We start from the raw sequence: 64,691 nt of genomic DNA, 5'->3' as shown, positions 1-64,691 counted from the left end.
GAGCATCATCCAGGCCATTTGGAAGTAGTTGCTGTTCCACCTGCAAGCCAATGAAACTTGTCTGCTGCTGAGGAAGAGACCCAAGAAAGCCATCAACACTGCCATGTCCAGATGTGACAGTTGGCCCGCAGGAGGTCATCTACACATCTCAAACAAAGCTAACAACAACAGAATCCAAAGTCTCTCAGCAGTGATTGGTACCGACTGTCCGTGCGCGTAGACTTGAGACTAGCTACATCAGTAACATCACTACACTGACTACAGTATTAGTATAATGTATCTAAGAAGATAAATTAACTGCGTTGATTGTTAGAATGTTTAATTATACAAAAAAAATTACCAAGCAATTCTTCTACGAGGATAAAATTCAAGATCGTGAAGACGTGAACTATTAGAATAGAATAAGATGGCTTCAACCCTGATCCATAGGGACACTTTGATGAAGACAACAATAGATGAAAATGGCACTTGTGACTTGACAATCACAGCAGATGCGCCAGCAAAATTTTCTACCAGTGCATGTGTAATACAAGAAAATTCTTCCAGAACAAATTTGTGGAATCTTCCTGTAAGTAGTTGTGTTACTTGTGAGTTGTGTAATTTTAAGGAAAAGTTTCTGCTTTCCAGAGTCCAGACTCCAGAGGCAGAGGGGCTCAGGGCAGTTTTTTAGACGCTCCCTCAACTCTCAAGTTCTTTGTTGAGTCCTATAGGTAGACCAGTAGGCAGTAACCAAGTACTGCAAAGTGTAAAACTGTAAATGTATCATGGCTTTTTGTATTATTGCTTTATTGTATTATTGTGAGACACCAGGCAGACTGTCCAGGCTTAAATAAATGGTGCTTCACAAGCCACATGACAGTGAGGCAACAGGAATTTCTTCTATTAGTATTGAAAAAAATAGTATGTGACTAAATAATTTCACATGGCTTACAATTTTTTGTATTTTTTGTTTTGTAAATTTAACAAGCACAATGAGAAAATAAATGCTTTAGCAACTGTAAATAATATTGTAGTTCAAATGTGATTAATACCTAATAATCTTATATTTATAGTTCTTCTGAAGTTCTGATTATAATTTTTCTTCAAGTAATTAATTATGTTTTGTTTTGCAGTACCACATTCTGTGCAAAATCTCTACTCTACTGAACTTGCAAGATGCTCTTTCATTTGCCAGCACATGCAAGTTGGCTCACACGGCTGTCATGGACCAGCACACATGGAGGCAGAGGCTTTGGTATTGGGGCAAGGTGAGCAATGATAATTACCTGTAGCAATTGCTCCTTTTTTCAGAAAAGTTTGCTTCTTATGATAGCTTTATAAATCATACCAAAATGTTAACCCTTAAAAGAAAGTGATTTCATTTACAAATAGGTTTATTCATAAAGAAAACTTGGGAATGTTCCTGGTAGAACATATTGTTGAACTACTAATGATGCAATTCCTGTTTTCTGCTCAGGCTGTCAATGTGTGCATGATGAATAACAGTTCCCCACACTTGAAGGAAGCATCAGCTGTAATCTCGGATCCACTTCTACTCAACCTTCGTACAATGTAAATACTTTACATCTCGGTAAAACATTGCAAAATTTATTAACAAATTTTATCTTTGAGCTGATTCTTCTTCAAAGTTATGCCATAACAGGTCTAGTATAATAGATTATATTTTTCTCTATTATTTTTCAACCATCCATAAAATCTATGAACATTCTAAAGACATATGTAGACTTTGAGTTGTGCTGGAATCTTGCAGTTATGAGTAGTTCCAAGTTCTAATGATGCTTTATGTGCAGGTATGAAGTGTTGTCTCCTGGAGGCTGTCGTCTGCGCAGATCTGGTCCCCCTGTATTGGATGTTGCTAATCTTTTGGCCAAGCTTGACCCGTCTCACTCCTCAAACCCAACACTGATGCAAAATTTTTTCAATGTGCTGGCCAAGATATTAGGGCATAGAGTATCTATCCACGAGAAAAGTGTGAGTGGCTATGCAAAACCTAAGCTAAGCTCCATATTTGCTGAAGAAATGCAGATCTTTTTATTCGTCAGACTTGGAATTACTAGGTTAATGACCAAATTATAAGATCTCTGTCCATTTTAACATAAAAATTTAATGATTTTATTAGAATATATACACATATCTATATCCTTGTAATGTTTAGCACCCGACCATCTCATTTCAAATTTAGTTATTCTAATGAGCCGTCTTCCCCTTCAAATGTGTTCTGTTTCAAATAGCCAATTGTTTCTTTCCCACTAAGCCTCTGATGCAGAATCACATTGATTAAGCATATAAACCTTGAAATTTTGTTGTTTCTATGTTATTTACCTGGAGGGTTAGGTCAATCATAGTTTTTATCAAGCAATTTACAGTACTTCTCAGTATTACCACACAGATGTATTTTGTTCCAGCCCATACTGATCGGTGCTAACGAGAGTCGATACGTGCTGTTCTCGCAGCCCGAGACGCGCACGTCTCACTCGCTCTTCATGACGCTCATCACGTCACGCAGCAACATCATTGAAACTGTGGGCCTCGTTGAAGGACGGCCTGGTGGCATCGGTACGTCATACTACTAATTTTATAACAGCATTCTTCCGCAAACTGGATAATTCCTTCTTAATTTAGTATCTGAACTCTGAAGTTCTCTCAGAATAATTTATTTTAGTTGTGCATTCCAAACAGTTTAGAGACTAACATTTGAATGTAGGCTTAAAACTAATAATTTTATCAAATGGGTTCTTGAGTAAATGAATGATACGTACCTATTTTAGTCTATCCACCATTTAATGTCTAAAGAATGACCTCTTGTTACTTCACATGGCCCAATGATTGAGCTGCTGAATTTTATGTCCTCGTGAGAAAAATTAAATTGGTGTTGAATAAAAAATGAATCCTTAATTCAATTTTGTATCTATATGTTTTATTTTATCCAGTAATCTGGATAAAACAAAAGTAAGTAAATAAAATATATCGCGGAATTTTTTGTCGAGGATGGAATGAGATAGAAAACTTTGATATACAAAGCTTTTCTTCGTCATTACAATTCCTGAATGTCAGGCACTGAAAGGCATCGTGACATGTATTACAATTGTATCATTATGCACATGTTATATTGGTAACCTATTTACTATGTGCTATGTGAAGCATCTCTCTCTCTCTTTACCATGTTTTTATAATTTGCCATCAGTCTATTTGATAATTTTTCAAAATTCATTCAATTTTAGTTTTTTAATCCCATTTTTGTTGGCTTTTTGTCTACAATTGGTTGTTGAAGAAAGCTATCAATCATTTATTTGGGCTGAGTACAGGCAGCGGTGTGACGGTGCGTTATGAGACAGTTGATGAAGGCTCCTGCTCGCCATGCAGCGTAGAACCCTCGCCTCATGTAGACTCAGCCAACAGCCACATCTTCAACTTATTGCCCCTGCGTCGCATCAACTCCAGACTCCTCACGCCCCACGACACCCCCGGCGGTGTGAGATTCATTGACGAAGTGGCAGAGGTGAAGCTCTGTGACTATCACGTTTGATATCATTATAATATTAAATTGCATGTCTAACATTTGATTCATAATCTAAAAGCAATTGGAATCTGAATGCCCGTAAAATAACATCCATGACTGCCGTAACGTGTTGCTTATCAACTTATGCCGCTCATAGGTGGTGCGTACGGCAGCTGGTATTGTTTGCATCGTGGACGGCGAGTGCCTTTGTGGCAGCACTGCAGCCAGCGCCTCCGCTACTCACATTGGTGTGTTTCTCCTGCTGGCTTGTGGAATTATTCTTTTTAAATTCCTGTTATTAACTTATTTATTGCGCCCTAGAATCATAATTTCAACCTTTGCTTGTTGTTATAAAAAAGCACGATAACCTTGTACCAGTAAAGCAACAACTAAAATTCCTTTCACAGCATTCCGAGTTGAAGGCGAGATCAACATCGGCGACGTCAACCGCGGTTTTCTTTGGAGGGGAAGAGAAAAAGTGGCTGCCTAGACCACTAGTTTTCCCAATTTAAAAAACAAGACAGATTAATTCCTTTTCAAATTTGTAACTCACAAATATATACAAATCATTGCGTTCAATATTTATCTAGAAGTATCCCGAGCTATAGAATGAAATAGAGCACAGAAGAACAACACTGAACGCTTTCGATCGCTATTGAGCAACAACGAACAGTAAAGAACAATATTCCTGTGAATGCGATTGTCAGCTGGCGAAATCTCCTATTTAAATACAGCTAACTTCCTTCTGCCGGTATTCGTTCTCTGTGTCATGTTCACACAGTGATTGATTTAGTAAGTTATAGCTGAACATGCAATCCTCGGTGAAAAAGTTCGGCTTAACCGTAAAATTCAAATCAAATTATGTTTATTGGATATTCATAATCGTAGCTTTCAGTAGGATTAAGAGCAATAAATTCTGATAGAAATTCATGCCAAGATAATGTCCAGTCAACTGCACAATGACACTCTCTACTAAACCTCAGTGAGGCGCTACCAACGATACCACATATTTAAACTTCGTTTTTATTGCAAAATTTTGTCAAGTTATGCCATTGTAGTGAGGTAACTTTTGAGATTACTTGTGTCAAATATGATTTCTGATTGTGTTGATTTTTTTATAGACGGTCACACGTTGGAACTTGGCGCCTTAGAAGCGATGCTGCGTACTTTCCCCGCCAATCGCTGCCCTGTGGTGCTGCTCTTGTTGGTGCACACCGCGGCAGCTACTGACTGTGATGTGTCTGGTTGTCAAGAACGCTGCACCACGAGAGTACACATGCCTTATCTCTTGGCCAACATCATGGATCCTTGGCACATCCCTTGGGCGGTAATTTATTTACTAGACGATATATCTCTAGTATGGCTGTGATGCACGAGCAGCCCATTCAATTAAAATGAATTGCTATCTGATCGACCATTTATTCTGTTGTATGCTCCATCCAAAAATTTTTACGTTATACATTTCTATTGATCTAAATTTTTGTCATCTTTGCTCAATCGTTGATCTTGATACACTCTTACTATAAAATGTTTATTTCAGGCATTTGAGGTGGAAATCCCGTCGCTGTGTGGCCTCAGTCTCGCGCTCAACTGGCTCGTGAGGCGCACTGCCGTCCATAAGACCTGCTAGGACAGCGCTGTCTACTAGTGAGGCTCGTGAGGCGCACTGCCGTCCATAAGACCTGCTTGGACAGCGCTGTCTACTAATACGCCTCTTCTGGCCAGTACCACACAATGCATCTATTAACACAATAAAATTAACACTGTGATTACCGGACTAATTAAGAATTAAGATTCGTGAATTAATTTGATGATTTTTTCAATACTAAAAATAAGTTACAATAGAAAAATCTTCTCTGGTTTAGCGGCGTTTGTGCCATTGCGTTGTTCCGCTTTCGCCAGAAGAGAAGAGTTTGGGAAAGTTTATACCGGTTAGCGTGTCATTCAGGTTATTATCGTCATTCAATGGTTTCAATTTGAATAAATATCTCGATTTTAGAACGTTTGTCCGTTAGGTAAAAATTACAACTAAGTTTTCGATTCAGCCTGAATGACCTTTTTTCGTACTCCCTGTGCAGATGACCACTTATGAAAAAATTGTCGGCCTTGGCCGCCCTCAATTGTTAGAATTTGGCTTTTTTTTTCTTTTTTTTTTGCGGAAGTCTTACGGATTGCGTCCGTTTTTTTTACGGCAAAAATCATTGACCAGATTTCTTAGGAGGTAGTACATTATGTCTTTTATTTATTCAATGATAATGTCACAGTATACTCTTTATGTTGTTTGTTCCTAATATATTCTGAAAAAACTATATACAATTTAAAATTGGAGAATTGATCAGTAAAATACTAGGTTTTTTTATAACCAAAATTATCTTCACGAATAAGCTGTTATTGTTGATTTATTGTATGATATACAAAAACTGTTTATTGTTTAATATGAATATTTCCTCTGTTTATGAAGTTACAGCAAATGATCGTTTTACTTGTGTAGATCTAAACGCTTTCATGATATTTTGTTGTAAGCGTCACAACATTCCGTCCACATTTTCTCATCCAACGAATAACCAAATTAATAAGCACCTGAACAATTTCTCGTCCTCATCATTTGAGACTCGGAACTTCAGTACCGTAGTGGTGAGCAAAGTAACCGAAGCTTTCATTTGTTACCACGTTTTTCTTAGTTTCGCTTCGTCTCTGTCTGTCATCAAAAATTCAAACCTTAATTTATAGCACTTCTAAAGATCCTAGAAACTTGAAATTTGCATGCTTATGCTGCCTACCAATGCAAGATTTGATCATCAAAAGTAATAATAAAAAAAATATTTTTTTAATAAAATAAAAAAACTCCTAAAAATTCACAGTTGGGAATCGAGTTTTTTTGTCAAACATCCAGACTTGACAACACTGGAAAATGATTTGAATTGCTAAAATTGCTAAACTAAAATGTAGAAAATAAATATAAAAACATTTTTAAAAACCACGTTTTTCTTGTGGTTACAAAACTAAAAACAATGAAATAAAACAAATAAAAAACTTGAAAAAAACACGTTTTCTTAACGGACAAAAAAGAAAAACAACTCCTACATAACATTACATAACTTTAATGTTATGCAAGAGTTAATGTTTTTCTTTTTTGTCCGTTAGGAAAACTTGGTTTTTAAAAGTTTTTTTATGTGTTTTATTTCATTGTTATAGTTTTGTAACCACCAGAAAAACGTGGTTTTTAAAAATGTTTTTTATATTTATTTTTTATGACCTGTTGTTCACTTAGTGCATTCCGAGATTGTGCGAAACTGGAGCAAATTGAAACGCTTGTGGATGTTGCAAATTTTTTTGCTAATGCTCTCAGCTTAGCCTTCTGTTAGAGCTTTCTCAATTGAAAAAAATCACGATTGAAGTCAACGTCCCTTAATTTGAAATTGTTTTGTTTTAAGAAACCTAAATTTTTTGTCCACTAATTCATTGTCACCATTGATGCATTTTGAAGAATTTCATGTTCATTTTGAGCTCTGAAAACACTGTAATTTAGTCCGTATACTCGTGTGAGCCTCAATGTGTGAGAGGAGGAGTTCGTAAAATTTTGCTCCGTACATTATCAGGGGTTATCTTGTATTTATTTATCATGCACTCGCTATAATGTATACCATTCAAAATATTAGTGTTTTCTCGTTGATTAAAATCTTTTTCAAACGTCATTGTTTATTTATTACGTGCATAGTTAGTGTGGCAGCAACTGAGTAAGACAGTTGTTTAAGGTACGGTTCTTTCTTTAATATATCGTGTCGAGTGTAATCGGAATAAGCACATTGAATTGTTTTCAATGATAATTATATTAATAGCGGTTTCTGCGTTAATTAGACCGTTAGGCCTGCCAACGATTTTCAACAGCGCAGAACTAAACTAACTGATAAAAAGAACTAAACTAACTAAAGAAACTAAACTAAAAGAACCAAACTAACTGATTTAATCCTGGTACTCTGAATTGTAACCCCTGGGACACCCTGTCTTGCCAGTCTTTTTTCTGATATTCAATGTAATCGAGTTCTTTTATTTGTTTCTTACTATCTACGACAAAACGAACGTTAAAGTATGTCTAGTAATTCATTCAGTTAATGAGCTGCTACGCCACTAGATTTGTTCTCGCGATTTGTCACCCCGCTTGGGTTTTCTCCTCATTTGAGATTTTCTCCTCAAAACCCTCCTTGGGTTTTCTCCTTGGGTTTGATACCCGCAACCGCACGATTAATATTTGGTTCGAAATATGATATGTTGAATTAAGTGTTATTTCACGTGCACACGTGATGTCGATCTCCGCAAATGAGGTCAAAGACACGTTCCTTGATTGCGCCATTCGAGCAGCCGTGATTCAACGTCGCATGTTGGTTGTTGCAACGCCAGCCTCGTGAGTCACCGATGAGTCCTCGCGTTACTGCCAAATAACCTCATTTTTTTCACGGTCAGTTTAAAAACATCTGAATTTAAGTTGTTTGTACAATCTTTTAGTTTATTCGAAGTCGTACTGCGAAGTTAGTTGATCCCGCAAATGCTCTTGGATGAATTTTTTTTATCCTTAGTATTGAGTGACACTTGGCTGCACCCCAAGCTCTGATATTAATTAATTGGCACCCTAATATCTTGAATGTGGAGGAAGACAAAATGCATTAGAACCTTTCTTCAAGACGCTAATTATCCTGATTTTTAAGAAACCCTATTGAGCAAATACCGCATTGAAATAAACATAAAGCGTGCCCAGCTGTCGTCTTGCGTTCATTCACATTATGCGTGCCAACTAACCTAACCAGCATGAGCGTCGCTCCTAAACATCGACGCGCCAAGTCAAGGGTCGGGCTGCTGTGGTCTCCGCCAAGCGGTCCGCAGCGCTGTTTGTTTGCGATTAATGCTGGTCAAAATTGCTGCTGTCCAACTGCAACGTCTCAACTGTCGGATTTAGCAATTAATTAATGCGGGCAATAGACGCCATTTCCCCTGATGGGATTGATGATCTGTAACATGAAAAATATCATCGCGTTATTATATCACATATGGAATAAACACATTAACCTCGAACGCGTAATTTTTGGAACCGCACTTCAGAGATATATTTGGCACTCGTACTTGAGTTAACAAAATACGTCTAGGTATGCCCTGCATTGCATTCAACCAAAAACCGTTTTTTGAACGAAAGAACAGACTAAATTACTCTTGGACATCCATTTATATGTAGATCGGTTGTTGAAGTTGAAAACCGAACATTTAGGCCGAAGTATAACTTTAAAGTTCAATTTCACCCTGGAATTAACAATTCATAAGCGTTTCTATGTAACCAATTTAATAACTTGACCAGCTGAGGGATTGGGTAGGAATAAATGTAATTGTAGAAAGGAATTCTGAAAAATATTGAGTGGAAATTTATTAATACATCGAGCGAAAACTGAAATCCTGTGGCACCGTTTCATAATCATGCTAATTTCAATTAATCTACAGAGGATTTCCCCATAGACAATTATAATACTTGAGAAACTCGTATTCATTGATTCGGTTTTTAATTCATAGTTAAAATAACTTCATCTTGTGAAAGAAAAACTGTTCATTGCGTTAGCGATATCCCATATCTGTAATGACAGGTGCTGGTGAAATTAGTTTTATTTAATCGAATTGATCAATTTCAAATCAAATTTTTCGCCTCTGCGGCTAAATTTTTGTTTTACATGTAGCCTTATATCATTTCTCGCTCATTGCATTGCTGAATCAAGTACAGCCGTGCTGAAGCCACTCGAGTAAAGCAATTCTCGTAGACCCTCTCTATTCTGAAGTCATGTCCACCGTTCAAGTTGGTGAGATTTTAACGCTATCTTTTTGACCTGAGGCTGCGCGACACGCGAGATGAAGCAATCATGTCATATGCACGCACAGAGCTCTAATACGGGCAGCATTAACATGCTCGTGCTATCTTTGCTCGAGCAGAAGTGGATAGATGAAGAGCTTGCAGTGATCTGTTATCATGCGTTTCTGGCATGAGCTCAATGTTATGTGTCATCTGTAAATGATTGAACATGAATGCGGCCTTGACTATATCTACAAGGAACGATAATACTATCTATAAGCCTATTTTTGTGCTATGATAAGCTTTATAATTCAAAATAATGTTATTAATTATGATTCAACTTTGATTTGGATCAAGGAATTTGAACACGTGCATGAGTCACACCAACACCATGGACGTAGAATGTAAGATTATTGATTTCCTCTGTTAACGTATATGTATTCTTTATGGGCCGACCTTGCAGGTTACAGTGGATTTAATTTTTAAAGTTATTAAGTTTTTTACGGTTAGCTTTGATTTTTCGGTATAGAACTCGGGCCAATAAGAGTTACTCCTGCGTGCAGGCTGTTTTACCAACCGCGGCGTATACGGTATCAGGATGCGATAGAAAAGGTCGGGATCATAATTAACTCGTTTACAGTCAAGCGCAATGAAGGAATGTAATGGTAAAAAAAATATACGTTTAAAAATTACTTTTTAAAGACAACACTTCCAAAGAATCCAGTATCTCCAATCTTACAGAGTTACAATGAATTTCTTATCTAATTTTCGAAAATTAAAAAAATTAACTTTTCAAATTTTTTAATATATATAACTTTTTTAATATATAAATTTTTTTCAAAATTATTTATTCTGTTAATTGATTCATGCATTGCCTCTGACTTCACACAAGTGTGCAAAATTTCAAATCAATTAGACAGGTAAAAGTTTGTCAAATATCAGTTTAAGATTTGTAGCTGACAAAATTACTTTTTCAATTTTTTTAATATCGAAAAAAAATTTTACTTTTAAAAAAAATTATTTTGACATTTGATTTATGCATTGTCTCCAACTTCAAACAAGTATGCAAAATTTCAGATCGATAGGATAAGTAGAAGTTTGTTAAATTTCGATTACAAGATTTGTAGCAGACAGACAGACAGACAGACAGACAGACAGACAGACAAACAAGAAGTGAAGTTAAAGAGAAGCGTTGTAAAAATTGTTAAAAAAGAAAATCGTGAGCTTTTACTCATTATTTTAGAACAATTCAACATCACAGTGGGTGCAGCCAGTGCAGGACCACGGACCAAGCTAAGGCTTAAGCCCCTTTCACACAGGGCAGTAGATACTGCGCGCGTCAAAAATGCCGCGGCAGTATTTACAGCGCAATCTTTCACACGAGGCGCTTTTTACTGCTGGGATCTATCAGTCTTGCAGTGCTTTATGCTTCATCAGTCCATCTCTATGTTTATGTAACAATATTTCTTTATGAAAATACTGTATATCTATATGTGAGAATGATGTAAATACATCTCTATGGAAATACCTATATATTTTATGGAAAATATTGTTTATTATGCACCTAAAATACGGCCCCACTGTCTGCTGGGATCTGGCGTCAAAAACCGCCCAGTGTGAAAGATTACATTGAATACCATTGCAAGCTAAACTGCGCGACAAATCTACTGCCGCAGTTTTAGCAGGACAGACGCTGGCGTCTGGCGTCAAGTTCTACGCCGCAGTAAAAGCAGTCGTGTGTGAACAGCAGTGCACATTTCGTATGTCCGCTAAGGTTCGGCAGTAAATACTGTCGGACGCTGGCAGTATTTACTGCCCTGTGTGAAAGGGGCCTTAGTCGGACGGGAGGGGGGGGAGGGAGGGGAGAGAACCTTGCAAGAAGTTGTAGAAACATGATAAGCGGACAGAAACAGAGCGACATTTGTTGGAAATTTAGTCTTGCAATAAATTTGTCTCACAAGTTGTACATAGATCATGATTAATGCAGTTGAAAGAGGGGCTCACATCTCAACCAAGTATATGGCGAGAAATAATAAGGCTATAGAAGATATGCTAATTTCTCCGAACACTAGCGCAACAAAAGCGTGTTAGCTGCAACGATGCACAAGCCACCTTTCACAGAAACATCGTTCCAAGTATACAACTTAGTTGCGCAACACTGATCTTTCCTCCTTCTTAGAGGCCTTCTTTGTCAAAGAGGATAACTACATCACCAAAGCGAGGGGCTGCTTTTGCTTTGTGTACGGAGTAAAACTGGGATCAAATACCTGATTTTCATGTCATTATGCGCATGAGAGCGAATCCATGGTGTCAGTTAATGCATGAGTCACATGGCCTGCTGCCTCAGCTCTTTGGGAAGCAGAAATGAATTGCGTACTGGGAAATAAATACGTATGCGTCAGTCATCATGCAGTGAGTGTGACTTGCCGCAACGTTCATGCATGGACACAAAGAGTTATGAACCATGGCCCATGAGTGACTGATAGAATATAGACGGTTTTTGATTTATCATCGCCACATTAAACACTATCGTTCAAAATAATCAGTATGTACATTATCACATAAAATAAAACCTGAGAAACACAACTTTGTAATCGTGAGGCGCTAACGGTTGTGCAGGAGCTAAAAGGTAAATGGAAGTTACCAATTTGTAACTGCATGATTAGAAACCAAACACTGATTCTCCTTTACTAGTAGAACTAGTAGTTTTACTTTACTTTACGAACTCTGGTATCTATGATATTACTTCTTTTGTAGACGCTGTACAATTTTTGATTGAAGAACAATGTGATGGTTGTTAGTGATGTTTTTTGTGGCTTGTTGTGATAGACAATTTCATGGCGGATTCACTAGTAAACCTGGTGTCCATTTGCAGTTAGAGTTCTAACCGAAGTTTTCACTTAGATTCATTTCTTACAGAAACATTTTAATCGCCAGAAATTACCTAAATATACACTTTATACTTTCGTTGCCAGCAGATTTATTTTCCCATCGATCGACATTGAGATTCATTTTTGAGTCCACTTGTCGATAAGCCGTGACCAGCAAATGAGTCACGGCGAGGTGTTACATCAACATACAATGGAGCAGGGCACTACGACGACCATATTGTTGTACGTACCAGGCTTCCTGCTGGAACTCGCCCTCCTGGCTAGCACCTTAGTCATGCATCCACATCCGGGACCTTCGAGTCCTGCCCTCCGGTCCGGGTTTTCAACTGGAAGAAATGCACAGCTGGAACTCGTTGTGACACTTTATTTTCTGTCACTGAATGAATAATTAGTATAGTAGTATAGAATTTTACTGAAGTTCAAGAATTATTCTCAATAATAGAAATGCAGCCAAAGTCAGTCGTGACAAATTACCAAACTTTTCTGTTGCGTAGATCCCGAAGAGACTTTTTTCATTTCACTTCACACGTCAACAACTGAATCATTTAAGCGGTCATCTAGTTTCAATGTGCGTTAAATAAGGTAAGAAAAATGGGATGGTTTTTATCAATCCTCTGTTCATTTTATGAAAATATGCATTACGTTTTCACTTATTCACAATCGTAAATACACGACAAAAATTAATCATCAAGAATAGTCCACAAGTTTCGAGTCTAATTTGATATTAGTATATAACGTTCAGAGACGAGAATAGTTAAAGATTCGGGCAGGTAGGACAGTTAAATTTAGGCCAAGCTAAATAATATCTATGACATTTCGGAACACGTTCTTGCTATGGCTAAGGCGTAGTTCGTTGTGGGTGGCTAAGAAAATTAATGTTCATGTGCTTACATGAGATGCTTTTGCGTTGTGACTCCGGTGTTCGCATTTTGGGCTCTCGTAAAACGCAATATGAGCCGCTAGCTTACTTTTGGCACGGCATCAAGAGAGATGGGCGGGACCCCGCTTAATAATATTGAAGTGACAACGGCGCCATCTGCTCATTTTATTATTTCATGCTCCTCATGGCACAGCGGCGCAGCGGTTCTGTCAAAGATTGAACGCTCGGGTAAGAAAAAGCCAATTGAAATCCCATTGGATGATAACCTGTGATATTTCACTTTAAAATAATCGCATTCAAATTAAAAAATTACATCTGAATTATATTATAAAATTACACATAAAAATTACACAATTACATTCTTGTTTGGAAACAAATTACAGAAAAAAAGCATAACTTTGGCGTAATGTTCGATGAATAGGCTCAGTTTTTCTCACAATCAAGCCGTAATTGTGCGTAAGCAGCTGCTGCAGGGCGTTGAATCAGGCAATAAAACAGTCGTACGTGTGACGCCGGCGATGCGTTGGGGTCCTGCCAAGTGGGATGACGCACGCGTGACAGGTCGGTTTTCCCGACCCACGCCGCCATTACGATCCCCACGATCGTTGTCCTCACAGGCATGCAGCGCCATTACGATCCCCACGATCGTTGTCCTCACAGGCATGCATGTTGTCCTCACAGGCATGTACCGCCATTACGATCCCTACGATCGTTGTCCTCACAGGCATGTACCGCCATTACGATCCCTACGATCGTTGTCCTCGCAGGCATGCAGCGCCATTACGATCCCTACGATCGTTGTCCTCGCAGGCATGCACAGCAAATTACGATCGTTGTCCTCACGCGCATGCAGCGCGCGCCATTACGATCCCTACGATCGTTGTCCTCACAGGCATGCAGCGCCATTACGATCCCTACGATCGTTGTCCTCACAGGCATGCAGCGCCATTACGATCCCTACGATCGTTGTCCTCACAGGCATGCATCAGGCATGCACCGCCATTACGATCCCCACGATCGTTGTCCTCGCAGGCATGCAGCGCCATTACGATCCCTACGATCGTTGTCCAGAACGACGCATTTCAGTGCTGCCGAGTACGTCAAGCGGTGAAAGAAAGAATTTATTCGCGGAGAATCGAAATGTTCGATTAATTACTTATGTTAAGAATGACATTTTAGGCAGCGCCTTCACCTAAATCATCCTTGAAAATTTATTGTAATTTAAATATTAGTGAAAAAATTATTGATGAGGGGAAATTATTATAGTTATTCTTCTCTGACGTCATCCCGCTAAGAACTTGCTTATCTGAAAACTTAATAATGCATTTGAAAAAACATTATATTGTATTGCTTGAGCCTCATACGGCGAAAATAACTTAAATCGCAATACGAATTTCGGTATTGTGATCAAGTTTCAAGTCAATCATTCATTGTATTGAAGTGATTTTCTGAAGGTATTTAATTAGCAGCTTTTTGTGTCACTTAAAGAAACCTTGGCTACGACAGAGGGAGACCGATCAAAATTTACACAACAAAAATATTTACAAAAGAAATAAATTAAACTTGGCAATGCTCTAAATTAAAACAACGTAAAACATTTATAATTCATATTAAAAGTACTGATAACCTTCAATTTGACAGGCAAGCGTTCTAATAAATTAACAAATGACTTCGGAACTAGAAAATAAAAATACTTTAAATTAAAATTGCCTTTATTCACAGGCCAAATTTCACTGCGCTTCTAACCGAACTGTAAAGGATTGCTTCCAATCTTTAACATTTAAACTTAAACTTATATGGCATGTCAATTACACAATCGGAATAATAAATATAGTTGAAAGTTGACCTCTTAATTATTTCAAACGTATTGAACGTGAAGAACATAATTGTTCTTGACCCATTATTGCAAGCATTATAGGCTGTAAGCCAAGACATTCCTCGTGGCAACATGGCGCCAGCGCAGGAATGTTCGTTTAGCGCAATACTTACGTGAGTCACCGACCTAAGAATGTTGTTCGTTAACCTTCATTAACATATAAACTATCACTTATTAAAAAAAATAATCCTCAGGAGTAGGTTTAAGTTCGCATGAAGCATAACAGGTTTTTTTAATTCTCCGAAAATATTGTTTTTAAAATTTTAAATTCAAGCATATTTTTGTGAGGGAAAATTCAATATGAAATCCTATACCAGAATGTGAACAAATGGCAACGACTTTGAAAAAATATTTTAAATTTTTGACCAAAGAGAATCGCAAGCTGATTGTGAAGCTGAGGGCAAGAGGTGCACGGGAAACATTCAGCCGTCTGCGGCTGATACAGCAAGATTTCGTTGGTTTCGAACTCGTAGTTCATTTATTTGAAACGGTACTTCATCAGTTACAAACTTATGTTTCATTGAATTTTTCATGTATTTCAAACTCACGTTTCTGCGATTTGAAAGATGATTTCATCAGTTTCGATCTTTTCATTTGTTAATTTAAATATCATTTTATCACTTTTCAACATTTGTTTCAGCGATTTGCGACACGATTTAATCAGTTTCGCACTTATTTTTCATCGATTTGAAAGATGGTTTCACCACAATTGAATAGAGTCACAACAACCGTTCATTCCAATTTCTTAATTATACAATTGTTTAGCTTTAGATAAAATTATGGCTTAAATGATTGGTCTTCAGTGCAGCATAATGGTTTCTCCTTGCCTGAACTCATTATTTATTTACAGTGAATATATAGCGTTCACATAATCGTTCTATAGAATTGTGCAAGATAGAAGTTAAAAAAGTAAATTATTTTTTTTTATGGTTGTCCTAGAAGAAATTGCTAAATCATAAGCTAACTTCAACTTCGTACATAAACTAGATCAAATGCCGAGCAATAAGTTAAAAACTCGAAATAAAATATGATAATAACAAATTTTTACAGTACATTCGTAAATAAGCAAATATGGTTAAAAATTTTTATATAAACGCGTTTTTTACATGCCTGTCACTTCCGTGTGACGTGTTGACCTCATATGCTCGAGTATTTCCCTCGTCATGAAATGTTGCAGCTGTTGCGCTAAATATTTGGCGTTCATTTATAGCGGCAGAATCAGTAAAGTATAATGCGGTATTATGAATGATGTCCCGCTAATACATAGATTGTATTGTTTAATACCGATTTTATGCTTTTAATTTAGGTTCCAAGTGAGTAACTGACAATACGACAGTGTTTGCTATAATGATGTTGGAGCTCTATGGAACTTCCAACTTGACTATATGATCGTAGTGGTTTAAGATCACTCATGAATCATAATTGCTACACTTTATTCTAGTGAAAGTTAAAACCGTATGTTCTATCTATCTTGATCCGCGCTATAAGCTTGAAGTTAGCTCTGAAGTTTGAGACTAAATCTTGACGTTTAAGTTTCATTCTTGTGATCTGAGGATATTCTATTCTGAAGAAACCGAGTAAAATAAATAAATAATAGATAGTAAACTAAACCAAATAAACCTGTCCATAAATATGAAATCAAAGTATTAGCAAAAAACTATTATATTATAAAAAACTAAAAACTAAATCTAGTATCACATCCTAGTACAACACGTACCTGATCGATCGGCTCCTGCTTTCCGCTCAACAATAATCATCAAACATTACAGCAATCCGCACATTTCCTCCAGTAAACTCTAAAACTAAACTGACAATCAAATTTGGAATAATAAACAATTTCATAATAAATACTACGTCATCAAGTTACATTAAAAATTACATACAGTTTCTATCCTTAACAATGAACATGGTAGGAAGCATCCAAGTTCAATTAAAATCAATCGAAGAGTCAAACTAATTTTTATAATTCCTTCTGATAATTCCTTCTATTATTATAAACTTCTGCTTATATCGTTCTCATCCGCAGATGAGTTTAAAATATTGATTTGAATGTCGAAGCACTGCCGCTGCCCCATCCGCAGTAAACAAAACAATAAACCTGTGGTTGAAATTTTAAATTAAAGGCAATTAACAATTACATTGCTTCGAGTGATTGTAACAGAGCCAGACGTGCTCCCTCAGAAGTCGAAGAGAGAAAATAAATTTCTGAAAATTTTCAAACGAACTACTGAGGACGGCCGGTCAACGTACCTCAGGTGATCGATGTCCTGCAAGTTGCCTCCCCCACAGTAATTATGAACAATTCGTTATAGTATTTCATAACAAAGCAGAAGTAATAGCTTTAGTAGTAGTTCTGATAAAGTCTGTTGTCGCTCCTAGACAGCGTCAGAGCACCACGCGCCCCCTGGTGCCCGCTGCTCGGGCCACATGAAGGGACACGTCGTCTGGTGCCCGCTGCTCGGGCCACATGAAGGGACACGTCGTCTGGTGCCCGCTGCTCGGGCCACATGAAGGGACACGTCGTCTGGTGCCCGCTGCGTCTGCCTTAGCAGCGCTGGGGCGACATCAACAAGTCAGGCCGCTGTCAGCCGGCATGCAGCTTCAGTTCTACCCTGAGTTCTGTACGACACTTCCGGGAGTTAGGAGCCAGGAGCGGTGAGAGGTAGATGCTTTCCCGTCTGTCTTATTTTGGTAAAAAAATTAGATTTGACTGCGCCTATGAGGAAAAAACATAGCCGTTTTTTCATAATTGAAAAAATTCCTATTCGAGTCATTTGCACGTTGTGATAACCCAAGTCAAGCCTGAAAGAACTGAGTCAATTCCTAACTAACAATAATTCCTATTATTCTAAACAATTTTTGGGTATTGAATTAAAGCCAAGAACCTGTAGTTTGATTATTTGACCTCAAGATGTCGAGGTCTGCGCTACGTTGAGACGGGCTCATTTTCTCGAACGTATGAGCAAACGATGTTGTCATCAGTAAACAATGTTGTCATCAGTTAACGATGTTATCATCAGTAGACGATGTTGTCATCAGTTAACGATGTTGCCATCAGTAAACGGTGTTGCCATTAGTTGACGATGTTGTCATCAGTTAACGATGTTGTCACCAGTAAACGATGTTATCATCAGTTAACGATGTTATCATCAGTAGACGATGTTGTCATCAGTTAATGATGTTGCCATCAGTAAACGATGTTGTCATCAGTAAACGATGTTATCATCAGTAAACGATGTTATCATTATTAAAATCACTTGACTGCTTAAATCGCAAGTTTATCAAAAATTTAAAAGCAAAGAAAATAGCCAGAAAATTCACCATTTCTTAAAAAGGAAAACGTTTCGGAGACCAGCTCCATCATCAGTTCAAAACCTAAAACACAGGTACAATCAATTAGCAATAAATTCACATTGATGCATAAATCGTCAAATGAGAAACAAACAAGAATGAAGCAAACACGGGCACAAATCTATCTATTTACAATTTCGAGGGGATATGAACTTTTAGCGGCATTTAAAATAGGCTTTTGTTTAAAAATATAAAGGGACTCTAGAATTCTCAAGTCGGAAACACCGGTCGTGGAGGCTAAAATTCGAAAATCACTATCGGACACTGGCACGTTGCACTGCTCGGCATGGACGCGTACTGCTGAATGAGGGGGATGCGCAAGAAGGTTTCCTGTTCTAAAACTCCTTCCTTTATGCTCCGCCAGCCTAGTATAAAAGTTGCGAGATGTCATACCGACATACGCAGATGCGCATAGCGCACAACTATATTGATAAACTAGGGACGATCGCANAGTTAACGATGTTATCATCAGTTAACGATGTTATCATCAGTTAACGATGTTATCATCAGTTAACGATGTTATCATCAGTTAACGATGTTATCATCAGTTAACGATGTTATCATCAGTTAACGATGTTATCATCAGTTAACGATGTTATCATCAGTTAACGATGTTATCATCAGTTAACGATGTTATCATCAGTTAACGATGTTATCATCAGTTAACGATGTTATCATCAGTTAACGATGTTATCATCAGTTAACGATGTTATCATCAGTTAACGATGTTATCATCAGTTAACGATGTTATCATCAGTTAACGATGTTATCATCAGTTAACGATGTTATCATCAGTTAACGATGTTATCATCAGTTAACGATGTTATCATCAGTTAACGATGTTATCATCAGTTAACGATGTTATCATCAGTTAACGATGTTGCCATCCTCATCGCATGATGCGGGCTGGGTCGAGGGTCGGAAATAAGTGCTTGAACGACCGCGGCCACGCAGAGGCTATCGTGAATCATACGGAGCGCTTCATGTGTTCATAATGACTCATCATGCATGACGACTAATTGGATGGGGTTTGAATGAATGATATGTACTTCTCTGCAACATATTTTAATGTTACAAAGTTCTCAACTGATTTTTCTTCATTTTCTGAAACGAATAATTAGCGGAGTAGCTGTCGTGGACCAATGTATGCTCAGTCGGAAGGAGAGAACTGTATCAACAATATCTGATACTTAATTTGGGCTAAAATCATAGACACGTTAAGAATATACATAACTCATATCAATATGCATCATTCAGGGTTTTAAAATTATGCCTGAGCACAATTTGCATGAAATGGCTTGGGAAATCAAATAAATAGGTGAATTAATATACAGAAAAACATTTACAATGCGCACCTAAATTTAGTAATTAATTTAACGTTAATAAGTGTACGTAGAGAAGATTTACATATGGAGCGCACCACGCAAGGTAATAGATTCATTGCATAGACCTGCAGATAATTAGTTTCACTCAATAAACCGTCGAATAAAAGTTTTTAATCAAAGGAAGTTGCTTCGATGGGACGCATTTACGATGGAGATCAAGATTGAAGATCACTATCAGATTATACGCACAGTTTGTGGAAATCTTAATAGCGATTTCTATATAATAGCATAGTTGCAGACATATAGCAATTAACTCAAGTAACTGAACGAAGTTTAAAGTCACAGCTTTGAAGGGTTTCTTTAGATATCCCTGTTGCTCATCTGGATTCGATATTGCCAAACCTGTGCAGCTGTAACATTTATAGTCAGTTGCCATGCAGATGTTAGCAGAAAAACGTTCGAACTTTATTTACAAGTTTATCCATGGCAAATTGATTTGGTATCCTATATATTAGACAACGAATATTTCGAGCTATAAATATAATTATGTGTTAAATTTTCTTGAAAGACATTACCCATCGCAGTTAAAGTATTGAATCGTTGGCACCACTCTAACAGCTTGATATTAATTTTATGACAATAAAGCATGACTCTGACGTCCATACTAATCAAGTAAATATGCCGTCGACTCATTGCCACGAGTTGGAAGCCACAAGCGTGACTCACTCAACCAGTGAACGAGGACCTGAAACATTCATGCAAACAATGGAGTGTATAAATCTGACTAGTAATATGCAAATAAAGTATCACTTCCTTGATCCCTACGCGTATTATACGTATAGGACTTTTCACAGCCCCTATACATTGGCTATCCTTTAACGAACTATAAGGAGTGTAGGGTTTTTTTCCAGCGTTCCAAAAAAATATCTTTACGAGAGACAAGTCGCTTAATGAGTACAGATGACCCTCTCATACGCGGTCTTCAGTTCATATTTCCAGGCCAACTGTATATTCTACTGATAAATTGTATTCAATTAATTCCTTATTAGGAAACATAACAAAAATTTATTTTGTCATTCGGGTTTCATTACTTTGCGCATAGCAAAGTAAGGGAATTCATATTAAGAATATTTTTATACCACATCATTTTAGAAGTTGCACAAAGTTTAATATAAAGAATGCATAAATTGTACCTATAACCATACCTTACGATATTTATCAGCTCCTGATGAAGACTGCATGATTATTTTTCATGATTGAAAACCCACAAATCATGGCCCACTTCAGTCACGTTGGCTCATGGCGTCATCACCACATGCCTGCACCCCATGAAAAAAGATGAAGTTTTATGCGTGTTAATGCAACGTGAGACGCGCTCAAACAATAGGCTGCGTCGTGGCTATAGATATTTCATCTGGAAGAAGCATCATAACGATTCCTACAAAACCTAGCAGTTATCCTCATCTTAGTTCAACTGACGCCATCAATTTGCGGACACGGGCAAAATTTTATCAGGTATTTTTATTTTGGAAGTTCAATAAATAAAAATATAAATGGTTCTAGTTCCACCTTCCTTCAACATTCAGACGCATTCGTCTCGAACTTGACGACGGCACAAATCTTTAAAGAATGCATGCAGGTCTTCTGTATTATAATAAATTTAACCTAACCAATTATAAAAAAGAAAACAAATTCGAAAAGAATATCTTGTGGTATGACAAGGCCCTATATGCAATTAACCTAGTTAATCCTTAACCCCTAGCTCTTTTATTGGCGTCATTCCAAAACCATTAATTGCTGAGGATGTATTCGACCAAACTATTCTATAATTAGTTGGAGCGTTATATTCACCACATTGGCAAGCCCATGAGAACAATATAAAGTTAACAAAGCACTAAATCATTAAAAAAGAATGTTAGATGAACATGTAACTCATAAAATACTGCACTAATAACATAACTCGATTTGATGGACATGATGAAATTCGCCAGTTCCCGGTACTGCGACTCGATCCTTCAGTATCATGATGTTCCAGGTCATGCAGGCGGCAGCGCATCGATTACAATTGATTAACACTTGCAGATAATTTAAGCTAAAAATACTCCGAGAGTAAACATTCCCAGGCATTAGCCTACCTCATAACATGTTGCAATGTTTTCACCTTATCATTTACACGCCAGCATTTATTCTTAAGAGTACAGTATAAGTGGTACGACAAATATAACAAACTGTTTTATTTGCCGCACTGCATGAGGCATATACGGACCTAAACTCTACCTCATTTACACGTTTATACCACGATTGAAGTCTGCATTATAAATCTGCAAGACACTTATAATAAAATAAATATTATAAACAACAATATTGTTAAAGCAAGCAGAAGAGTTACGCCATGACCTCGGTCAATGCTCACAGCTTCATGACTCATGTCGCGGGTGCGGTCCGTTACGTCACGCCGTGTCAGCATGGAAGATCACATATTTGTTTAACCATGCATATATAAGCGATATTCCCAATGTAAGATGAGTCTGATTGTGAACCATTTACTGAGATATATTTTAGTTGTAAATAAGTCTGATTGCAAAACTTTTTAGGATCCATGGTATAAGCCCCATTCTCAATCTAACCTCAGCATATATTCGATCGTGAACCATTACTGAGCCAAGTTATAGGTTGTGAATGAGTATATGACTGCGAACAATTTCTGAACCATCGGCAAGAGAGTTTGTTGTATAAAAGAAGTCTTGTGGCATAATATTTTTGAAATTTATGTAAACGATATTATTCTTACAAATGAGCTAAACTCTAATCGATATGTGAACTGAGAAGTGAACGGTACACGTGTTCAAAATAAGCATGACCGTCCACCGTCGCCGCACGAGTTTCTGTATGATAAAGAAGATCTGCATGCATTTTGAACCATTTGAATGCTCTATTTGTAATTAATGAAAGTGGAGCAAGTTAGTGATTTTTTTATTTTTTATTATTGCTTCTCTACATTCTGAAATAAACCTAATCGTTTATGATGCGATTTTTTTGTTGTTGTTCAACGATAGTTATATTATTGATCAAATGAATACATTTTGACAACTTTTTTGTTTAGTTTAGATAATTTTGTTGATTTGATGATGCACTATTTAGGTGAATCATCATATGTTAAAATAATTCATTTGATCTTTTTGAAATTTTTAACAAATTTCTTTGTATGGCCTAAATTTATTTGAGAGCAAAATAGCCGCTCATAACTATCCATTAAATATATGAATTTTGTTTACCAAAAGCCCATAAAGAAATCCCATTTGTGACCATTAATTACCGAGCAATATTTCTCAATGTTGACCCTCACTGAACATCACTGACATATAACATTCTCCATGGAAGATCACTGTTTTTGTTGCCACTGTGGCTTGTTTAAATTTGTCTGCGGCCGGTGAGGAAAAATTTCGTCAACTGCACGGCCATCATCCTTCAAATGAAAGTTATGTCGTATACGCAGTTCATCAGTGAGGGTGTAGATTCATACATTCCAGACGGCTCATTAATGAAGTGATTATACAAAGTGTCTTATGTGTTCACTTCGAAATAACAACATAATGATAATTGACTATTGATGGACTTCTTCCTCAAACGCAGTGGCCCATCGTTTATGATAAAAAATTCTATTATAAGCGCATTTTTGTTTCAGGATTCTTTACAATTATAACATGATCCCGTTAGATACATTTTATTCATAGTTAGAGCAATATTCTAATTGCATATATTGAGGTACAGGGTGACACAAAAAAAACAGAGCTCATAAAAAGTTGAATAATTTCCACAATACTCAAGTAATCCTGTTATTTGTTTCAGATTCATTAAGAAGACGGATTGATCTAAGAGTCTACCACGTGTGAGCTTCGAGATGCCTTGGACTACAGAGCAAAAGACATTTGCAGTTGAGACATATTTTTTGGAACATATCTTTGAGCGGCTGTAGAACAAAGAGTTTTTGTGGTATAGAATTGAGATTTTGCAGATGTTGGCTACATAGGTTGTACATAATTCCATAGAATTTTTGTTTCAAACTGAATAAAATTTCAGGAGTTATAAGACTTTTAGTGAGCTCTGTTTTTTTTGTGTCACCCTGTATATTTGCAGTCATCTCGAAAAATTTCCAGTGCGTTTTTGCCTACAGACGCGCATTCGCCTCTCACGATATGTTGCATGCCTGGACGTCTCCCCACATGTTGTTTTATAACCCAGCGAAGTTGTTAGCTTAGAAACAGCGACATGAGTTGAACAATAATTGTCGCGTGTATAATAAATTGGAGTCAAAATTTCTCCTCTCATTCCCCAAGTAAAATTAACGAGCCAATGAGAATGAAGGACGCCGGTGCGACCTTCCTTCATCTTCCAATGGTAGCAGGACGTGCCGTGATGAGGTCACGAGCTTTTACTATTGACTGACCACGTAACCAATGCTGGCGTGGGTACAGCCGTGACGTGACAATATTGACGCGTTATCCGTGACCAATAGCGGTAAAGCTTTACGAGGCTATCCCTGTGGCATCTTATTGTATTCAAGTCTATTTAAAAGAAGCCCTCGTAACTCTGGATCGATGAGGGGAGCTCCTGTGGTGGTTTTTTAAAAGCAAAGACTGGTCGTAATGGCTTAGCCTTCCGCAGTGTTGTTTGCACAAAAAGTCAACCCCTATCATGGAACAGTTCCGCAAGATATTATCGGTTAAGTTAATAAAAAATATATATAATTGTGTTTGGAACAGTTTGAAGCAATACAATAGCGAACAAGTTTTTCAAATTGCGATAGGTTATATTATCACAGTGTTACTTGTGTTGAGTTGACGGAATCGGTACAGTTTGATGTTTATTCAAATCTTCCTATGAATTACCTGATGTGTGGCATGAAAGTTAATGAAGGCGCTAGAGCATGATTCATGATAACCAGAAAAATCGGCTCTCGATTATCAAAACATGAGATACAAGATCAGGCTATAGTGCGTTTATTTAGATTAAAATGCCGAAAAACGGCTACGAATTCGGTAAGTAAAATTGAATAACGGATTACACGAAGCAACAAAAAATTACGAAAAAGATTTCATGACTATATTTCCGAAATGGATATTACCCGACAGTAGCATTCTGTATACCAAATTCTGCGAAAAACGTGAAAACTTTAATCGAGTCGACATAGAACGCCGCAATCAGAGCAAATCTATAACTCTTACAAATGAATGAGGATCTTTCATCATAGTATTTACGATCGCGATGACGACATTGGTGCCCACGACATAATTACGCACTATAAGAGGTTCCATCGCCGGAAACTGATCGGGCTTCGTGTTCGGGAAAAGGAAACCCGAGCGATCTTGTTCAGAGACTCCATTGCTACACTGCAGGACTCGTGGCGCATGAGGACTTGTTTAAATATCGGGCAGGTTTGTCCTTGACCTCGTTTTAAATGCTTCAAACCGGGCCATATAGTACAAGCTAAATCGTTTTTTTCTCATCTAAAAACTTTTCGTATATAATTATAGTAATGAATCAATATTGTTCCTTGAGATAAATGTCTAGTCAAAGTCTGCTAAACTTGTGGTGAGCGATATGCGCTCAAATGCAACAAAAACCTAGCAACTTTGATTACAGTGAATGATTTGATTATTATGCTGGTAATTCCATGCTTTGGGCCGCACGAACGAAGCTTCGCTTGAAGTTAATTTTTACAAGAAAACGCATTTTTTTGCTTCTCCGTCATCAAATTCTTACTAAAGGGTTGGAGGAAATTACTGCTCAATATTTTCCCGTTTCCGTATGAGAAGAATTACCCTCTGCACTCATGACTCACATTCTGGATAAGAAGCATATGTGCTGGAGTGATCCAGAATGTGGCCGTGGGTTGCTCGGTCATCAGTGCATGGTGATGAGGAGGTCTTGGGTCGAGAGGAGCTAGTTGGCAATTTTCTGATCTACTAGCCGCAAGTACTATACCCGTGTACAAGCACCTTAAAAATCCAGTACAAAATTTTCCCTTAGTAAGTCCTAAAAGCATATGGAAAGTTTGATCCAAGATCTCTGCGACGCAGCCTTCGATGACTAATGCTTGTTGACGTCACATTCTGTACGTACATGTGTACGGTGGATGAAGCGTATGCGTTTAACGTTGTGTGCGTTTGTAAATAATGAACTTCTTTATTATAAAACAGCGTGGAATTTATTAGAACCTAATTTTTTGTTTACCATGTGTAACAAGAATAATAGTCCAGTACTTACATTTTTAGACTATTAAAACTCACATTGTTTCAAACATACAATGCAAATAGTGACGTTGGCAACTCTTTACTCTAAAGCTTGAGTTGCCAGATGTCGGCATTGTACTACGTTCACGGCTACGAGCGGTTTGCTGTGCCGCACGGTTACGAAAAATACTTCCCTCGGTAGCTGTCTCTATAGCAGCGAGTAGTCGAGTTTCAATCGTGCTGTTGAGAGGTGTTGGTGTGTGCCTGAAGTATCCTCTCTCCGGAGATCAGCAGGATTACGTGTCTCCTGAATTTAAAGGACTACCAGATTTATATGTTAACATTCTACTTCGTCATTTAAGTCAGGTAAGTTGTTATTACTCTATATTCATGTTTCGTTCTACCACAAATCATTTCGAGTGAATGAGGTAAGGAATTCAACTTTCGAAATAAAAGGGCTGCTCTTGAAGTTACCTGGATGTTGGAACAACTTAAGTTCTGGGCAAAGTAGGGTAGTAGGCTACTGTGCTACTGTTAGTACTGTAGGAATAATTTTACCGGCTACGATTTTTACGCCAACCAGCAGGTTCCAATGAGCTACAATCTGCATTTGAAAAATTATTGCACTTTAAACTCTTCTATGAATTTACATCAATTTCATGTTTTCTGTCAGAATTTCGGTTGCTACACAGTTCAGTTGCGGCTGATGTTCGAGACGCATTACTCGTGAAACTTTACTGAAATCCTCGGTCTCTAATCCGAGCGACGACTGAAGAATAATTAGGTAATGTGGTTACTGGTTACAGTAACGTCCTTCATGGACCGAGAAATAATCCTTCCAATACCGATTGAAAATCAGGAACAAGAGAGCAACTTTGATGCCCAGGTGTTGTATGCTCACAAACGAACAGTTAAACTAAAGCGAGAGAAAATCATACAATCAGTGCAAACAACAGAATTGTTCAATATTTGAACTGATGAATTACATTGTTATTTGCTGATTCCATCGAACGTAAAGAAGAAATGTTTTGCTAAAATTTAATCAATAACTTGTACAATAATGACTTATGTATTGCTTTAGTTCCAATGACGCAGTTATGAAGTAAAATAGTAGGCCTGCATTTTGGCTGACCGATGCTGACAGGTTAGGCTGACCCTTCATAAGTGTTGCAAAAATCGTGTAAACGTATTGATAAATGGACACCGTGTTCTGTGTACACAAAAATCCTTGTTGCTTGGTATTTGTGTATTTAAGTGAAACGAAATTCTAATACTAAGCGTATTTTTGTTTCGTGAAATTATATTTGTGTTTGAATTTTCATGCTAGCTTTTAACTGAAGGATGACGTTTTATCGCTATGAACGTTTAATTGCAATTGAAAAATTCTTCCTTCACGGGAGAGACACGAGCCAATGCATCTGTAAAGTCGCAGTTTCGGGTGATACATTCCGCAAGCTTTCTGCTTCTATTTCTCGTCTTTGTGGATAGCCTGATCGTGCCCTGACTTAGTAGACTATTGGACTGGTATAAAGCTGTTGTCGTGGGAGACTTAGCTTTGCTTTATACATTGGATTAAGCAAAACGTTTGTGTTGCATTTGTCTCTGGTAATTATTGAATAATTATTGGCGAAATAGTGGATTAATCAGTATGCTTCTGTCTGCCTTGAAATGTAGTTTTTTTTTTTCAGCGCGTCGCTAAAGCCTAAATATTACCCGCGTCTCACATTAATGACAGATCTAGCAATAAGTCTACGGATATATAGGCTCATTGGTTCGTTTTAATTTAATTATTTTGCTGTACTTATTCGAGTTTTTTAGTTGTAGCGCTTCTTGTAGTTGTTTAGTTTATTTGAGCTTAACATATTGAGAATAAATGCATGCGCTGAATACGTAACTTTATCCTGTCTACCATCGTAATTATGATTTATGAGCACTAATACATAATAGTTATGAGCACTAATACATAATAGTTATGAGCACGATTACATAATAGTTAGATGTGCTCGATATATATAGGTTCGAGAGCACGTCTCGTTTCATGCCATCTAGAACAGGTATTTTTTCAGCATGGGCGCATGAAGTTTCTGCTCAACGACACGAACGATACTTTGCAAGATTGCGCAGTGTAGCTGAAGTTCAAATATTCCTAAGGTGATTTCAGTTATGGAAGCATGTGCGAAAAGTTAAGAACTAATGTGCTGCTGTAAAATTTTGAAAGAAAACATCTTGAAACTATTCTACTTTGGAATATTTAGGACCATATTTTCTAATATGTACGAAAACATGTATGTAATCTAATGAAAATCTAAGATCACGTTATGGTTAGACCTCGAACTACCAACAAGGTGCTGCTATCGTCTCGTCTTCCTTCATAATTGACTAACTTCGACTCCGAATTTAGTTTAGAAAAATAATGAGTAACTGCGGTGATGCCGTACATCAGTCCTGATTGACAGCTGCTGCTGATGTGTATCAGTCACGGCTGATGTGTATCAGTCACGGCTGATGTGTATCAGTTGCTGCTGATGTGTATCAGTCACGGCTGATGTGTATTAGTCACGGCTGATGTGTATCAGTCACGGCTGATGTGTATCAGTTGCTGCTGATGTGTATCAGTCACGGCTGATGTGTATTAGTCACGGCTGATGTGTATCAGTCACGGCTGATGTGTATCAGTTGCTGCTGATGTGTATCAGTCACGGCTGATGTGTATTAGTCACGGCTGATGTGTATCAGTCACGGCTGATGTGTATCAGTTGCTGCTGATGTGTATCAGTCACGGCTGATGTGTATTAGTCACGGCTGATGTGTATCAGTCACGGCTGATGTGTATCAGTTGCTGCTGATGTGTATCAGTCACGGCTGATGTGTATTAGTCACGGCTGATGTGTATCAGTCACGGCTGATGTGTATCAGTTGCTGCTGATGTGTATCAGTCACGGCTGATGTGTATTAGTCACGGCTGATGTGTATCAGTCACGGCTGATGTGTATCAGTTGCTGCTGATGTGTATCAGTCACGGCTGATGTGTATTAGTCACGGCTGATGTGTATCAGTCACGGCTGATGTGTATCAGTTGCTGCTGATGTGTATCAGTCACGGCTGATGTGTATTAGTCACGGCTGATGTGTATCAGTCACGGCTGATGTGTATCAGTTGCTGCTGATGTGTATCAGTCACGGCTGATGTGTATTAGTCACGGCTGATGTGTATCAGTCACGGCTGATGTGTATCAGTTGCTGCTGATGTGTATCAGTCACGGCTGATGTGTATTAGTCACGGCTGATGTGTATCAGTCACGGCTGATGTGTATCAGTTGCTGCTGATGTGTATCAGTCACGGCTGATGTGTATTAGTCACGGCTGATGTGTATCAGTCACGGCTGATGTGTATCAGTTGCTGCTGATGTGTATCAGTCACGGCTGATGTGTATTAGTCACGGCTGATGTGTATCAGTCACGGCTGATGTGTATCAGTTGCTGCTGATGTGTATCAGTCACGGCTGATGTGTATTAGTCACGGCTGATGTGTATCAGTCACGGCTGATGTGTATCAGTTGCTGCTGATGTGTATCAGTCACGGCTGATGTGNCTGTCTCTTATACACATCTAGATGTGTATAAGAGACAGGTTCTCACTTGTCACAGTTCTCACTTGTCACAGTTCTCACTTGTCACAGTTCTCACTTGTCACAGTTCTCACTTGTCACAGTTCACACTGAAAAAGACACAGTGTTCAGGTGCCCAAAATAGCATAGTTTGATTAGTTGGGTGCATGAGTCACCGCAGTGTTGGCCATTCATGCATCAGTACTCCGCTAGCACAGCGCGTTGCCAAGTGCACCACTAACTCATGTGACTCAGTGAGTGCGTGGCGTTCGTGTCCTCATTATCTAGAGGTGCTGGCTTCATCTCTCGTCTAAATACCGTTACAGGGACACCAGCAGCAATTCTCACACTGCAGTGAATTTTCAGTGCGCAAAATCTCTGCCTTTAGTTCGTTGCAAGAATCAACACAATGCCAAACGATAATTGCATTACAATTGTCGCAATTTTCAATCAATTTGACTCGATACATGAATACGATAAAATTATTGTTAAAAGCCTGATTCGATTTTACTCTTTTACTCTGCTCACTCTGCTCCTTGCGCTTCCTTAAATAACGATGAGAAATCGTATAGTTTTTGCTGATGCATCTCGTTTTCTTTCTTGCAGATACATCAGAGCCAAGGCCCTAGCGTGCACCACCATGCTGAGTGAGGGCCGCCGTGAAGGCCTGCGTCTGGCACTGAATCGTTCAATCAGTGAGCCGTGTCAGGGTCCCCTACTGACGGTGCAGCAGATGACGGAGGCAGCTGCGCAGAGCAGCAGCAGCAGCCTTACCCCTGACTATGACTCTTCAGGAAGTCTCTGCCTTCCTGGGTCTGGGCACCGCACTCTTGCTCTGCCTCTCTCACCGCTAGCATCGGCCAGCATGCCCGCCTCACTCTGCTCCGAGAGCCTCGCGCTCCAACGCCAACGTGTCTGCAGGAAGGTGAAAACCATCGAACCTGCAGAAGTGGCCCGTAGGATAACCCGCTCCCATAAGTCAAGATCCTTTGTTATATTGGATCTTCGTCCGTTCTTTATATTCAACGTGCGACACGTGCGTTCAGCTATCAACCTTAACTGCAGTGATCGTTTGAGTAGAAAGCGGCTTCAGCTTCGCCGGGCAACCGTGGTGGACCTCGCATCACCAAGTTTAAGTTCTCCTGTTAGAGAGTCCCAGAAAAGAAGAACTTATAAAGAAGTTATCGTGTACGACGAAACTGCCTCCGACGTTGAAAGTTTACCTTCAGACCATCCAGTGTTCTTAGTGCTCTCTGCTATCGTTGAAGATCATGGAGAACCTCTTCTGATGAAAGGTGAGACTCTTGATTTCACATTAGGTATTGTTGTTTATTGTGCTCTCCATAGACTGCCGTTGATTTGCGACTGAAGCTGTTTCATAATGCATTTACCTATGTGTTATTATGCGCATCACATTTCTGTAATCGATAAAATTACGAGCCAGATTTGCAGCTCAATTGCCTCCGCAAAATTCGAGTTGAAGCCCCGATGTTAAGACCGCAGATGATTGCATCTTGGTCTAAATTATTCTTGCTACACCAATCTAAACTCAATGACCAAAAGAAGCAACGTAAAGCAAATAAGGTTGTTCGTTATTATGATACGGCGGGCGCTCAGCTGTAGCGCTTGTCGGACCGACCACAGCGGCGTCCTCGTGTCTGGCGAGTCTGCCTGCCACGCAGCGCTGTCGTGCCGGAGAGCCGTTCAGCAAAAGGAGGGCTGCGTTGGTAGAGTTTATGAGCCTCTGCTTGTATTCCAATACTACTTGCTTTATCCGGCCGACATTTCATTCTTATTATTCACGTTATTTAGTTGAAGTTACTTCTAGTGTTTGACCAACTTCGGCGTTCGATTGAAATTTTGTTTAAAAAAGTTGACCCGTTTGCTTCGCATTGGAGCTAAATTGAAATTCTATTCCAAAAATTAATTTCTATGTCAACAAAGATTTTTTCGTTTATTCTATGCGTGGAATTATCGAATATTTGTTACCTTTGCGACTTCTGCATGTTGGGCGTATAAGCTAATTATTATTTTTTTTTTTGTCCGAGTTCTCTATGATATTTTCGCGGTAATTTCTACACAAATGCCCGCATTGTTCCGCTTTACGTTAAACGATTCACTTCCCTGCCTTGTCCCGCTAGTCAGCCACTAGAATGCAATGAACGATTTTAGATAATTAATTGGTGTTCATTACCCGCATATTCTATTATAAGACGCCAGCTCATCGACAGTACTCTTGAACATTCTGTACGCAAGCGCTATTCGTCAAAAGCAAGTCCATGTTTGGCGAACGCGGAAGGTGGCGTTGCCTAAAGGCCACGGTGCCGGGATAGAGTGCGACTGGAGGGATGCCGCTGCGGATGGTCTGGTGCGCTGGGTAACGGAACGCTGTGCGTGTGACGATGCGTCTGGGGTTCTCAGGTGTCCAATGCGAGAGACTCTTTCATCACTTCACGCGTGCCTTATCGCCTTCTGCTTTTCCGGGTCTTGAGAAGCTGCCTGATTTGCGGTATCTAATTTATTCTGTACATGCGCGTCCCATATCGACGATTGTAGTTTTCCGCATCGGTATCAACTTCCCAGTTCAGCTTCGTATAGTTCTCGAAAATCCTGTCAAGTTTTAACATATTTTTATGTAGATTATCTTATTATTACTTAGGTTTCATTTCAAGTGAATCAGTTGGTCGCAATTTTCGAAGGAGCCTCGTCACGCATCTTTAATTAGTGACGATGATACACTCGTCAGCCAGCTGGCTCCTCGTTGTCCTTATGACGAATTTCCTGAGAACCCAGCTGCCCGAAATAAAGCGGCGGGTTTGTAGTCACGGCGCTGCATACCGGCATCCGAATTGAGTTTCTCGGGACGCATTTTTTACTGCGGTCGACGCAAGAACCGGCGTTCAATACAACGTCACTTCCTCGGCATGCGGTGCGGGGCTGCAGCGGCCGCTATTAATAATTATCACCTGCAACTCGGAGGTGGCCTCGCATCTTCTTATTCTGGGACGACTGACATTGATGGCACCGTCACGTATCAATAAATCTTCCGTTTCATTACTTACGTTCAAAATTAATGCCCTTCCTGAACTTGTTAACATGCGTTTATTTGTATGCTTCACAGTTTATTTGGATGTTTCACGTTGAGCATTTTTAAATTCAAGTTCAAAAATCTGGATGATGTTACAAAGGGTCCTTTTTCTGTAATTGGGCTTTATGCTTTTCTGCGGTTGATTTTCTCTTGTTGTGCTATCTGTCAGTAGTGAAAATTATCGAGCATGCACAAATTTTTTTAAAATTAATACGGGAAACTCTTATTTTATACTTGAAGCATCTCTGAAACGATTTATACGATTCTCATTCGTTGGTCAAACTATGGAAAACCTCGATGCAATCAACCAGCACTAGCGTTTTATGCATATCAGAGTGAAGAACGTCTTGCCGTTACTTCGCTACTCAGATTTACGCCTATTCGTAGTTTTTCCGCTATTTGCATCGTTTATTTCCCATTAGGTATTGCTACTTGCGCACCTGATCTTTCATTGAACCTTATTTAGAACTTCTGATGTTAGCCTAGAATGTCATATTTTACTTCCTACATCCTACTTTCAAATGTAGCCTAATATGTAACGTGCCACTGCGCGTGTGGGAAGATTTCTTGTTAATTCCAAGCTCGGTCCGCTTTTGGCTATCCGACTGAAGTATCACAAGATCCAAGCTCCAGAAAACTGGCCGTGCTTCGGGAACCGTGTTGCGTATTTGACTCATTTATTTACGCCACTAGCATTGTAATTTACCTTTCTTTTTCCATTCAGAAATAAAATTTCGCTTCTTTGCAAATTTTTATCGTATTAGGTACACTGCACAAGTGTTTGGATGTATAATTTGAGAAAGTGAAACGATTTCGTACCAGTTGCACCATGCGGTACAGTGAATGGATTATAATACTTGCGCAACATTCGGCCTCATTTTTAAGTAGTCCCGCCTCATATATCAGGAAGTACTTATAGTCTTATAACAGTTTAATTTACTGATGAGTAATGCTGACTCATGTGGCATTTCTGTAGATTATTTAGCATATATGTCACTCAAGCGTTATGTTTGGTCCATTTATCGTATTTTAAAAGTTAACTTCGTAGCTTTTCCATTTAATCGTATGCTGTAAAGAAAATAAGCAGAACATGCATTTTGTAACAAGACTACGTTCTCAGTGCAAAATATGATTTCAAACAAAATAAGCTCTTATTTATATTTTTTATACTTGCTGAACCCTAATGCTTTATAAACTTTCGCAAAACGCAATGAAAATATAATACAAATATTTTAACACCTGCTTCTACAGAACTGTGAGTCAAAGTTTTGACTTCTCGAAAAATTCCGAGTTCATTTAGCAAGTCATTACATTTTCTTCGGGCTTCTTACGCTGCTTGTTGTGCCGATGGCTGAAATTGTTTTGGCTACAACCTTCACGTCTGTTTGCTCTCTCCGGCCCTGAAAAGTGCAAATCTTAACTAGAAATGCTATAATTTTTTTACCCCCTTGCTTTATTTTATTTATTCTTCTATGTTATTCGCTTATATTCTGAAGTAAAATAGTGATGTGAACCAAGGTCATTCTCACCATGCAGACCTCATTTAACCTTGAGTCGTACATTACTAATGCCATGTCATTAAAGCGAGCAGAGCAAATGTTCAGGTTACCGATGATCATGGCAGGTGTGTGCATGTGATTCACACAGCTGCTCCTGGTAACGGTAACAAATAACAGCAAGTGCAATGCTCGGAGGCTAGTGCACGTGTACTGATATTTCACGTTTATTTCACTCCTGGAATGCTCATGAAATTTCTGTACTTTAGAGAAGGTTTGAATATTTCGGAATCTTACTGACTTAATACAAATGATTACAAATAGGTCATATTGCACTAAACGAGCTTGCTATTGTTGAAATTCCTTCAAGTTTCTCTATAAGTCTGAATTCGGTTGAAAAAATTCAATATCGTAAAGTTTTCAGTAAGTCTGTTGCGAATAAGTATTTTCACTTTGAAAATACGGTCGAATTGTGTGAAGTAACATATGAATATCACATGGAAATATATTAAAAGATTTCTTTCTTTGAGACACGCGAAATAATTTGTATCAGTATCTGTGCTCGTGCTCTGTTTTCCTTTTGTTATTGAATTTGTTAGTCATTATTTATAATTACCGCTAATATCTAACAAACCTCTAAGAATTATCTTGAAATGCGTTATTTGAGTGAAGTGTATGCGGTAGTCATGGCACCGCATTGAGCTCGTGACGTTCCGCTACAGCGCAGTGCCACCAACGCACGCACGCACGCACACTGCGTGTACGCCTCGTTAGTGCCAGCGTACACACGGCCTTCGTACACATGCGTGTGTAAGCGCTCTGCGGTGACTCATGCTCTGGTCGTGCCCCCCGTTGTGGGGGCCCACAGCCCCCCCACCGGGTGCCACTTAGCCCTTCCATGTCGACTGTTGTTCCCTCCGCTGGTGCGCTTTTGCGCACGCCAAGCATTTTCTGTCGCCAGTCTTGACTGTAACGTATTAACTTATTACTATTAGACAAATTAATGCATTAAAAATGTATAACCAAAAACTTCTAAACTTCGTGAACAAATATCTTAGAACTTGGTTATTGAAACTATCAATTTGCATTGCTTTATAAAATTCTTTTCAGCTTGACAAAATGTTTAATTTGATGGATAAACTTCTTCGGCGAGATAATTACGTCTCCCTTGACGAGATGACTAAGTCTCCCTTGACGAGATGACTAAGTCTCCCTTGACGAGATGACTAAGTCTCCCTTGACGAGATGACTAAGTCTTCAACGAGATGACTAAGTCTTCTTCAACGAGATGACTAAGTCTTCTTCAACGAGATGACTAAAATTACCTCGACGACTGAAGCTCTCAACATATTGACTAACTCTCTTGTCATGACTAACCTAACACCTCCGAATTGGTGACTAACTAAGTAACTATACCTCGACTTGAGGAACAAAAATCACCCGACTTGATGACTTAAAATCCATCGAGTTGATGACTAAAGCTCTTCTCTGATTTGCCCAAATTTTATCTTCATTATACTGCTTTGAAGTTGCCTAGCTAATCTCTTATCATGTTAATGAAAGGCTCGTTATTGAAGAAGCTGTCACCTTCACCTAGTCATGACGCACATACGTTGTGGCCAAGAATAATTTTTCATCTGCACCTGTTTTATAACACGTTTGTAAAGAATTTATTGTTGCAGAACATCTAAGGATCGCACAAAATTTTCTGGGATTGATTTTCAGTTGTCCTGTTTGCAACTTATTTGCAAACATTTAAAGTAACGTAACTTAGATTTACAGTGGTTCATGAGTAAATCATCCGCTGAGAAATTTATCGAATTTTGACATCGTGAAGTGTGTGCGATTCATTTTAGCTTCCCACCACTGTTGGTTCTGTAGTACGTTTTACAACTATTTCGCAGCTGCGCCATGTTTGAGTGACATCATGGCACTGATCTGTTACAGATTTAAGTTTCTATTGACATATTCGAGATCCGTTGTCCTGTGTTGATCCTTGTTGCTATGATTCAGTCTCCCACCAAGGCCCTAGATTCTGTGAAGAGTTGCCGCGTCGTGTTGTCGCGTATCCAGGCTCGGGAGAAAGGTCTGCTGGAGAGCTCTCGCTCCTACGCAGAGGCCCCGCGCACGTTGCGGTGAAGTTGCGCGAGCGCATTGCAGAAAAGTTCGCTGGAGTCCTGCACTCTGTTGCATTGCAATTATGTGCGCATGCATCACAGAGCGCCAGTGTGCGTAGGGTGTTGCTTCCTCGTTGGGAGCATGCGGAACACTTGCGAGCACCGCACCTCTGAGTCACGCAGTGTGCACTAGGGCTGCTGTTGCTGCACCTATTACTGCTGATACTGCCGAGGTGCTATAGGTGAACATTATACGTCTTTTTTCCTTTGACAATTGTCGTGTTTTGTTCTCTAGATGATATTACTGTTGAATTAAATACTAGCTGACATTGAGAAGTGGCAGTAAAATTCTTTTCGTGGTCGAATTTCATCAACTTTTATCTTCTATTTTATTGATGCACCAAAGACCTTATCATGAGTATTTTTGAACGTTTCAACTTGTGTCGATTGTTCTTAAACTAGACTTGAAAGATATTGACATTTTTAGGCTCTTGGTTCGCTTTGCTCTTGTATTTGCTTCTTTAATTGCCTTGATCGACTCTCGCTTTCATGCCAGACGTTAACTTTCTCCATGTGAGATGTTAGGTGCCGTTCTTCCGCGTGGACTTTCTCATCTCAAAGCCTGCATGGTCATTGAGAGCGCGCTACTAAGTCATTTCTCGTTGCTCTAGCAGCAATTTGCGCTTAAGGATGTGCATCGTGTGGTGTTTCCCCTATGTAGCTAATATATTTACATTTCCTATGGCAATTTTTACCTATATGTGCCTTCTAAAAAAAGGTTTGGACTATTTTGATGATAATTTTACGTAACCTTTCAAAATGCCGTCAAATTTATCCTCCTGACTGGAAAATTTCATAGTTGTAACTAAATGTTCTCATTCAATCAGTAAGTCTATGAAGAAATTTGAATGTGAAAACAATCGCCTTATGGCTTTATTTACTTAAACGTTAATGGCAGTGATTGTAAACTAGTTTTAATCTTAACGATTGACAAATGATGATTGACGCACAGCAATCGAAGGTCTCGTTGTATGATCATCGACTCTAGTACTGCTTGCCTCATCATACTTGTCACGCTAGTCTCCGTGACAACACCAGGCAGCTTGTCTTGTTATGGTCACGCCATCCAAAACACTTGCTATTCTGGTCAACAGTCCTAGGGAATGGCGCTGCCTTACATACAGTCCTGTGACTAATTTCAGTGAACAGCCTGGTATTTCTTGTTCCATATTTAATTGTTCGTGAAGTTATTACTATTGTCCCCGGTACAAGCAGAGATAATTTCAGATGCATACTTTCTCAGCGAACAATTGTTTTAAACATGAGCAATTTTCTTCATAACCTGTTCCCCCTTTTTCTGAAGTAAAATTTGATTGCAGTTGTCTGATCTATAGTTTAACTTATGTCGGGAAACAAAGTGCCCGTTCCTGCAATGATTGCCTCAGATTTTTCTTTGATCACCGCACCCGCCGAGAGTTGCTTGCTACCCAATTATACCTCTCCAGGTATGAATCATTTCCCGAAAATGTTCCTGGTCATTTCCCTGTATCCTGCCTGACGCAGCTGCCTCGACCAGGCTGCCTACTTCAGCTCGCTCCTAACTCCTTCACGGCTTGGGATCAATGCACGTACGTGTGCCTGCTCCTGTAACTCTATCATAGCGCTTATGTTCTCGCACTCATCTTCCCACTTATGGCTTCCGTTCCTTTATGAAGAGATTTAGAGAAGATTAGTTCGAATTTCACTACAATATCGAAACAAAGATAACAATTTAAAAAACAAATATTCATGTGCTGAAATGAATCTGAAATACATTTCGAGCATCTAAATGTATTATACTTCTGACCTAGCCTTCCCTTGTGCGGGATGGGGGTATTGATGCCCAAATAACTTGCACTTATTTGGGTATGGGGTGTTGATGTCCCACTTGTGTCGTATGTATCAGTGTACTGGTAACCAGGGCAACACATCAGTGACGTCGAGGGCAGGGCGCTGCTCTCTGGCACTCACTGTGGCACTCACACGGCGTGCCCACGACGCTGCCATCGATCGCTAGCGTGACGCAGGCTGCCGCTGCGTGTGTACCTGCACCTCGTCACCGGATCTATACTTCCCTTTTTGTCTGGCACTGCACGACACCCTTGAGATATTAGTTACCTTTTTATGAAAATTTTCGATTGTGTTAAATTTTAAGTTACCTTTATTGAACGATTTCTTGTCGCAGTCAGCAAATTTTTTATATTACTTTGAGAAATTCAAGCGGCCTGAAAAATATTCAGGATTTTATAGTTAATAAATGGCAGTTCGCTGCATCCGCCGGCGTTTGCAGATTTTAGCGCGTTGTTTTGTCACTTTGAGTCGCCGCGTTGAATGGCAAGGTGGTGGAAAGTCCTTGGACCTGCTTTTTTGCGTCCGTTTTTTTTTTCTGCAGGGATGACTCACGGCGTCTTTATATCGCGCGGTGCTTTCCTGAGCTTTCGCTCGCTCCTCTGCCCAACTCTCGCTTGTGTCGTGTGCACGGAGTGCTGCGCGTCACATGAGGTCTTCCTTGATATTATATTCATTTGATGTTCTCATTTTAGTCAACTTGCAGCGAGCTGTGTCCATGTGTTCTACATTGCATATTCTGCGCATTTATTTGACACTGTGAATTGCGTTTCGAGTTACATTGCGAATTCTCCCCTCTACAAGAAGCCCTTTAGACCCTCTTTACTCGTCGCTGACGTGGCCGCGTGCTGAGGGGAGCCCTGATGGCCTTTCCTTGATGCCGTCTCGTCTGACCTGCCACGAGCAGCAGCCGTGAAGCGTTACGTCATTTGCCCTCCTTTAGGTCAGGGCTTGACACCCAAGCTCTCTATTTCCTTGCATTCGAGAAATCCTTGCAATTTGCTACAGACGCAAAGCAACTTCATTACGCTATTTACATGACGCATTCAAAAAGACCTTCCATGGTTTTTGTTACTAATTCCGGACAGACTTCTTTCCGCTGTGATGATTCTGCACTGCTGAACGACTGTGACTCTTATTGAACAATGCGCTCTGTGTATGTCACAGTCAAATGCTCTCGCCTTGAACAAATCTTATGATAATATGACACGTTTTTGAAGTAATAGCAATGAGCTTGTAATTTGTTGGTATCTTAATGTAAAGAATGGAAAATCATTTGGAGAATTGTTGCCAATTTCATAGCAGGATTTGTGAGTCCAAACTGTGGTGTAGGCTATGAAGCGCCGCTTGCGGGAAGTCAATGAGCGTGCGAGGTGATGCCGCGCGATGGGAGAGGGGAGATATTGTCGCTGATTCTTGCCGAGGAATAATTTCGTGGTGGTGGCAGTGGTGATAAGCTTATGAAGATTGATGCGTTGACGAGAAAACCACCAGCGAATGTTAACAGAGAGAATGTTGCTTATGTTAGCGCACATGAGAGATGTGACACCAAGTCCAAGTACGCCTGCGGTTATTGTTAGAGAAAGTGTCGCGCTGCTCATCGGGCGGCTGGGAGTCATATCAGTATGTACTCTCCCTGTACTGTGAAAATTAGTTTTCATTTTAATCACAAGAGTGAATGTCTTTTGATTTGAATAGCAGCTGCATTGTTCACTGAGGAGAGCGTTCGGTTATAGGCCTGAACTAAAACACTCTAAACACGCACTTCTTGCATATATGCAAAAAGTGTGTGGAGTTACGTTTTTTCTCTGCCATTATTTAGGCTTTTACTTTAGTGCAACCGTGAAGCAAATATAGGTCTTCTTGAACGAAGCTATATGAGAAAATGCCTGGTATGCGGGGCTCTTGATAACGCCGGTCTTATTAAGGATAACGCCGTGTAGGCATTCCACAAAATGTTTACCGCCGCATCCTGCCTCGCTGCTTAGGCAAACATGTCGCTGTAAAGCCGCCCTCTTCAGCGCCCTCGTCACGTCCTGCATTTCCCCTCATTCGCTAAGCCTCATCGCTCATCTTTTTTTCCATCTCATATTTTTACGGTGTTACATAATTTTTTCTATTTATTCTGAAATGATTATGGTATAGGGAGTTTAAAGTATGTATCACTTAAATACTCAGACATATTTTTTGTGCGTTAGATGCTCCCAAACAAAAGTTCATAATTTAACAAATAAACTCGCATTTTATACTTGCTGCTAGCATAAAATGCATTAAAGTTACCCTCTCTTGGCAGTTTTTAAACGAACTTTTTGTTAATGTATTACTTTTGAAACTAATAACAAACGTAGTAGCGAAAGCCGTAGTGGTAGTGACGTTTATTGGGGCTATGGACCGCTGTAGAAAGCAGCTCCTTCTTGACCCACGACCTGCGTAAATCTGTTGCTCGTTACTGGCTCAGGTCAACCTTATTTTCCTTGTACTCCTGCGCCTACCAAAAGCGTCGGCAATAACGCAAAAAATAGTATAACTCAGTGCTCACTTCAGTGAGTGACAGAGAGCGCATTTTCTCGTCGACGATAACTTGAGGTCACGGACAGACGGACGGACGGACATGGCGAGCACAATAGTGAATTTTTTCCATAAATGAGAAAATGCGCTAAAAACAAACAGTTTTATTGGTGGAAGACATGATTGTAGTCTCATGCGCGCAAGCAATATCGTAATGAAGTAGTTGTATTTTAAATTAGATGTCAATTTTGAGTGTGACTGAAACTCTGAACGTGAATGACATCGGTTAAATACCGAAATGCTGATTTGTAGTTACAGCAATCAAGATGTCCATTGCTACTTTAGCTACTTTACAATACATCAATAAGTGCTGTACTACTGATTGTAAATAACGAATATAATTTATTTTTGGGAAATTCGACCTCACTAATGGAGATAATTCTTTCATCTTTAGGAGCGGGTTTGTCCGGCGCCAGTATTGCTAGGGATAAACTCTGAGCTTTGGTTTGTTGTATCAGTGACCGGATTTGCACGGCCGCTACACGTGATGTGACCGCCGCGAGAGGCGATAGGCGGACCACGTATAGTGGGCGGCGCGCATGACGTCACACTTCGCGGCGCTCGACACACGCACGAACAAACATCGCTGATTCATTTGTAATGACAGAGTTGTAAAGGTGATCTGCTGAGAGTCTTCAGTTAACTGGGCCATTGCCTCAACTGAAAGTTGTGCATCCCACCAAACGGCTGTAGTCAACGAGCCAATTTCAGCCCTCCTTTGAGAATTTGCATGAAATCTACATAAGGATTCAAGGAATGAAAGTATTGATGAAAAAACGGAAGTAGCCAAGTTAAACCTTCAATTTGAATTTATTCAAGCCTTGTTGCTTCGAAAACGTACTTTTCTAATCGATTTTATTAATGGAGTTTCGTTAGATGCTAGAGTAAATAATTTATTTTTGATTTCGCCTTCGTTACTTCTTCAAAAATATCGACTGACTAAAGAGGATCGCCTTTACATTTGAACAACAAGTTATTGTCGGCTATGCTCATGCGGTCAATGGAGGCGACATTTTATGAGTAAACGTACGCATGTCCAATCCTCTAGTCAATATTATAAATTTATTTAAAAATAATCTGAATTTGATTCAGTTTGTAGCGCGATAACAGTTGGGCAGAGAGGATAAGAATTTATTTCGTCCAAGCATGGCTGTTTTTGTGAAATCGATTGAGTCAAATCTTAAAAAATAGATAAGGGAAATTGGTTGTTGACTTCCAAATAAAAGAATTTTTTTCATATAACTAGAAAGTGGCGGGAATTTTCCATCAACGAATCGCACTTTTTGTATTGGTGCAATTATTTGATTGACGTTAATTTGTAAAAAATTTAAAATCAATCTCAATAAGGAGGGCTGAGTTATTACTTTTTCCTCTGTGAAGACGTGATGCAATGCACTTACTATACATCGAATGCATGAATCAGCTCTCTGGTGTGCACCTACCGCGAACGAATTGAACGGAAGTGTAGCGTCAGTAGCGTCGGTAGCGTTGGCGTCCTTCCTGTGTAGCGCGCGGGGATCTCCCTGTATGTGTGCTGGCTCAATGGCCTTCTTCACTTGAGCGTCGTCATGGCTGAGATGGTCCCCCTGTATCGTCTGCTACCTACGAACACGCTTTTTCTGAATGGGACTTAGTTTTGGTGCTTCAATCTACTTAATTATTTACTGTGAGGTATTTATTTAGTCCGTATTGATATATTCCGTTAAGCCGTATGATGAGTATTTGATTTATTGGTCAAATTAATAATTTTAGTTTTAGCCTTATTATGAATGCTAAAATAAATCATTCATATTACGTCCCGGCTTTTTTTTATCTAAATACGGGCGCTACTGAGGAAGCTGATGGCTTCAATCATATATAGGACGCTCATCACTGTATCTTATCTGCCTCGGTTTGATCAAAGTTTTGTCTCTGCTACATTTTCGTAGATAATGCGGTGTTTCACGGCTATATCATAGTTTTAGTGAAAATTCTCGATGTCGAGGATTTCACTGTTTTTTTTTTAATGATTCTCGATAGAACTCATATCCAAGACATAATTTGAGATTAGATATATAGTTAGAGCTTATCCAAAATGAAGTGAATGGTAGCATTCGGAATCGACATTACGACGCCAAATTTTGGTTTCATGAAAAAGTGTTGGTTTCGATCACGCCCGCAGGTGTCCAGTACTGAGTTATAGCTTCTTGTTGGTACCGGTTCTACAACAAAACACTTGTGTACATGCTAAGGTACGCATCCGCCAGAACTTGGAATTTTATGCGCTGCTATGTGTTCAAGTCTTGAATATGGTTCTTCTGAAGACATCACTATAAAATGTTCATGAACAACTTGTTTATATTTTCATGAAACCTTGTAAACTGCAGCCTTGACTTCTTTCCGCTGCAGTTTCCATATTACCGTTATTATTAATTAGCGTCACACTATTTGTTATGAAGACAAAATGTAATATGCATATGCTTTCACGGTATCCAGTTACTTGAACCTGTAATGAAGATTCAACTTTTCAATGTTGAAATACTGATACGTTCAGTAAATACTTACTTGCTTGTACTATTGCAAATGACAAATATTATTGATGCTATAAAAATGGACTGAATTTTTTGCTCAGGTTCTATTACGGTTTTGTTATCTGATTGAAGAGTTCTTCACTACGTTTGTTGTCCAAGTGTGCAAGTCTGATATAGTACCCTAAGTTTATTGTACAAGTGTGCAAATCTGATTTGTGTAACTTATTTATAGCGCATGAAGATAAATTTGAATGCGATTAGGAACTTAAGGCTTTATGCTATCGTAATCGAGATGACTCACTGCGCTGGCTTATTGTGCGTCACCGGTTGCGACACTTTCATCCGTCTCATTGTGTGTGGTTACAGGAGACGTTATCACCACATCGTTTATAGTTACGCATATAGACGGAAGATAACACGTTATCACCCATGACTCACTCTGTTACTCATTTTATGCTAATATTTGTTGGAAAGAATTAATGGGGCGAGTATCATTCATTGATACTTTCCATCAAGCATAAAAGTAACTTTCTTTAGGACGCTTGTTTTTTTAACCAAGTTGAACGTCATTGAGTGACGTGAAAACGGCTCAGGAGCTTTTCCACAAAATGAATCTCTCCATTACTTTATATTAATTTGAGATTTAGTTTCCAAATTACGACGACTTTTTTATATTATTTTTTATATGATGGAAATTATTATCTTTATTAGATAAGTATATGGATCAATTACATAAAATTTGATTCAAAAAGTGTAAAAACGTTGTCAGCAAAATTGGCATTCACTTTTTATATTTGATTGAAAAGAGGTAAATTATGCATTTTAACTGTAATACTGAACAAAATACCAGGAATTTAAAAGTAAAGAAAATAGCCAAAAAGTTCACCATTTGCGACTTGAGCAGCCAAGTGATTGTAATACTGAACAAAATACTTGTTATTGAAGGCCAGAAATAATTTATTTATTTATGATGAATTGAACTGAAGTTATTCCATTTCTTGTTCAGGAGGCTTCAGCAACTTTTTGAAGAACTACCCCGAGCTTTGTGACGAGGAGCAGCTGAAGAACCATAACATTAACAACAACAATAACAACGGAAACACCGAAAACAACAATTGCCAAGACGACAACACGGGCATACCCTCTCACCTGATGTCAGGGAACTATTTTAACAGCAGCAGTGTCAGCAACCTAGCTTCTCCTGACAGTGAAGCTGCCATCGAGCGTGCTGCTGTAACACAAGTCCTGCCTTACCTCTACCTCGGCAACGCTAAGGACGCTCAAAATATGGAGCTGTTACAGGTTTGTAATTTTGTGTAGTTTGCAGCGCAAAAAATTAATTTTATTTGCATTTGCTACTTTCTGATGCGACAGCTCAGGATTCGAGTTTCAGAAGTTTCAACTGGAAACGATTTCATTGCTGTTCTTACTGCAGGTGCTGTCGTCTTTGTTTCCGACTTGCATTATTTTTGGTCGGTATCGATACCATGTGCATTGTTATTGATATAATGTTCTTCGTTGGGTATTAAAAATATAAACTTATTGATATAATGTTCTTCGTTTGGGTATTGATGAGATAAACTTATTCATATAATGTTCTTCGTGTTGGTATTGACACCATGTTCCTTGTTATTGATATAATATTCTTCGTCTTGAGTATTGATATCATGTTCCTTGTTTGCTCAAAGTTCATTGTTCGCAATGCAGGCGTTGGGCGTGAGTCGCGTCTTGAACGTGACGTCACGAGTGTCAGGATACCGGGAAGAGAGCGGCTTGCTGTGCAAAACTTTGCCGGCGCTGGACAACGGACATCAAAATTTACGACAGTACTTCCATGAGGCCATTGCTTTTATCGGTGAGTAGTCCTGGGCCTCTTATTTTAGAAAGATTATTTTGGGTGTAGAAGAACTTGTATAGTGCTTATATATATTTATATATACTCACTATTGGGCTGAACTCGCATTCAACTTCTTCTAATCGAACAAATTTGTTCGTTTGTATTGTGTTCTTTAATGCAAATTAATTGGAATATTATTCCAGACCGGTGAAACTTTTACTCTAGCTAATGTTAGCTTCCAGTATTTATTTTTAGTTCTGATGTGCGGATAAAAGAGAAGCTGTCGCTAGACAAAGTTTACGGAGGTCTCGCTAACGCGCGGTGCGAGCCATGAAGCAGCGCGCGGTGCGAGCCATGAAGCAGCGCGCGGTCGTCCGTAAATTGAGTCGTGACTCAGCGCGGCTGTTTGCTGCTGCCTGCTTGCGACGCCTTGTTTTCTTTATCACGTCCTGCACGGGGATTCCCTTCGCTAGGTCTCGTTCTGGTTTGCATCTTGCTTCGTTGCTGGAAAATGTTTACTACACAAGCCAGTTCCATGCTGCAGCTAACGGCATTTTTACCTCGGATAGAGCTGACTTACTCATTTTAAAGATTTCCTTCAATTATTAGCGCATTTTCTCTTTTATGGAAAAAATGCACTATTGTGCTCGCCATGTCCGTTTGTCTGTCTGTCTGTCCGTCCGTGACCTCAAGTTTTCGTCGACGAGAAAATGCGCTCTCTGTCACTCACTGCAGTGAGTACTGAGTTATATTTTTTTCTAATCTGGCACGTCAACTCCACACTACGTATATCTTAGCTTGGAACTAATTTTTAGAGTTCGTTAGTCAAAAAGTGCAGTTAGTTATGATAGCTTGTTAAAAGAGTCATTCTTTTGGTTGAGAATGTGTAATAAAATTGTAATATATCTTTAGGTAGCGAGATGGCAAAACCAAAACTTATTCTATGTTTCAATGCGTTTGCCATGTGTGACTGTTTGCCATGTGTGAGTTATTTTGAGGGACCATTCAGCTGTTTCTTCTTTTACACGGTTTGATCAGTCGTTAATTGTTATGTACGGCGTACATAAAGTAAACCAGTTTTTTTCAGTTCCTCGTACGTTTTTTCATCGTTACTAGTGATGTGAGATAACAAAGAACAATCAAGTGGCGCTATGTCCCTCTGTTCTGTAGAGAGTAGAGTTCGTTAAGGCGGGGAGGGTTTGAGGGTTGGTGGTGGTAGACGAGTAGAAATATCGAGCGTAGATATCGACGAGCGAGGGTTGTCGCATTGTTCAGAGTATGACTCATGCCAGACAGAGGGTCTCGTCAGGTGTGGTGGAGACGTCCGCTAGCTTTACGTATCATAAATACCGCATTGATTCTAGTTCATTTACACACTTGTGCTATACCTCGTTGCAAAAAAGTCTCTTGGCAGTTGTGCCGGGTAACTGTCTTTCTTTTGAGGTTTTAGTTGTGTAATCAGACGACTCGATGTGCACGAATATAAATGAATTCATCTATGAATATTTAAAACTTCCGGTAAATATGAATTTCCCTCAATTTTCTTAGGTTTCCTCCGCCAGTGCAGCAAACATTTTTTACAGAAGTTTGTTTTCTCTACGAGCATATATGCGTGTTCCTTGTGAAATAATATTTTACTATATCACTTCGGTTGATTTTGTTGCGAGCTTGTTATTTACCCACTGAATTTTTTTTCTCGTATTGGTCGCACTATCGTCATTCGATACTAAACCTTGAGTTTTCAATCGAGCTTCATTCACCTATTTTTTATTATTTACTTACAAAGAATCTATTACCATTACAATTTTCGATCCCTAAAGCCTTGAACTTGTGACTTCTGTAACCTTGAGTTGATCGTCGATGATCGAACCCTGCCACTGATGTCATCGTTCTATTCTCACGCGCTACAAAATTCTACACAAAATCCGGCGTGCACTCGCATGTTATTTCGAGAGCAGCCTTCAGCCGCGTCGAGGCTGCCGACCTCTAGAATTCATACAAATTTTGTGTGAAAGCTCGTTTAAACGACTGTGGTTGAATAATGTGAATTTTTAAGCGTATTAGATTTTTCAAAGTTTAAGAAATTTAGATCACTTTGTGTCTCCATTGAAATCGACTGAATCAACGAGGCTGTTTAATCAACCCCTCGTATCTCAGAAATATTCATTTTAAGTTTCTTTTCACGTTTCTTCTCGACTCTTTTCTTTCTACTTAAGAATAATGTTTACAATGAGTTGCCGTATTTTGGTCTACAAGCTGCTTTGAACTGTGACCGGATGTCCCAATGAAGGTTTACATCCGATGCCCCCACTAGGCAGGATGCCACCCTCGGACCCGCGTTCCTAGCTGTCGTAAACTCCGAGTTATGGGCACCGCTTCCGTCTTCTGTACTTCTCGCCATGAGAGACTCCCAATGTAGATTTATTGCTCTAGCTTCTTGTGCAACTTTTTCCCAGCAGTCTGACAGCTCTTTTAGTGAGATGCCTCGCAGAATTAATCTTGCACTTTGCCTTCTGAACACATATGAAGACAAAATGTCGTCATATGTTCAGTCCATCCTGAGCATTTTGGCAACGCGTGATTGGTATAGTCATAATAGGTAGAAATTATTAGAATTAGTGCACCCATAATACATACGAATTAATTTTTGATATTTCCCCTCTAGTGATATTCAATATTCTTTTGTATACTACCAAGCTGCTGCCACATTGTCTCTTGGAGAAAAGACCGTGTGTTATTCTGGAGCATGGTAACCGAGGCGTTTTGTAGCGTGTTATGTGCTCAAAACTGCAAGCAGTGTTAGACGGCGCTTGCTCACTTTGCGTGCTAGGACCTGCCTTGGTAATGTTCCGAGAAGAACGTGGAGGCGGTGTAGGCGCGGGATGTTTATGCTCTTACCTTACGCTTACTTTCCTGGAAACTTGTAATTGCGTCGGAGCGACCGGCCGTTACACCGTGGCGAGAACGACGAGCTCGTATAAGCTTGAGCGCGTCCACTGCCGAGCGTCATGCCTACGAAGAAGTATCTCTTTTATATGTGGATGCGAGTAATTCTTCGCAATGATAATCTATCGCATGGCGACATTTTAAGCACATACAGAGATATTCCCTTCCGAATGGAGAAAATAATTTTCGATTCCAGCGAATTTCTGTAAATGAAATCAAAGGTTATTACATAGAGCTTTATTACAGAATATTTTGCAATGCTTGGGTTCAATAGGTTCTCAGCCTTTGTGTAACATGACGCGTATCCACGAACATGCCAGTCCGCTACATGCCAGTGATCATGAGACGAATAAAGTGCGCATGTTCCGATAATTGGGTCTATTCATCAGAGAATTTGGCGTCTGGCTGGAGACGCTGCAATACGTAGGCTCTCATGCAGCCTCTTACTGCATGCATGCGTTGCTAACTTCATCACACATGCCTTGCAACTTCAATCGCCTGCCAAGAAGATATTCTGTTTCTGCTGTTGAAGTTTGTCAGTCTATATATGTTGGTTGGAATTTCACTCATGACTGGCAGCATAAGTCACATTATGATTCAAACAAAAGCCACATCACGTGAAAAAATGTGAATAAAAAGCGGTGAAGCACTTTGGAACAGTCGACAGTCGCGGTATGAAGTGAGCACCAGCTTCGGTGTAGCAGAGACGGATTTGTTGCAGTGACGCACTGACTGTTTCAGAGTGTGATGTCATCAGCGCGCAACCTGAGCAACCACTTGAACTGACCAGGTCCTCAAATACCTTCGCTGCTCAATTACATCAGCCCCGGAATAGGTTGAATATCCTGTAAATGAGCCATCAATGTTCCCCATTTTTGTTGTCCATTCATCATTACTTGTTGAGCGGCAGCTAACCAACTCGCTATGAATCTGGAATATGTGAGAATGCTGATCGTTGCCTTATTTTTATTCTTCGATCTAGACCGCCTGTTTTCAATAAGTTTATATGCTATGCTATAACTGATAGTAGTACTAGTGCGCAAACTAATTCCTTGCATTTGTGGAGCTCTAATGTTATAAGCAGAATCGAAGGTAACCGTGGGCTGCAATTATCATCCGAGAGAAATGATAATTGTGGTTCTGCAGACGAGTAATTATCTGGCAGCGTCGCAAATGAGCTCATCAGGCAACAAGTCTGAAATTATTCCTTAGTGTGGAATCTCAAACAGCTTGCTGGTCTGTTCATCGGTCGCGAGAGTAGGTTTTGCTTTCTCTTCTCTCATCTACTTATGTTCCTCGTAATAAGCTAAATTTACCCAGTGATGACAATCCGCAGAGTTTGAGTTGCAAAAGTCTCACAAATTTGCGCTTTTATTCTTGGTTTTTGTCGTTGTTATTCTTTTATATTTACGTTAGTAACGAGTTGAAGAACCTCGTTGACGGGATGCCGCTGCTTGCGCTCGAAGGCCGGCGCAACGTTTAGTGCGTTTACCAGGCTGTGTCGTTCACAGTGACATCATGCGATGATATCACGCTCAGTCATCAGTGATGTCTTTAGTATTCTATTGTACTAGGCTACACTCCTACAATCAAATTTGTGTGAATAGTAAATGTCATGATTTAAGATATTAAGTTCGCTTTGTAGTTATTTTATTCATAGGTACAGGTATGCAATTTTTAAATTGTAAATTTTTCTTTGTTTGAAACCCAGCACTCTGTTATGGAATTTATCAGTCTAAAATAGTCAAGATTATGCACATAGCTTCGATGTGTTGCTTCACTATACGTAGTATCCTGTCTTGCTGCGCCCCTGATCGATAACCATATTCTCTCAGCAGAATTGCGCGGGGTTTCCCTGAATTCGTTTTATCTACGTATCATTCCCTTGGGAAATTCACGCATAGTTAAGTGTTTTTTTCTCCGATAAAATATCCTTAGGTTAAATCTCGTATCAGGTTCTGTCGACGACGAAAGCGTCGTCTGCATGACGTTGTGGTTTGTTCATATGCATCCTCATAAAAAGTAACTTTTTGATATCTAAATCTGAACCGGAGGCTGAGGTCAAGATAAGGTGTGGAGACTTCTTGTCTCGTACATTCCACTATCTCGTTATTTTTCTTTTATCAGCATCATATGCAGCTTCCATTCCTGACCATGTGGCTAATTTTTACATTGATTTGATCGCGAAATAGTTGTTGATGTCTCAAAGTAATTACTAATGTATCATTAGTTAGACATCGTCGAATTAGATTAGAATCGTCGTCGTCGATTCATTGCTAAAATTTGCGAATCCTTCGCTAACATAAGCTCGATTTAAAAATTAACATACTCAACTCGCGTTTTCTGAACTATAATTTTAATTGTGTTATTTATTGTGTTAGATAATATTTTAATAGCTTGAAATTATTTAAATAACATGCTTTAATACTTCTAATTCTTCGTGTGCAGACTGTTGCAAGTTCAACGGTGAGCGGGTGTTGGTGCACTGCCAGGCCGGCATCTCTCGCTCAGCCACTATAGTGATCGCGTACCTCATGTACGCCAATAGGGAGCCCATGATAAGCTCCTACCAAACTCTTAAGAGTCTCAGGACAATCATCTCTCCTAACTTGAACTTCATGGGCCAGTTGCTGGAGTGGGAGTCTTTCTTGAGGGCCAATAGCCTGGAGTCCAGCGAAGCCAAACCGTGCCATCAGTGCGAATGGAAAGTTCAAGACAACGCGCCTCTAGCTACCGCTTGTCAATTATGACCCCAGTGTGCTAGGGGTTGTTTCAGTAATTGGGTTCATGACATTGATCGCTTACCCAAGAATATTAATTGTACTCTCTGTCTTATGAATAATAATTTGAACCACAGAAATAATACTAAGAGTGATGCCAGTAATACCGCTCTTCCGAAAAGAACTGTCAATAACGATATCTGCGTCTCTGAGAAGGTCTCGACAAAAGATGAGTCAGCATCTGTCCAGTGTGAGTTGCCATCATTTTTATTGACCCCGCCTTCTCCGCCTTTGTCATGGAACGGGAACATTCTCACTGAGCAAAATAACGGTGAAACTCGGGACTTCAAACGGGACGCTGTCTCCTCCACTCTTCAGCTACGAGCTTTATCACCGCCGTGCTCACCTGTCGGGCTTAAACTTCCCATCATTCCTTGCTTCAAACCCAAACTTTCTTTTGCACTACCTTCTGATGAAACCATAAATAAAGATGACCATAAGAAAACTTCGGATACTTCTCTTGCTCCCAAGTTCTCTCTTTTCGAAGCCTCTTCTCGGACTAATCCCGAAACAATACATGCTCGCATATCTCCTGTATCTGAGAAGAAACTTCCACTTAGCCTGAGCCTGCCGCTCGCAAGCAGGCCAAGTGACGTGAGCAGCCGTGTGTTATCTGTGTGTGGTGGAGCACAAGCTCCTCTTGAAGTTCCATCTTGGCTGCTTTACAGGCGCAGCTTGAGTGCGCCTAACGAAGACAAGGGAGATGACGCAAGCTGCGCAGCCGGTACCAGCAATGTCTGTTGGAATTCATTAAAGGGCGAGTACAAAATGGATGTTATTGATCATCTTGTGAAAATTCAGGAGAAACTTAATGAACGGATTCCTCTTAAGCGTAAGTATAATGAACTGGGCGAGCCTAAAGCTACTGACGATAGTGAGCTGAGTGTGAACAATAGTTATTCAACCCTCTATCAGAGTTTTGGTACAGACCTATCAGATGGGCATTACTCATGTAGAGAAGATGTCTCATCGAGAGACGTATCCGTGATTCCCGAGCCGACAGCAGCCTTGGAAATGCTCCAAGCACCGATCAACGCCGGGCTTTTCCAAGATGATGTTGCAATAGCGCGGGCTCCGAACAGCCCCGCGGCTGCTGCAGACAATGACGAGACACCGCGATTCAAGATGCCCTCATTACTGCCTCTGAAAAGGCTCACCGACTGTGATAATACAGACTCAGCCACGTCTAATGCTTCTGGAAAACGACCAAGGCTCACGCGATCTTAATTTATATTTTCTCGTATAAAATTCGAAAGTTTGTTCGTTTTCTAACGTGGAGCAAGCATGGGCGAAATATCTCCGCATACATCTAGCTGAAGAGCAACGATCATGTGCCAGAATACCCTGGACTCCTGCACACTTAGACGAGACTTTGTTGGAGGGCTTATCTGGCAGCTTAATATATCCAAGCCATGTTTCTTAATTTTTTCACAATATTTTTCGATAGGGGCATTAGAATCTCTCCTGATGAGGCTGATGCAATAGTTGTAAAAATATTAAACTTAGAGTAATGGATGTGCAGATCGGCTAATGGCTATTCTGGCCAATCAATTTTGCCAATCAATGCACGTTTTATATTTTTTATTTAACTCGTGGATAATCCCAAGGAGCCATAAAAGACAATTTTATTTCTGTAGTATTGAGCGATATTGTGGCAGAAGTTTCTAGGAATGGATCGCATTTCTTGTGTGTTACCTCCGTTTCTCCAACTCGTCAACTTTATTTAAATGTAATTTATCGTGTAATGTTCTTGAATTTTTATTCACCTGGTATTTCCCGTAGCTATCGCTACCAGGTCCTCATTTTTAATGTCTACCATATTTCTAATGGTGTATTATTTTTCGGGGCTAACGCCAAAATCTTTCTTGTGAACTTTAGCGGAAGCACCATCGTATTACCGCACAAAAAGCTCGTGCATGTAATTAAAGAACGCCTGCTTTCAGTTCACCGGGAGAAAATTATGCTAAATAATGCCTGTAACATCCATTGCTACTAGTGAATACTTTAAAGTTTTGGTCTCTCTATCGACCAACTCCATCCCATTAACTTGCTGAAAACTCGTTAAATACTCGTGCTTGCGAGATCAGAGGGAAAGTTTCTGATATTATTCCTAATGAAAATTGTTATTTGTGCATTGAAACATCCTACTTCTTGCCTTTTTTGAGTGACTCTAGTGCCTTCTACCAGTACTCTAACCCTTACTCTTGTGTGAACTGTACCACTGTACCAGCGAAGCTTATAAGCCTCTGCAACAACATGTAGCCATACCCCCAACGCCGTTCCAATCCCAATCACTGTTGATTATGAAGCCTAGTGCCAGTGTAATAGACTTAGTATACTTGGAAATAAGTTCTTAATTTAGAGAGGAAAATTTCCGCTTAAAAAGATAACGAATTTACTGTCTTGCTATTTTGATTGTTCGGGAGGCGAGTTCCAACTAGATTTAGACCTGAGTTGTATTTCTAGGCATTTTGTCCGAATTTAGGCTAATCCGCTAATTATATAGTCTAAAATTTTCATTTTATGTAAACTAATTTTACACTCAGTTAGAGTGTGATGAATGTTATTTTGAATCGTGATTTATCCCACCAGAAAGACTCAACTTTTCGCTTCATGTTTCAGGAACGCGCTATGCAATGCTTGACGTTTTCTTGATGTTTTTCTGGTAGAAGTTAGCCCTCCTTACCATCGCAGTGCGCGGTGCCGTCAACTGACATATCCTGTGAACTCTTATATCAATATTACTTTCAACAAGCACCTTGGATGCCTAGTGAAAGCTTCCTTCTTGATAGACCTTAGAACCTTAATTTAGCTGCTTCAATGTTTGAGATACAATTTAACTCTACAAGTCATAGATATTTCAGTAGACATAAGCTTCTCAGGTTTAAATATACTTTAAATAATGTAATACCTAAATGTTATAAGTGTGATCAGGTTGTGATTTTAAGTGCATGGTATATTTCAGTGATTATTTTCTTAGAAATTTACTTCCTTGAGGATTGTTCTACCAAAAACTATATCGTGGAGGCCACTATCATCCATATTATTAGTTAGGACACGCCGCTTGCAGCTTTGACGAGTCAGGGTTAGACCGACGGACAACGTCTGCGTTGAGCGTCATCATTTCTTCACAGATTCCGTCCCTCGTAGCACATTTGTGGTTATCTTTTTGTTTTCAACTTTCTTGCATTTGAAACATCATGTCATCTAAAATATGAACCTCTAAGGGGAAGAATTTTCCTTTTCATGCTACTCAAACGACACTGTTGTAATAGTTTTGCCCGTGGCTTGGGTTTGGTCACTTTATTTTATCGTACTTGCAATTTTTGGTTTCTAGCTCCTAACCCATATTTTTTTGCAACTCCAACAATCTAGTCAGGACTACTGGGGGATTCCTTTCTTTGCTGATGTGCGTGAACTACTGCTCTACCTAACAAGTTCACGAAGAAGCAAATGCGGCACTGATTTTTCTTTGTATTACTCGGATCTTAAAGATTATTTGTAGACTTCAATTTGGGAGTTTTCTTTCATGATTGGAACTGTAAAACTGCAGGCTTATGGGAGGGAGAGAGCCACATGGATCTGAGGTGTATAGCGTGGCTCTCAGGAAGCTCCGATCGTGGATGCACGGAAGAGGGACTGACAGGCACGATGTGGTTCGTGAACCTGTTCAAGCAAACCGTCTAGTCTTCTCATTACGTAAGCGTAGGTTGAGTGAGGATTTCATTCAAAATATTTATTACGAACTGTGAGGTGTATAAAAATTAACATAAGTTACTTGTATTTATTAATAAAACAAGACTTGAGCACAACAGCTCGCAAGCGAATAAAAATTAAACAATAAAGATACTTTCCGTGCTTACATTTACCTCAATTTGTGTTATTCACTCTCTGCAGCCGAGACGTTACGTATAGAAAACGACAATCTTCCCATGGAGCCTAGTATCGTTAAATCCGTACGTTGAGAAAAACACTTCCAAACTTAATTTAAGAACACTCCGGTATTTCTAAGGCTAATTTAACTAGAACAATTGAACAGTAAACAGGAAAAATAATTGAGGAATGTAACACTGCCATGATGAACGACAAGCGTCCACTGAGAGGAAGAATGTTGAGTACAGCAGTGTTGAGACTCTTCTCCCTATTCGAGGTTGCTCACGCAACATATTATAAATTAATATTTGGCATACTGCGGAAGTGACTAGCAGCTAAGACTAAATAAAAAGCGTTTAATTACGACATTCCGGTCAGACAAGGAAAAGCAGCAACGATACTCGCCACGTCATTCGATGAAATACAAATGAAAATCTAGGGGCGTGCGTCACTTCCAAATACTTCAGACCTTAAATAAATCTCAAATGATACTACTAGATCGATCCGAGTTACAAGACATGAAGCCAGCAAAAAATTTCGCCAAGGGGAAACTACGGAAAAGTCATTAAACATAGGAAAAACAATCGAACACCTAAAATGTCACGAAACCAGATGCATGCTGGCACAAAAAGCGAATGCTAGCATAGCCCGACTGAGAGCATATATTGTAGATTCTTATAGAGAGCAGGAAGGGTAATTTTCATCATTTTACTCACTTCTACAGGAGAACGTTTGGCACAAACTACGTCAATACTCAATAATATCCAAAAGTCTAAGTTGAGACAGTTCACCGAAATTTAACTCTGGCAAACACAAACTGTTGATTATCAAGACAACCACAGCCCATATCACTGCAAACGAGCAACTGCGACCACGAACTCACTAGGACCAGAACATTCAAGTAAATGACTAGAGGCGGCGCACCAGCCGTCTACTACACAAACTCCTGCACAGAATTTGAGTCGGAAGGAAGGAACTTTGCTATTGCTAACTAAGTTTCATCAGTAACGTTGCTGAAGGTTTTGAGTATTTAAGCACAACTATCGCATTTTCTATCTACAAAATAAAATGTTAGCTTCAAAAATATTAGAAGTTCAAATAGAAATTTAAAGATGCTACAACTTCGAATAATTTTTTAAAGTAACTTAAAAATAACTTAGAAACTCGTCTAGAACATGTAAAAGACAAACAATGAAGCTTCCTCAACGCTTTCATGTAAATACTCGTTAAAGCTTAGAATACTCGGTAACTCAAGGATATAATGATGCCAGGTCCTTAGATATAGGTAATTTTAAAGAGAGCAAGTAAGGATTGAAGGATGCACATTAAGTCAGCAAAATTCAATCAGCTGTGGCTCTAATGCAAGTATCTACGCGTAAATGAAGAAATAAATGCTATCAAAAGCTTATAAAGCTTGAGATACTAGTTTATAAAAACACGAATCGTGAAACAACGAAGTCAATTTTTCATATATCGTCACTAGCCATCCCATTAGGCATACAAGAATCTGAATAAAACAGGAGTCTAATGCCCGCAACCTTACCATTTATTGCAAGAATCGGTCACAGACAAAAAAAAAATGCAAAAGTGACTATCATATCAATTACTTTTTGGAAATCTGCCCCGAATCGGAATTTTAAACTAAAAAGACCCAAAACTAACGCCACAGATCTCGAATTGGAATACAACTACACTGTCTGGCAAACTTAGAACTTCGAATCCTTCGTTAAAGATCCCAGCATCAATGTTGATAAGTAACATTTGGCACAACTGCTTATGCATCTCGTGAAATATGCTTTTTCCTATCAATTTTCGGAGCAATAAGTTCATTTGGCGGGATGGCGGCTAGGATTTTCTTGCTTTCCTCCATGTTGCTATTGTTCATGCTACGCTGGCAGTCGCACCACGGCGTCTCTTTCTCGTCACACTGCAGCGCCACGTTCAGCACCGTCAATCGGAAGCCTTCAATGGACAGCTGCAAGTGGGATTTCATGATGGATAATCCATCAAATAATGGTGGGTTGTGATATATGCAAATATAATATAAATATACAATTACTTTTAAATAAAAATACAATTTGCAAGTATCATTTTCAAGTGGAAGTTTTCACCATGTTAGGATAATTACAAAAAAAACTGCCTGATCAAACTCAATTTGCTGGAGTGCATGCGGTGAAAGATACGACATAGTATAATGGAGTTTACACCATAACTTTGATAGCAGCAATAATTTTCAGATAGTAAAATAGATTTGTTTCTGTGTTAGGACAGCTGTACCACGAACCAGGTTCTCACCTTCCTTCTACTCATAACGTAATAGTTGAGGGTGTTGAGGCCTGTGCGTCTGTCTCGCCTCCTTGTGAGCAGGTGCTGGTCATAACATCGAACTTCATCTCGATGCCTTACGTGCCTGTCGTGTATGTGCCTGCGTACAACAGCAAGAGTCGGGAGTTTATAAAAGTAAATCATGTGTTTTCTCACGCACACATTGAGCAGGCACATACGTAGTGTTTCTTAGAACGTGCATTAGCATTTGGGCTCTAGATTATAGAGGAAAATCAAGCAAAACACAACTGGTGGCTCAATTATGAAAACAATCCCAAAACAGCTTTTAGATCGGTTCCTTTAGAACTCATTCTGATATACCTGAAGCTTGCAGTGCCAGTGCTCAGATTACCAGGTCGTTGAATCTGTAGTTGAGCATCTTTGAGGCGAGCATAGAGTTCATCGTCTTCTAGCCCCCAGCCCCAGTACACGTTGCTCAGGCCATTAACCAACAAAAAATGCTCCCTGAAAACGAAGATTTGGTGGGAAATCATAACACAAACTGCTATCAAACACTGTTTAAAATACCTAACTACTTATTTCTGGCAAAATTTTAAGTTTACAATTACTTATAAGAAATGTTAGAGGACATGCATGTGTAATTAATACAAGAAAATAAACAGCCAATAATTTAGATTGAAATGCAAAAAGTGTTGAGAATGCATGGATACCGGTACCGTAGTTTAAAAAATATTTATACCTCACAAAATGAGAAGATGGTACATCAAAATAACCACTAAGCAATGGCAGGGAAATACCTGGTTAAAAGTAGAACTCCGCCAATGAACGTAGGATAATGATATCGAGGATGTAGGTTTGGTGCAGCAACATGCATGGGGCCAGAAGAAGGGTATCGGTAGCTCAGCTCTTGATTTGTGGGTAGCAAGTCTATATCATGGAGTGCAATGTAGTCATAAGTTCGGCCAGCCTCCATGAACCCAACATTTAGGAGGCTTGCTCGATTGAACCGAAATTTATCCACCTGAGAAGGAACCAAATTTTAATAAAGTTAATTTATAAATGAGAATTTCTGGAATAAGTAATATAAATGTATTTGGAATTAGAACAATAAAACTATGGAATTTCTAGTAAATGTGATAATAGTTTTATTTGACTAGGGAACTATAAAGTTTATAAGCAAAAAGTACTGCACTATCAAATTATTGGCCCTAGTAATCATATAGTTTTAATTTGAACTTTTAAACTTTTGACTAGAAAGCTAACTTTCATCAGTGTCACATAAGTCACTGATCAGCAGCAACTGCACTTAATATGCTGCTGGTCAATAATAACCATATAATGCTGGTCAGAATTATCATTTGTAGAGTTTGATTGCGGCATAATAACTAAGAAGATTTTTTTGATCATGCTAGAAAGTTATGGTCAAGTTTTGTTAACAAAAAAGGCTTGTTTCTTTTGAAGGCCAGAGACACGAGTGCTGTGATGAAGATGGTGGCATATACAATTTAACTTTAGTCAATCAAGTTCAGAATACTAGATAAACTTCAATGCTGTTAGACTATGACTTGAATTTTTGAAGGCAATAAATCTTGTCTCACAAAAAACTGTTTCAAAATAAATAACAAGATGTGTCATGATGCTATGGATAAAGAAAGCAAGAAATAAAATTTTTCTTTTCTTAAACACCTAGAAAACTTGTAAATAAATATATTGAACAAAACAATACCGTAGTTTAAATATTACACTTGCTAGGATACATCATTCACCTGAAACTCCTCAAAAATCAGCCAATCTGAATTCAAGAATAGAATAGATTTTTGAGGACCCCTTACCTGATTAATAACAAAAATATGATGTTTTACTTTCTGTTCCCTGAGAAATTTGCTTAGATGAATAACAAGCTCTTGAAGTTCCTCAAATCTGTCTCTGAAAAATAAAAAAAAAACATTAAAATCATACCATGTTGAATTTTGTTTACTTTAGCACAGTGGTAGATGAGGTCTAATATAGAACAGCTAAAATATTTTTACCTTATATTTTGAACAACTTAAATTTATGTAAATACTTCAGAAAAGTATCTTAAAATCAAGTATTTTTATATCACTTATCTATTTTAAATTATCTTTTTATCAATTCTAAGATGAAGATAGAGATAGGTACATTGACATTTTTTAATTGTGAAATTAAAGTACATATATACCATACTATCACTAAATCAGCAGTGACAGGTATTGAAAAAATAAAAATTATACAATCATGCCATATATACAAAGACTAAAGTGAAACAATATCACATATATTCTGCAGGAGTTTCATTTAAATTGTTTTGATTATGCCTTGAATAATAGCTACCTCAGAGGAACCAATACAGCCAAGTTGTGTTCATCACTGTTGAAAAATTGGGTGTCATCACTCCCATATACTTCACAACCTGAAAAATTGAATATTGTTAGATGCATCTATATTTGCAGAGTAAGCTTCATTATTTGCTTTGCCTTCAAAAGCTCAAACTAGATATATACATAGACATATATAAAAGAGTTGAAGCTGCAGCTTAAAAATGGATTCTTTAAAAAGCCAGTAATTACAATGAAAGTTATCTGAAAGAGAAATTGAGGAGCAATCACACACTTCATAAGAGATTTCAAGGGTCATAATGTGGCATAGGATGGATGATACAAAGAATCCCAATTTAAATTCTAAATGCACAATGATAATGCCTATTGCAGGATTGGAATTTTCCTTCTTATGGATGAAAACTTGTGGCTCCAAAGTGAAAAATTTCTTTTACATTTGGAATCTTGCAGCCCAACCTTGCACTTTAGTCAACAATTATATAACATGAAACATGGTAATAAAGGATGGGTTTGAGCCTTTTTTGTCAATAACTTCTTTCCATGAAACATTTCATAAACAAATTTGGACTCATTTTAGAGGTCTTTGTGAGGGCTTTTGTATGGCATCTTTTAAAAATTCCATATGCTATTCATAAGGTGCCAGAAACAAAATTATGTATCCCAAATTACCCCTGGCCCTGGGAATGGGGTAATCTGGGACACTTGAAATAAAACTTAATTTTAAACATTTGAAGTATGCAGAGTGTACTCATCGGCTCATCAATTACTGATGTTACGCTGAAGTCCTCCTCTTCCTTTGTAGATGTAGAATAAATGGCATTTTCTGTGATTTTTTCTCGTTTTTCTATCATTGATATATTACCATATCCAATTTTTATGTTAACTGAAGCTGTTGCTAATCAAGGTTCTACTGTAAATGCATTTTCAGGGGTGTCTCTTATTACCCTGGGGGAAGATGCTTCTTGTTACCCCATCTTGCAGAAATTGCTGCCATTTTTTTAATGAGATACACAAATTCCATCAATCACATTTTTTAAACCAATACATGTGTGCAACTTTTATGCAAGTAAAATTTTTTTAGCCGGCTAATGTTTTTTTTTTGCTACAATCCTTAGCAGAGGTACTTTTCCACAATCTCACTTTTCACACTTTGTAAAGGGATTTTTTAGAAGTAGTAAATGTTAAATGTAGGATTTCTTAACTTGCTTTATGCTACATAGATAGTAAAAATTATAAACTTTATACCAAGCATAAAACTTCCAACCTTAGGGCCACTGGCCCTGGCCACAACCCACGACTAGAGCTTTCCAACCATTTCTGGAACTGCGAGATTTCTGCCAGATGAATTACCTCTTATACAATTGTTAACAAAAATGCACAATCAGGCCACAGGATTCCAAATGTATCAAAAATTTGTCATGTTGAAGCCGCAAGATTTCAGAAACAAGTACCTAGAAAATTCTAATCCTGCTTTACACCACTAGTAATTTAAGTTTTGCACAATTTTTATTAGTTTGGCTGCAACAACATTTTTACAAAATATGGGAGTGGGACAACTAGGTAGCTATCCCGATTTACCCCGCCAGCCCGCCCGCCCCTTATTACCCAATTTGACGTGATGGTTGTAGGTAATTGAAATTCATCTATTGGGAATTTTGCAAGTAAATTGCAACTCTAAAATTGATGGGAATGCTCTGGTTGTGGCTCAAAAACTAGATACCTATATTCTATGCCAGCCTATTGAGAACGAGAAGTAGGAATGTCAAGATAACAATAATAAATAATTAGGTACCTAGGTATATTCGATTAGCTAATAAGGATTGGTCATTGGACATGGAGAATTTGCACTCTGATTGTAAGATTAGGAATCCAACAACACAGATTTAAAATTAAAATTTTCAACAGAACAAAATCTTAACTTTATAAAACAATTGTACAACTGTAATGAAACCATATGATATAGGTATATTTCAGTGAAAAAATTGTAAAACAGATTAATACATTCTTTTGAGAGAAGGATTAGCAAAAGTTTAGACGAGATAACTAACAAAAAAACCAACCTTGTTGTAGTGAGTCATTAAGAAGTAAAACGCGAATCAAGCATCCCAAGATGCCTGCTGCACAAATGAATTTTAAAACCCTAATAAAAGGCAAACGGTAAAGACCTCTCACACCTGCAAGCATTCTGAGGTCTTTCAAAGTGTACGCTAATTCCGCCGCAGCGGATTGTGTAACAGATCGCGGAAAAAGCCAAAGGCCCAATTGTAAATACACAATCGGGACAGCGATCGTGGCCGGTTGAAGGCTTGAAGCTACGTACGACAACGGACGTGTCACGTGTGTAAGGAGAGAGTCCGCGGCGTTCATACGGCAAACATCTTCAGATTGTGCTCTGTGAATCGTGATCAACGTAACTATCTCTTTTGCGTTTAAACATAATATTGTAAACTATTACAGTTATACATTCACTAATCACTAACTTGATTTTGTATTGCACTTTTCTTTATACCACGAGTATATTAGCTAAGTGTTCAATTTCAAGAACCCGGCTGGCTTTATCTTACCCCACAAATGGTCCTATCTTACCCCACAAATGGTCCTCTCTTACCCCATAGTTTATCAAAAATAGCTTTTAAATGAATATATTATGGTGCATTTGTATTGGAGTATTTTGGTAAAATGGAACATACATCTTTTGCTCAAAATAACCATTCTAACTCGTCAGCTTTTTAAGGGGAGCATCTGCCCCATAATCAAAAATTTTGATTTTCGGTTTTTGTACGTATCTTATCTTAAAGCTTACATTCTGACGCATCTAATGGTACCAAAACCAACTCTGTACGTTGATTTATGCATTCACGACAGATCGCGAAAGGGTTAGGCGCGGGAGTTCTTTACCATGGAGATAGGCCAAAAATACCGGTAACACACTTAAATAGCTAGTCTGAACATGCTGTGCTTCAGTTATCCGCCTGCAGTTGTATGGGATGGTTCTTGTGCCGTCGTTCACACCATCCTTGACAGAAATTGAGCTAGAGTATCATCTAGTCTTTGCAACCTTGCACCCTTGAATGTCATTTTTGAGGTGCACGCGACTTTGTTGGGCCCTACTGAAAAGTTAACTTATTGTCACTGCAAACCTATCTCCTCCTACAGTTTTTAAGCTACAACAATGAGACATATATCATTCGATTCACAAATAAAAGATCTACAAAATATTCATGGCATTTTTCCTAATTTTGTTATAATTTGGATTTTATTCTGCAAAAAATGGGAAGATGGCTTGGAGAAAAATGAAAAATTTATGAAAAATGCCCCCACTTCCACAAAAATTGGAATTTCTAAAAAAAGCCATAAACATTTTATAGATAAAGACTTTATGCATCGAATGATATGTGTCTCAATGGTGTAGCTTGAAAATCTTAGTACTAGTTACATTTCTACAGTCCCCCTTATTTGGCTGTATCATAAGAATTTCACATTTTCCTTCATTTTTTTCAAAAAATTCACACAAAAATTCACACTCTTTCTATTTTAAATAAGTGTACCAAGTTTCATGACCAAGTTTCAGAGTGCTCCATCTGTAAATAACCGAGATAAATTTAGGGGCAGATGCTCTCCCTAAAGAAATTTAGCGTACTATGGTAAATTGCATTAAGGGGATGGAGAAAATAGGGATGTCTCTTCCCATTAGTGAGCTGCAGAACTATGTGCAAGAGTGGTTGGGGGGAAAATCATTGTGTGAAAAATAAAAAATAATTAATATCACAACTTTGTGAGAGAGCATGGGCTAGGTATGTTTGGAGAAGTGAACCACAAATGCAGTTAGCAAGAAAATACATGATGTCCGACACTTAAGTTATTATCCATTGGTTTTATTATCAATTTGATAAATTTTCAGACAATGACACTAATGGAATGTACATGTAGCATTCAGCAGTGCTCTACAATGAATCAAAGCCAACCTACTATTACTATGCTTAACACTTTAACGACCAGGTGTACCATACGGTTGCCTTTCAAACATGCTGTGTAATATTACTGTCATGATAAGGAATATGCGATATAGTCAAATGGGGTAAGACAGGATCGCAGCCTTCATGGGGTAAGAAAGGACCAGCCCATAGCATGCATTCTAATTGCACTGAATTTAATTTGACAAAAGAATATGTTAGAGCAATCATTGCCTGTCATTTCAGTGTTTGTTTCAACCCTCTTCTGCAAATATTGAATTACTGACTAATTTTTAAAGAAAACCTATGTAAAGAAGGGTCACAAAATAGTTAACCCTGTTTGTGAAATAAGCTCTGTCTAATAACAAAAAAATTTTTGGTCAGGTTTGTGAATGTAGGCAGGTAACCTCAAGTAATAAGCAACTTTTGAGACATACTAGACATTCTTACCTGCTACCATCACTGCCTGACATGCATTATAAAATGGGGTAAAAAAGGACCGGCCATGGGGGAAGACAGGACCACTAAATGATCCTGTTTTACTCCACAAGCGGTCCTATCTTATCCCACAAATGGTCCTGTCTTACTACCCCACAAATGGTCCTGTCTTACCCCACAAATGGTCTTCTATTACCCTACAGTTTATCAAAAATAGTTTTTAAATGAATATATTATTGTGCAGTCAGTAGTCAGTACATGGAGTATTTTGGTCAAAATTTTTATCTTTGGCTCAAACTTCAACTTGTTAGCTCTTTTAATTAGAGAAACTTAGTGCACTATTAGAAAATAGGGATGTCACTTCCCATTATTGACCTGCAGAACTATGTGCAAGATTGGCTGGGGGGAAAATCATTGTGTGAAACATGAAAAATAATTATGATCCCAACTCTGTGAGAAGGCATGAGCTATGTTTGAAGAAGTGCACCACAAATGCAGTTAGCAAGAAAACTCATGATGTCTGACACTTAAGTTATTATCCATTGGTTTTATTACCAATGTGAAAAATTTTTCAGACAATGATTCTTGGAAATGGAATATACAGGACGCATTTAGCAGTGCTCTACAATGAACCAAAGCCAACCCACCTTTATTATGCTTAACAAAGTTTCCTCGTGACAAAAACTCCAATGTGACTGATATTATAGTTGACTTCCCGCAACGCAAAACAGTAACAAGTGGTTGTTTAATCAAATAATGTGTTTCTAGATGGATACTATTGAATATCAGATTTGTACTTTTATTAAAAACCTTGTAACATAAGAATAACTAGTTGGTCCTGTCTTACCCCATGCCTGGTCCCATCTTACCCCAATGGGGTAAGATGGGACCAGTTCACTTTTTTTAATCTGTACAGAAAACTATGTTAGATGCAAAATGTCAGAGTTATAGCTTAGAAGCCTATTGCATAGATACACCTTGTGATATGTTTAGGATTTTTTAATTATTCATGGTATAGATGCTACGGGCTTGTTAGTGATTTTGGTCCTGTCTTACCCCATCTGACTATA

The 64,691-nt window shown here is 38.8% G+C and overlaps 3 protein-coding genes across 3 annotated transcripts; 2 read left to right on the top strand and 1 right to left on the bottom strand.

Moving 5' to 3' along the window:
* The first annotated feature begins 7 nt into the window (after window positions 1-7).
* Window positions 8-6,010, top strand: LOC108669116. Its single transcript, XM_018156406.2, has 9 exons — window positions 8-568; window positions 1,113-1,247; window positions 1,457-1,551; window positions 1,791-1,971; window positions 2,406-2,556; window positions 3,306-3,499; window positions 3,657-3,747; window positions 4,621-4,826; window positions 5,040-6,010. The coding sequence occupies exons 1-9, from the start codon at window positions 407-409 to the stop codon at window positions 5,127-5,129; spliced, it is 1,305 nt and encodes a 434-aa protein (XP_018011895.1). The 5' UTR covers window positions 8-406; the 3' UTR covers window positions 5,130-6,010.
* A 20,026-nt stretch (window positions 6,011-26,036) lies between these two features.
* LOC108669114 (dual specificity protein phosphatase 10) lies at window positions 26,037-52,177 on the top strand. Its single transcript, XM_018156404.2, has 5 exons — window positions 26,037-26,245; window positions 30,092-30,780; window positions 44,158-44,453; window positions 44,859-45,006; window positions 50,383-52,177. The coding sequence occupies exons 2-5, from the start codon at window positions 30,126-30,128 to the stop codon at window positions 50,682-50,684; spliced, it is 1,401 nt and encodes a 466-aa protein (XP_018011893.1). The 5' UTR covers window positions 26,037-26,245; window positions 30,092-30,125; the 3' UTR covers window positions 50,685-52,177.
* Window positions 52,178-54,484: 2,307 nt separating this feature from the next.
* On the bottom strand, window positions 54,485-61,484 carry LOC108669115 (beta-1,4-galactosyltransferase 7). Its single transcript, XM_018156405.2, has 7 exons — window positions 61,291-61,484; window positions 59,226-59,304; window positions 58,706-58,799; window positions 57,671-57,894; window positions 57,234-57,377; window positions 56,883-57,012; window positions 54,485-56,562 (listed from the first exon to the last, which is right to left on the bottom strand). The coding sequence occupies exons 1-7, from the start codon at window positions 61,412-61,414 to the stop codon at window positions 56,362-56,364; spliced, it is 996 nt and encodes a 331-aa protein (XP_018011894.1). The 5' UTR covers window positions 61,415-61,484; the 3' UTR covers window positions 54,485-56,361.
* Between the last annotated feature and the right edge of the window lie 3,207 nt (window positions 61,485-64,691).

Source organism: Hyalella azteca, unplaced genomic scaffold (assembly GCF_000764305.2).
Source record: "Hyalella azteca isolate HAZT.00-mixed unplaced genomic scaffold, Hazt_2.0.2 contig10854, whole genome shotgun sequence".
NCBI lineage: Eukaryota > Metazoa > Arthropoda > Malacostraca > Amphipoda > Hyalellidae > Hyalella > Hyalella azteca.
Note: the sequence above shows the minus strand (reverse complement) of the source record. Positions and strands in the feature narration are given on the sequence as shown.

Excerpts from the sequence above, each read along its gene's own strand:
- LOC108669116 (XM_018156406.2), top strand. The coding sequence starts at position 407 with ATGGCTTCAACCCTGATCCATAGGGACACTTTGATGAAGACAACAATA. Across the intron at positions 3,500-3,656 it reads TCATTGACGAAGTGGCAGAG|GTGGTGCGTACGGCAGCTGG; the intron begins GTGAAGCTCTGT and ends TGCCGCTCATAG. Across the intron at positions 4,827-5,039 it reads CTTGGCACATCCCTTGGGCG|GCATTTGAGGTGGAAATCCC; the intron begins GTAATTTATTTA and ends TGTTTATTTCAG.
- LOC108669114 (XM_018156404.2), top strand. The coding sequence starts at position 30,126 with ATGCTGAGTGAGGGCCGCCGTGAAGGCCTGCGTCTGGCACTGAATCGT. Across the intron at positions 30,781-44,157 it reads AGAACCTCTTCTGATGAAAG|GAGGCTTCAGCAACTTTTTG; the intron begins GTGAGACTCTTG and ends TTTCTTGTTCAG. Across the intron at positions 45,007-50,382 it reads TGAGGCCATTGCTTTTATCG|ACTGTTGCAAGTTCAACGGT; the intron begins GTGAGTAGTCCT and ends CTTCGTGTGCAG.
- LOC108669115 (XM_018156405.2), bottom strand. The coding sequence starts at position 61,414 with ATGCTTGCAGGTGTGAGAGGTCTTTACCGTTTGCCTTTTATTAGGGTT. Across the intron at positions 58,800-59,225 it reads GCTGTATTGGTTCCTCTGAG|AGACAGATTTGAGGAACTTC; the intron begins GTAGCTATTATT and ends TTTATTTTTCAG. Across the intron at positions 57,013-57,233 it reads ACTGGCACTGCAAGCTTCAG|GCACATACACGACAGGCACG; the intron begins GTATATCAGAAT and ends TGTTGTACGCAG.